We start from the raw sequence: 72,089 nt of genomic DNA on the forward strand, positions 1-72,089 counted from the left end.
ATTTGAATAAAACCAAAACCTCAAAAGGAAATCTTTATTTTTACTGCTCCTTTCTTTCATTCAGCTTGTGTAGAAACTGTTTAGTGACATGTTTTGTTCTGAAATAGGATACGTGGAAGGCAATTGCTGTTTCTTCTGAGAAAAAAAAATTACAAACATCAAAGCACCAAAGTAAATTGACGGAATCCTTACGGGGGGCTCGGCCCCCCTGGGCCCACCCCTTCCCTATGCCACTGACTCAACCTAATGTCGCAAGAGCACATGAAAGTCTGTGTACCCATGCCGTAAACATTTCAGACGGTGAATAGCCAGAAAACGCTGAAATTTTGCACCACACAAATGTCGGCAGGACAACTTTGTTTGCCTCATACCATAGTTTAGAATTGTTAATGAAATATTGATTCATTTAAAAAAAAAAAGTTAGAGCCGTTTTTGAGAAAATAGCAACTTTTTATTTTTACCCTTCAGTAAACTGTTATTTTTAGAGGTGATTCGAACCCCCCCTGCAAAACCACATAAAACCTTAAGTTTAAAATTTGGTTCAGACACGTTGAACGGTATGTGGTCTCTAAGAGAGTGTAGGCCTACATCAGAACGAACAGATGGACAGATGTCGAAAAATGAATTTTTCGATATCTATTTCATGAAACGCGTAAATCCGTTTCAAATTTCGAATTCGATTTTTTTTTCACGATCGCCATACTTTCTTCCCGTCGCCCGAAAGTATATAAAAATACACACAATACTTAAGTTTAAAATTCGGAGCAGGTTGAACGATATATTGGTAAAATTTATTTTAGTAATAACAATGTAACGTACAGAGTTTCACCGAGTTTCAACCGTTACAGAAAATCACATTCTTTTTAATTTACTGAAAACTATACTCAAATTGTCCTTCCATTCTGAAGTTATTTACGAAACTAAACGGCGTGACAAACATCTTGGCATTTGAAGGCGGCGCTCCAACTTCCCTTTAAATGCTGCTAGCAAATAAGAGGCCAGCGGTATTGCCACGTTGATTTTGTATATACATATCCACGTCTATCCTTTGCCACCTGATCGCGCTGTAGTTCGTCCGCTTAGCCATAGCCACTCCCCTTAGCACTCGGCAACATCGCGTCAGAGCTTGCGTTTTATTCGTTTAGCTGAAATGCCAAGATGTTTGTCACAGGTTTTTAATTTCATCAACTTAGCGGAAAGAACTTGTGTCGCTAACTGTACATCAATGCGAACGGACGAACAGACATCGAAAAATAACTTTTCTGGTATGTAGGGGACATAAAAGTGCAAACCCGTTCAAATCTCGAATTCAGTTTCTTTTTTCAGGATCACCGTCCTTTCTTCTCTCCTATCGCTGCTCGAAAGTCAACATGAAAAATGGAAGAGTTTTGAACAAGTTATTTTTGTGGCACTTTCCGCAATCTATAACTTGTTTCAATCTTAGATACGGCATTATCGTTACCATAGTCATCTGTATTGTATATATTGTATTATTTACACAAACCTAATTTATATCAATTGTATATACAATGTTATTTATTATTCAAGTTAGTTGTCTCGTTTGTCCACTAAATACTTAACTCAGTTTTATAAGTATTTTTAAAACCGCACTTATAATTAAGGTGTAACTATAATCCCTACATGAAAAATTTTCTTCTGATCTTGGGACCAGATCTGAAAAATCAAACATCATAATAATTTGATACATTGGCCTACATATCTTGGCTGTAAATTAGCAAGATGCTAGTCTCGTAGCCATGGCGAGCTAGCACCTGAGATTTTTCGAAACCTAGTTACAACCTTAATATTCCAAGACAAACACTAAGAATATTTTGTTAATACACAAGCGACGACGTTTTATTCTACTCCTACTAAAAACTCATATATACAGGGTCTTCCAAAAGTCCTGCAAAAAAGTAAAAAGCTGTAACTTTGTAACCATTTAGTGTATTTGTACAAAACTTTTAGTGGACGTGTAAGAAAGTCTGAAATTTTGTTTCCAAGCATTTTTTTCAACGCCAAACCTCCAGCTGAGCACCATTTACGTCCAAACATTGCTGAAGTATTTTCGGGAATCCAAGAATGGCATTTCACAAAACTCACTTCTTATGTCACAGTCTTCTTCCGTCAGTTCCTGTACAAGTTTCAACTTGTAAGGCTCTTTATTTTCTTACAAACGATATTATGTAGCGCTGTCATTGGCACTCGCAGCTCCAAAGATCTGCGTTTCAACGATTTCTTTGGATTTCGCAACACGCTTTCCTGCATGGACTGAATCACGTCAACACTGGTTGTTGGCCTTCCGCTACGAGGCAAGTTCAAGACACTTCCGATAGCTAGGAACTTATCGTACCATCTCTTTATACTTGAACCTGCAGGTGGTTGTTACTGATATTTTTGTCGGAATTTTCTTCTCACCAAAACACTAGATTTTAACTCACAAAACCACGCCACACACTGCGCTTTCTCTTGAGTAGACACCATCTTTGTCACGTGACTACAGTCGTATTGCAGAACTGAAGAAAAAGCTGTTTATATCAAGCAGTACATTACAGATTTAGTAATATATTCAATCACACAAAGGAGAAGAAAGAAACTCAGTGTACGTACAGAAACAAAAGAAAGAATTCTTTCGCCGAAGCCGTACGTAGGAGAAAAAAAAATTCCAACCGTGCTCAGAAGGTTTTACAGACACGTGTCAAAGTTTGACTTCGCTGTGTGATGTTTTGTCTTCAGGCGGACCACGGGCATTCGAGTAGATAGTCTCGAAACTTTTGCTTGCGCCCAACGAGAAGAAAGGAAAATGTATCATACTTATTTCAAGAAAATCAAACAAAATGTTTATTTATTCCTTGGTGTTGGGCGTTTGAAAACCCAAACAATGTTTTTGGAACAAACATTTTTATCCTTCTCCCGTGTGACTTACTAGGGATGTACTTGAACCTGACCCACAAAGTGGGGGTAATGTATATATTTCCTGAAAGCTTGGGTCAAGGCAAGATCAAAACTAGTTACCAAAATTGGGGAGGTCTCAAACATTCCACTTGGTGGCAGCACCTTACTCATTGTCAATAAAATCTTTAAGCGTGTCCATAAAGTCCGTTTCAACCACGAAAAATCTGAAACGGTGAGACAGATAAGAGAACAGAAAAACATGTCTTTCATCATTTCGAAAGTACAACGTATCAAAGCAAAATAAATTGTCTCAGGGTCCCCCTCAGGTTCCCAGACGGGGTCCAACTCAAAATTTTAAAATGAAACGGGGGGGGGGTCAACTTGCACATCGTATGAAAGTTGGTGTTAAATGAAAGAAGACAAATCAAGTCTCGAGTCTCTACGATAAGCCTGTGCAAATAGCGTTGGATCAAAATATTAACACAATCTTCAGTGCAAAGTCTATGGCCACTCGTATGAATCTGAAATGGTGGAATAGGTGTTAAAACAAAAACACGGATACGTCATTATTTCAAAAGTATAATGATTCAAAGTGGAAAAAAATGTTCCAGGGTCCCTCGCAGTGTCCCAGACGCTGTCCAACTCAAAATGTTGAAATGGAAAAGGGGTTCAAGTTGAGCATCGTATGAAAGCTGATGTTAAGTGAAATAAGGTGGAACAAGTCTCGACTCTTGATGATAAGCCTGCGCAAAATAGCGTTGGGTCGAAATGTCAACATAAACGTCATTGAAAAGTCTACGGCCACTCCTATTAATCGGAAACGGTGAGACAGGTGTAAAAACAAAACAAAAACAAAAAAGCTTGAAAATATCAAAGTGAAAAAGACAATTTATTTTACTCTGATACATTGTACTCTTGAAATGAAAGACATGTTTTTCTGTTCTCTTATCTGTCTCACCGTTTCAGATTTTTCGGACGGTTGAAACGGACTTTATGGACACGCTTAAAGATTTTCATAACAATGAGTAAAGTGCTGCCCCCAAGTGGAATGCATTAGACTTCACCAATTTTGGTAACCGGTTTTGATCTTACCTTGACGCAAGCTTTCAGGAAATATATACATTACCCCCACTTTGTGGGCCAGGTTCAAGTACATCGTGGGTTGAAAGAATTCTCTTCCGTTACTGTACATAACAAGCAAAACAACTACCCATTTTTTCTTCTGTTCCTTGAATATTCGATGAGCTGGAAAATACAAAGTAGCATTTTCGTGTTATATCCAGTGTACAGAGCATTTTTTTTAAAGAATTTTACAACTGGACATTTTTTCGACAACCGAGACGAGACAAGAATTTTTTATGGTAACTCTCGTTTCGCCTCGAAAACGATAGACAATTATCATGTTCTTGTTTCGTCTCGAATTTGAAAACATATTTCTCGTCTCATTTTCGACTCGAAACAAAATGTCTCGTCTCGTGGCAACAGCAGTACAAACTCAATAAAGAACACTCATTAACGTTTAAACATCCGCAAATCATTACAGAATGTATTCTAATATATATAAAAATGAATCAGTATGTTTGTGACTTCATAAATCTTGAACCACCCGACCGATCTCGATCAAATTTTTAACATAGATGAGGTTCGGACCTGGTATGATTTTTATCATTTCACTTTGACGGTGGAACTTAGGGGAGGGGGATATATATACAGGGTGTCTCAAAATATCACTGACATAGGGTAACTCTGTTATTATCAGAGTTACAACAAAATGTAGCCGAGGAAACCGTCTCCAAATATGATGTTTTCAATTTAAAGTAAAGTAATTGTTTAAATTCCTCTTACGGGTTTCCCCTGTTACATTTTTCTGTAACTCTGATAATAACAGAGATACCCTATGACAGGGGACTTTTGAGGCCCTCTGTATATATATATATATATATATATATATATATATATATGATCGAGTCCCTGAGAGACGAACAGTGACACTTCCGGTGCCGTTTAAATCCAAATTCATCCCGCATTAGTACTTTATGCCCAAAATGAAATGTATTCTCCCCGTGCAAAGGACGGGCATTCTACTAGTAATAAATAAGCTTTTAAAATCGTTATATCATACCCTTCATGAATCTCTTATGATGTGGAAGAATTCCGATAAATTCTACATGAAATGAAGAAAAATATCATAAATTTTGGAAATAAATTTTGGCAGAACGAAATGAGATAAATTTCGAGTCGGGTCGGGAGATGTTTTTCGTGAATCGAGACGACACGAAACTTGTAAAAATTTACGAAAAGAGATCAGAAAACCTTGTTTCTCTGTCTCGTGTGTAATATTAATTATAACAAAATCAGTGTTTGAACAGTCAGAAAATCTTGAAGAACGTATCTTACAGAAGAACTTTCGAAAGAAGGTGAACGCGCTTCCACACGTTCCTTTTCCACTGGAAGCTCTGATGTTAACTCCAAATCACCTGCTTCTTCACAATTGACTCTCGGAATGAAATCTGCCATCTTTCAAGTACGTGACAGCATAATACCGCTACGCCATCTGAAGGAAGAAAGAGATACTACACAAAGAAACCTTTTTAAGAAGATAAGAAAAAGTGAGTCCAAGGTGACAAGAAAACAATAGATTTTTTAGCACGATGTTAATGATAAACGTTAGTTGCAACAGCTGAAATTATTTTTATAACGCACAGCCTTTCAGCACGATGTTGTTGATTGCTGCCAAACTGAAACTCTAGTGGCGCGTGTATCTGACGTATCTTCTTCTCATGCTTTTTTTTTTTTTTTAAATCTTCTGATATTGCTCCAAGTCTACGATGATATAGAGTGATTCATCTTCGCATATTTGACTGCCTAGCGATCACAAGCGCTTGAATGGTATACAATCTTCGAGTATTTTTGCAACCTCTCAGGATCTAGGAGATATGTACAGGATAGTCTGTATCTTTTCACCTCAGGAAAACAAAAATACACGTATTTATTTATGTTACATATAAAACATTTCCGTGATACTTATATTTTTCTCAAGTAAATACGTATATTATTTCATTTACATTTAGTTACTTATTTTACTATTGGTTGGTGGGATCTCAATACAATGTTTTCTTCAACTTTTTAAATGTTAACTAAAATTACATAAAAAAGAAGAGGTATTTTCATTTTCAGTTTATGTGATTATGTAACATAATTTAATCTTATTGTTCGTCACCTGGTTTGGAGCGTAAGGTACGCTTTTCAGTAACGTGGTTACATAAAACCTAGCCCTACAGCTTAACGGACATGATGACCCGATGACACAGTAAGACCTGGCGACCCAGAAGCGGCCAAAATATTAGCTATGATATATTGCTGCAAAATTTTATTATTTGACTAATAATTATGTTCATTACTTAAGCTATTCGAAAATTCATTTGTTTGATTCCCGATTTGACATTTCTTAATCAAGATGTTTTGAATATTTTAAACATAATTTTATTTGTCTTCCCATATAATTTTATGTTTATTTATCTTCCCATATAATTTTATGTTTATTTGGCTTACCTTATAATTTTATGTTTATTTGTCCTTTCTTAAAATTATATATATATGGGAAGACAAATGAACAAAATTATATGGGAAGACAAATAAACATAAAATTATATGTGTACTTGTCTTCCCATATAATTTTATGTTTATTTGTCCTCCCATATAATTTTATGTTTATTTGTCTTCTCATACTGAAAAAATAGTGATTTTTGAACATACACTATAAAAAGGATTTAAGAAAACACTGATTGCCAGGCGGGAGCTCATGTGATTCAGGTCATGTTAAGCTGTAGTGCCACATTTCATATTGCCACGCTGCTGAAGGGGGAAGATGAATATCAAACCAACCAATCAAAACACTTTTTGGGCCCAGCGTTATCTTTTATGTTCTAAATGATAAGGTTTACAGGGTTGCTCAATTAAACTTCGACAATCTTTCATAAGAAGAACACGTATTATCTTTTTTGCGATTCTAAAGAGTTTATACCCTGATAAACCTTGTAATTATCTTTCAGTGCAATACTTTGACATACACAGAAAGAAACAATCAAAAAAAATTACAGATTTAGAAAAAAGGAGAGAAGAGAATCATATCAGAATTAGATTAGCAGCTACTTTATTTTCTTGTCTCCGAGTCACAGTGTGTCACCAGTGACGTAACTAAGGGGTGATCAAGTGGATTGCCCCGGGCGCTGGATTGGGGGGCGCAAAAATGGGCAAATATTTATTTTCACTATAAGGCAAGGAAAGGAGTTTTTGAGAACTAAAGATGATAACAAATTATCTCAGAAACTTACCAGGACAACAACGACTCACCAAACCTTAGGATCATATCCATAGAGCATAAGTTAGCTTCAAAGCTATCTTTTGAAGACATTGTGAAAACCTTTGCAACCAAAAGAGCCCGCAAAGTAAAATTTAGTTCCATCTTTTTGTGTTTTCATTTAACTTACATCGATTTAAGAGATTTGCAAAATGTTCGAGGTCTTAATTGTTCCTCTCAAACAATTTCTGACAAAACCCGCCCTTACACTGTAATGTTAAATATGTCGGCAACAACTCATCAGCAAGTGATGAGACCAACTTTGAAATACTCCTTAGGTCCTACTGAATCGATTGACGCCTCAATTGTCCCTCTGAGACAATTTCCGATAAAAACCCGTCTGCTACCGATTCGTTCAAGCAGAGCGAATCCTTAGCCCATTCCTCGTCGTCTCTTAATCGTTTTTGTGCTGATATTCTATGAACAGACAGCAGAGTCATTCTAATAAAGTTCCATAAGGCGCGCATCCATCGAGTCCCGGTCATCCCAAACTTCCTAATTTAACACATTTGAACACTTTGTCAATAAAACTCTACTTGTTCAACAGAGAAATGATTGATGTAGCATGAACATTTGATCTTACACTTCATCTACTCTTTCTCCTATGAAAACAATTTAGTTCTATTTTTCTGAAAATATAGAGGAAAGTATTTCACAGTTACTTATCATCTTTTCGGATCCAGAATAATACCTGTTCAATACTACATAAGCATAATGGCTTGTAATATTGGACTATCTCCCAAAGCTTGCTTGACCCCTGCGAACAAAAATTTGTAGGTGCGCGCCTGGCTCCCATGCCTACTCATGTTGGAGTGGTAGTAGCCGCGGTGGCTCAGTGGTAGAACTTTCCCTTCTGGTGCATGGGGGGTCCTTGGTTCAATCCCAGCTCGCGCTAAGTGAACTTTTGTGGTGGACAAACACCATGTGCGTAGGTTTCCATGGGGTTCTCCTGTTTCCTCCCACTTTTACCTCAGAAAGGATAAGCAAAATATAGGGGTCGTATCGGACTAATTAAATGAAAGCTGAATTTCTCAGTACCAGTATTTGAAACTAACCTTAAAATAGACTAAAAGTCTCCGTCGATCCCACGCCGGCTTCACTTTCAAAATGGCGTCACTCCCTCACATTTGTTCCTATAACTTGAACAAATATACACGGATTTTCATCTTCGAAACGCCTAATTACGCAAAATAAAATGTGTTAATTGATGTTAATTATTAAATTAAGGTAAATTTTCAAAAGAAATTTTTATCTGATAAAACTCTTTTATTTTTCGTCTTTTTTGTTAGTAAATATAAATGTCATCTCAAATTGTAGTTAATAAATTGTAATTTTAAGTACATTATTTTTTCAAAATTTTAAAGAGTTTGATGTACTTATTATGAATAGATATATTTACAATAACGCAGGATGTATTAGAAATGATTTAAGATAATAGTTCATAATTGCATTTAGTTACAAATGTAGTTTATAAGACATCGTCGACAACTTCATCTGGTTCATCAGAAATAACTTCTTAAGCATTAATGCAGGTCATTCCACTGCAGCTTTTGCAGAATTTAGTGCAGGACAGTAAATTTTTTCAACATTCACATCTTCTGGAACAATCACTAGGAAGAGATATTTTACATTGACAACTAATTTGATTAAAGAATTCATCAGGCACCGCTGGAAAAGTTGTTAAAACTGGAACCAATTTTTCATTTTTCACGTACCAACCCCATTTTGTGGGTTCGAACTGATTTCCAAACCAAAACTGGACCTGAAGTATGCACTTAATGAATGTTGTCTGGCAGCTGCAGACTTTGGAGGTAGGTTCGCAAGATCAAAGGTGGATAACGACAGTTACCCAAGAGTGTTTTTGTATCGAAGGGAATCAAGATCCTCACCTTCCTTACCGCCGTAGAGTCTCACTAAGAATTTTCCTCCTGTAGCCATTATAAGTTTAGTGTCTTGATTTTTACCATTAAAAAGAGTTAGAGACTGAGCTAATTCGTTATCTGTTTGAATCAGTTTGAGGGCAGACTTTTTGCCCTTCTTGTATACCCAACTGATCCTGAGTCACAGCCTGTTAATGCATATAATGCAGGTATCGAACCAGAAGAGGCTTTTTTTTTTTTACTAATCATCACAATAACGTAACACTTAATTTCTCTTCTTGTGGCGGATTTTGGTTTTACGAAGTACAGATGGTTTTCTGGTTTTGAGCGTCCTATCATAATTGCCAACAAATCAGTGCCTGTACCAACAATAGCAACTGACTGTTGTGTAGCACACATATCAATAGCTGTCGACAAGATCATTTCATCAGCATCTTCTTCCGCTTTCAAAACGTTAATGTTCTGAGCAGTGATCGAAGTGAGACGGTATGCGGTGGTATGCCATACCGTATCTGGTTTTTCAGTAATGAGGACATACCGTCACTGGTTTTTCAGTGATCAAGACAATATTTAAATAACAGGTATGTTGAGTCAAAATCATAATAAAACATACCGCCTCTGCTTTTTTCCCCAGTTCGAACTAGTTCTGAGACAGCAACACCAACAAATGGAAAGTTTTTTTAATGAGACGTGTCTTATTCAGTGAATTGCAACGATGTCAAGGTGTACAGGTGACAAACCACTGCAATTAAGAAAGAATTAAGAAATGAGTGCTTTATCCATACATTGTCAAGAAACTCTAGCTTAACATAACGTTTGTCATATGTCCCTCATAATAGATCCTTCGTTATCAAACTCTTGATTCCAACATTAACTTACGCGTAGTTGGCCTTTTGTAGACGTTGATTGTTTCTTTACAAAGACTAGCAATATGATCAGATTTGGGAACTTCAGTGATTGCAAATTTCAGTTCTTTCAACTACTTCTGGACGCGTGGATAATTTTATTCCTCCCATACTATGAAACGTATTGTGATCGTCAAGTATCCTTGTATTAAAATTTGCGTTGTCAAATGCGAACTGTAAATGAACTTTTTTTTTGACTCCTCTGCATTTATTCTTGAATATTCGTATCGTCTTATCTCTTGGTATGAGGGACTTATTCCAAGACTACTTAAGACAAAGTATCTATTAGTTGTCTAGATGCGTAGTGATGCAGGCAATATACATCTGTCGTTAGTTTCAGGGGAGAAATACATGATCTAAGCCGACAACCTGAAATGATAAGTAAGCTGAGCTATTACCGAATGTTTACGGTTAGCCGCTGAACTATCGTCATTGTTCCTCTTCTTTGATATTTCACGAATCAAAAGTTTCAGGGATTTAGAAACCAGTTCATCCAGTGTTCGAAGTGGAGAAAAAGCAGAGGTGGTATGTTTTACTAGGATTTCGACTCGACTTACCGCCTATCTAAATATTGAGGGTATGTTGCCTAAAAAAAAAATTGCACTTCAAATTAGCAGTATTTTAATTTCACAGTGATAGGGACTTAAGCGTGGAGCCGGCGTGAGATCGATGGGGACTTTTAATATGTTTTAAGGTTTAGTTTGAAATTCCAATACTGAGAAATTCACCTATCATTTAATTAGTCCGATATCGAAGCATATCTTTTCTGGGTTATTTCTTAATTCCACCATTTGACTCATTTCTCACCATCACCATCTGCTTTAGCCTAGCCGGTATAGTCATGGGACGTAAAACTCAGATTTCAATTTCATTTTGGAAAATAAATATAAACGCAGGTGCAACCAGGCACAGTAAAGTGTTACAGTATTCTGTGCCAGAGATGGAGTGGGTCAGTGGGTCAAGTGAGTCAAGTTTTCTGAGTGGGTCAGTGGGTCGTGGGTCAACAGCATGTGACTCACTGTGACCCACCACCCACCGTGACCCACTGCGATCCACCGACTCAGTATGATCTACCGACCCTCTCTGCTCACTGCATTGTAGACAGTATCTTCTGAAGACTGGTAAATTTGTCTCCGTTTTACTTTCAAGACCTTTATTTCCCTTCCTTTTCCACTTGTTTCTGTCTACTTACCTTAGGTGAGTATATCTAACCAAGTGAAAAAAGAACTTCAAGCACTTTTGGATATTGATATTTTTAATAGTAATAATAGCAATAGGACTTACACTACAACTTGGCTTTCGAGACCTGTGAGTTTTTAGAGGTAACTACTGGAAAAAATACATTTTTGAATCACTGTAATATATAAATTATTATATAAAAAATTGAATGTAACTGTGTGTGCCTGATCATCACGGTCAAATTGCAAAGTCAAATGAAATTACTTTTGGTATATAGTTAGGCTTTAAACCAAATTGGGATGTTATATTGCTTTTATTATAATGCATAATATCCTAAGGAGGTAGTGAGGGTCCGAATTTTTGCGAAAAAAAATTAGTATCTCGCAAGCCGTTAAACTTACGGAGCTGAAATTCAGTGTATTAACTCTTTATTGAAAATAAACAGAATGTGTCCTAGCATTTTTTTAAAATTCTCCTTTATGGAGGAGGGCACTTTCTGTGTATGGAAAATTGGTAGTGAGTTGGTTTGTAAAAATGATCGAAAACGATCGATGTTATTTAAGAAAAAAATCAGAAACAAAAAATACAGTGCTTAGCTTCATATATCCATTGCTTTCTGCTATAATAATTACTGAAGCTTATGTTTATTATATGGAGCGCTTACAGCACAGAGCAATCAACCCATAAAGTTGTGAGAAAAATAGGCATAAAATTTGTACTGTAAGCTTAATTACACGGAAATTTGAAGTTTGGATTGTACGCATAATTGTATGGAAAATTTTACACTTTTTTTACCTTTACGTTGGTCTGCTTACTTTGATTTGGAACTTTCAAATTTCATCCTTTTTTCCACTGAAAAGTATTGATAATTAAACAAGGAAATAATTATACTATGATAATTTAATTGAAATTCATCGTAATTTGGCACATGGCAAACAGCTGTGTCGTAATTGAAGGGGAAGAAGGGGAAAATTCCCAGGCACCTCTGAACACTTCCCAGGAACCTCGTTTTCTTTTGCTTTCTAGGGGGGAGGGAACTTGGTAATGACATCAAACCTTCATGTGTAATTACAAAAATTAAATTTATAAACAAATAAGAAATCATCAGTTTATCAGGCTTTAATTGATAATTTATTCACAAGATTCCCTATCAAAGGCGTGGTAGATGAAGTTTCTGTTCTACATGGGTCGACATTGCCAACTGACATGGTCGATATGGAAAAGATGTTGTATGGTTATAAAGAGATGATACTTCTTGCTGAGTATTTCAAACCTGACCAAGAAAAATTGTTGTCAGACTTAAGTCTAACAAGTAGATTGTCGATGAGAAGTTGCAGAAATCGGATAGAAGTATTATCAATTTCCACGACAGAGTGCGAACGGGGATTTCCCCTTATGAATTTACAGATGACTGATATTAGAAATAGACTAAGTGCTCAAACATTGTCTAACTTGTTGCTAATCAATGTTAATGGCCTACCGCTAGACATGCTCAAAGTAGACGAGCTAGTTATTTCTTCGCTGAAGGATGGACATCATTCCACTGCGGATGATTTACCGCCAAAAAGTTACCAACAGGAAATAAACCCGATTTCAGATTTGTTTTAAGGTGGAAAATTACGAGATACGGAAAACGTATACTTGTATTACTAATGGCTTATTTGTGTTATTCAACTTTGTACCTAATTTTTAGTAAGTCTCTTCTTTGCTTTAGGTAAACTACTTTGAATAAATATTCATAATAATTGCAATTATGCATATTTGTAACTTAAATTTAACGTGGTGTTTTAGTGATTACATAAATTGCAATTATTAGCATACTTTATGGAGATGCTCTCACATAGGGTACCCGAGCACCTTTATACCCTATGAACAACTGATTTTTCAAGTCTTTTGTGAAAAAAAATACTGTGAACTGAGAAACCATAACCTTTTCCATATTGTAGAGGGGTATTTTCCTGCGAATAGAAGTTTCTTGTGGGATGCGTTCAGAAATTAACACTTGAAAGAATACTCTCTTAGTACAAGTATATTTTAGGCACACACTAATTTCCCCCACCTCGAACTGTTTCAATTTCCTCACTGACAAACACTTTACCATTTTATATCGTAAAGGTCAGATCCACCGTTATTGTAACAGAGTGGTGCTTGAGCGATTGACTAGAAATTCAAACTCCGATTGGTGACAATTTCAGTCTTGTTTTATTACAAGTGTAAACTCATTAGTCAGTTCAGAAGAGGCCGTGGATCGTGTTCAGAGTTGATGACGATGGATTTTGGTGAGTCAGAGTAGGTCAAAGTGGATGAGAGTGGATGAGACTGTCTTCTTGTAAGAATATAATTTGATAATGATGTTGCAGGACACTTTTAATACTGATGCTATGTGTATAATTGGGAAATATATATTTGTGGTAAATTTCATAGGAAAAAAATATAAATACGAAAATTAGAATGAGTAAAACAAAATGTTGCTAAATGGACAAGAAAATTTTACTTTCGTTTTATTGTTCTTATTTACTGCTCTTTTGACATGAAATTTGCCACATACATGTCTTTGCTGATTATACACATACTAACATTATTAAGAAATACCGGACGAATTCGTTATGAAATTATATTCCTAGAACAGCATATTTATAGACATGCGAAAATAATTTTGGACATGAGTGTACGTAGTAGATTACGCTTGTAACTTTTTGTTTGTAAGATACAGTGACTCACATCAATATTCGGACACTTGCATTTTGTTAAAAGTAGGAAGGATTATGAAATAAATGAGAGCCGTGTGCGTGAAAAAATTAGGTATTTATATATTCATATACTTACAGAAAGAAAAGAAGTACAAATACGGTGTCTTGAACGAAAGAAGCAGAAAGAACTTACAGATACTGATGACACTGTGTATTTGCAACACCACTTTAATATTCGGACACCTACTACATAGATGTTTTGTGTGTGTTGTTGCTTGCTCACAAACGCTTCACTAGTACTTAGTGAGAAACCCACGACGTTTCCTGACTTCCTGCAAACGGTTGGACATGTTTCCAACAAGTTTGTTGGTAGAATGGGGCGATATGTCATCCTATGCTGCACGGAGAGCCCTTTTCCAATCATCTCGTGACGTTACTTGTACCCGTTTGACCTTATGCTGTAGCTCATCGCAGATATGCTCTCTAGGGTTAAGATCGAGACTCTGCGATGGTGTTTCAAGCACTTTATCGGACAATTATACAGCAACCATTCGCGCACCACATGTGCTTTACACTTCGGGTCATTATCCTGGTAAAATTTAAACATCCCAATAATTCCTAATTTTTCAGCACTTTGCTGGAGATTTTGCCAGAGAATATTCAAATAAACCTCCTTTTTCATAATCCCTTCAACAAACACCAATTCTCGCACTTCCGATGCAAAAATACACCCCCATACCATCACACTTCCTCCTCCATGCTTTACCTTAGGTTGAAGATTTGCAGGATTTAACTCTGTATTTGGCTTCTGCCATACAATTACCTTGGCATCGGACTCATGGAGATTGAATTTTGATTCGTCCGTGAATAACACGCCATTCCACCAAGTTGCGGCCTTCTCAATATGAACTTTAACGAACTTAACTCTTTTATCTTTGTTAATTTTACTAATAAAAGGCTTTTTCCTAGCTATTTTCCCATTAAACCCTTCACTTCACAACACTTGCCGCACAGTTTCAGGATGCACCGTCTTCCCTGTGTCTTCATACAGCTCTACTGTTCATTTCAGCGCACCTATTCCGGAATTTACTTCACTTTCTGAATCAATTTGCTTTTCCCTCCATCATTCAGTTTCACAGGTCGGCCCTTTTGAGGCACTGACTCGATTCAAAATCTCTCTTAAATCTTTGTACAATGTCAAAATGGTGCTTTTGCAAATATTGAGTAGATCTGCAATTTCCTTGTACGATAGACCTTTCGCATGCTGAAAAATTACTAACTGCCTTTGTTTAAACGTTGTACTTGGTCCCTGGTGCCCCATTTTCCTTTTATGCTTTCTCTCGGTCACACTAATCACTCGTAAACTAAGTAGATGCACATGTCCTGTCTCGGGACAACTTAAATTGCAACTGGAACTCTTCCACTGTCTCGCTCACTATTGGTAAACAAACGTCCAAACAACTGTCCGAATATTAAAGTGGCGTCCAAAATACGGTATATTGCAATTGAGTGCTTATAAAGTGGACTTAATTTGCATACTTTAAATAACTGATAGCATATTTGCTCGACTAAACCATTGCCTTTTTGCTTGTTTTCCGTTGGTTTCCCATTTATTATTTTTTACATGTATAGCAAGCAAATTATGTGTAATACCTATGGTGTCCGAATATTAATGTGAGTCACTGTACATTTTTTTTAATAGAGAGAGAAAAAGGAAACCGTTTTATAGAGCCTACGCCAAACATCCTGCAAACAAAAAAAAAGAAAGAAAGAAAGAAAGAAAGGAAAAAAGAAAAGAAAAGAAAAGAAAATTTAAAATCTCTGTAGTACTAAATGAATTTCAAGTTCATTTAACAAGTGTCTGTGTGGGCAGTAAAAGCATTTAAGAAAAAAAAAAAGGAGAGCACGTGAGTGTGTTTGTGAGTAGCCCAATTCTTTAATACGCCTACAGTTCAACGCCTTGTATAACAACCACCGTCACACGAATCCGGTAATCTCCTTATGGTCAAAGCAGGTCGGACACGCGTCGCTACAGGAAATAAACACGATCTTTATGTACACCTATCGATTCGTTATCACATTTTCGTTACTGTAAAGTGATTAGAATACGTGTGCTGTACTGTCTTTGAAAGTATAATAAATATTGCTTTTAGTCATAATTCGGTGCTTCCTCTTGGATGCCGATAATAAACAAAGTAGCTGTGAATCAGAACCTATTTCTTAAATCTACTAGTACTACTTCACAAATTACAAGCTACAAGTCTAAAGAACTAATGATCATGCCACTTGTAAAAAGTGCCCACGCTTGGACAAATTACCAATTTGCTCTGACTTACTGACGATGATCATAATACCGATAGCTAAGAAATCGAACCCAAAGAGATGTGAGGATTATAGAACTATTAGTCTCATATCTCGTGTAGCAAAAAGTTTGCTTCGAATTCTGAGCAGAAGGTTGTGTGGAAGAACAAATGAAAAAGTTGAGGAGGAACAATTCGGGTTTAGGAGAGGTAAGGGAACAAGAGATGCAATTGGATAATTTAAGGGCGATCGGTGAAAGGTTTATAGAAAAAGGGAAAGAGGTGTATACGGTATTTATTGATCTAGAAAAGGCTTTTGACCACATGAATTGGGAATTGTTGTTGGAAGTTATAAAGAAGGCTGAGTTAGAATGGAAAGATCGAAGACATATAAGAAACTAACACATGAACCAACAGCTAAGTCAGCGTTTCCCAGCCGGTGTGCCGCGAATGGACCGCTGGTGTGCCGCGAGGAAATCGAAACAAAATTATTAATTCTATAGCAACCAAATTGCAAGACATAAGAGAAAAATGTATATTTTTGTATTTCACATTACTATGAATTTCTACCATGAAAAAAATTACTGTAATTGTAATATATTATTCTACATCTATTACTGTGTAGCAGACAGTATTTCGGCTCGTACACATTTCCACGGTTAGCCGCTATGTTACGCTTCAATTGAGAGTCATACTAACATCGAGAAATGGAAGCACTTGTACGGTACGCGTCAAATGAACGTTCGTAGAACACTCATTCGCACGTGAATGACAGAACAACACTTTGTTCAACAGCTGTGTTTTGACTTCGACGCATCGCAAGTTGTGTGATTGCAATAATATGCACCGGTTTTGGTTAAAACAGCAAAGTTAAAAGTACAAGACATTTGTTTGTTCGTTCGTTATTTAGTGATCTTCGTTCTTAGTGAAAGGTTGGATACAGTTTTCGAAAAAGAAAGCGTATTTTTAAAAATCTGAGTCCTATATTTCATTGCAATTGTTTTCTATTTTAAAATTAGAATTAAAAAATAAGCATAATGAATTAGCATAGGCAGTAGCGTACGCAGGAATTTATTTCGGGGGGGGTCCAAACTCAATATGGGGTTATTTTATATTAAAATTACTAAAATTGCCCCTAAAATTAGGCTAAATTCATACAAAAGTCGAAATTTGGGGGGATCCGGACCCCCAGGACCCACTCCTTGCGTACGTTCCTGAGCATAGGGGAAAACCAGTGATCGAGCTTTCATCTCCGTGAGATGATCAGTAATCACAGAAAAAAAAAATGCTTCGAATTCTAAGCAGAAGATTATATATATGGAAGAACACATGAAAAAGTTGAGAATGAACAGTTCAGGTTTAGGAAAAGTAAGGGGTCAAGAGATGCATTTGGATTATTTAAGGGTGATTGGTGAAAGGTTTATAGAAAAAGGGAAAGAGGTGTATGTGGTATTTATTGATCTAGAAAAGGCTTTTGACCACATGAATTGGGAATTGTTGTTGGAAGTTATAAAGAAGGCTGAGTTAGAATGGAAAGATCGAAGACATATGAGAAACTAACACGTGAACCAATAGCTAAGTGTTTGAATAGAGGAGGAAATGACCGGGGAGAGTACAATTGGAAGGAGAGTTCGACAGGGATGTTATCTCTCGCCATTAATATTTAACATGTATCTAGAAGAGAGGGTGAGAAAGAGCCTACATAATAAAGACGGCATTTCAATAGAAAGGTAGAATGATAAGGTGTATATGGTTTGCAGATGATATTGGCGCTTGTTTCGGAATCTGAAGAGAAAATCAAAAAGATGTTTAAAAAAAACTTGAGAAAGGGCTGTGAAGAATATGGGATGAAAATAAATGTTAGAAAGACAAAAGGCATGGTGATTGCAACGAAACAGTCGGTGTCAAATATAGAAGTAGGAGGGAAGAAAATAGAACAGGTGATTAGTTTTCGATACTTGAGTAGTATTATTGGTAATGATATGAAGTGTGGACGTGAAATAAAAGCAAGAATAGGAATGGTGAAATAAACTTTGAGGGAAGAAAAGTCTGTGGGACTTCGAATAAAGAGTTGAGAAAAAACTCATAAAATGCTTTGGGTTTGGACATTGGCTAAGAAGGAACTGTATCATGAGAGAGGTGCTAGAGGGTATGGTGGCAGGAAAGAGGAAGAGGACGAAGGAGGCTACAATAAATTAATGGACGATATCAAAACAGAGAAATCGTACGTGAAGACGAAGAGGTTAGCGGAAGACCGTGGAATATAGAAGCTTCTCAGTTGAGGCAAGTGACCTGCCAATAATGGCAGAATGCCTATGATGATGATGATGATAGCTATAATGTTTTGGACCAGTACATAAATTCTGCAATATTATGAGAATTTAACTGGAATAAAAATTATGTGAAGGTGGAACTAGTTTCAAACAAAAGTAATACGTCTGAGTATGAAAGAGACCTTATGCGTAGTTTTCGAGTTTTAAATCTAAAAATTGATGCTAGACGAGAACTATGACATTTATTGCGCAGAAACTGTTACTGAAATATGTCCCCCATGTATCTCTTCATTATAATACTATTTGGTCTAGGAATTAATTCGTGCGGTTGGACAAGAGATGGCGCAACGAACGGAGCGTCCCACAGTTCCGTGTATCCACACATGTGTTGCAAACCCCTGTCATCGCGTATCGTTCGTAGTATAGGGCAGTGGATTAAAGCGTCAACAACACCAGTTTGTAGTTAAGTGAACATGGCGCAATTTGTGCCTGATAAAGTGTTTTTGCGGGGTGTCCTGCTGCATTACTTTAACATGCAGAAAAGTGCGACTGAAAGTCATCGTATTTTGGTGGAAGTGTATGGTGACCATGCTCTAGCTGAGCGAACGTGTCAGAAGTGGTTTGCACGGTTTAGAAGTGGTGATTTCGGCTTGGCAGACCAAGAGCGAGCTGGACAGCCAAAAAAATTTCAAGACGAAGAATTGACAGCATTGCTCGAGCAGGATTCGTGTCAAACGCAGGAACAACTTGCAGCAGCATTAGGCGTTGATCAAACAACAGTCTCCAAACGCTTGAAAGCCATGGGAATGATTCAAAAGATGTCACATTGGGTTCCACATGAATTGAAAGACAGAGACGTTGAAAGACGAAAAACCATTTGCGAATTGCTGCTTCAACGACAGAGCAGAAAGGGGTTTCTGCATCGAATTATTACGGGTGATGAGAAGTGCATCCATTACGAGACCCTAAACGAAAAAAGGCCTGGGTGAAACCAGGTGAACCAGGTCCATCACAACCAAAACGAGATATTCACTGTGCAAAGGTTATGCTGTGCATATGGTGGGATATGAAAGGTGTGGTGTACTATGATGTAATGGAACATTACAATTTAATGTAATGATATTTTTGATGGGAGGGTCCCAAAAATTTTTGCACCGACTGTACTTCCTATTTAGCAAAAATTTCTTTCGATCCATATAAATTATTTATTTGTTCGTTATTTTATTCCAAATTAGCATGGAAGACGGTAAAAAATTGTTTAGGAATCATATTTTGGGGGATTCATATCTTTATTTATATATTAACTAATTATAAATCTTATATATGCATATTTTAAATGGACGATTACAAATCTCACGGTGTCAGTGCTATTCGGAAATATAGTCCCACCATTGGATGGAAGTTTAGAATAATTAACCAATCTAAATTTTGGCACAATATTTTGGACTCTCCTCACCCCTCTTTTGGTACCAATGTTCATCTAAAGATCCGGTTCAATCCAGATTTTACCATTTTTTATTCGTTTCAAATACTCCACCGCCAAAAAAGCTTTACTTTGATTGGTGCAGTTACCCACGCTACATATTAAGGCGCGATCATCTTCACTCCACATCGTCGATCGGAAAAAGAAAGCTGTGTGTTTGATCGCCTAGCAGATATGTAGGAATTTTGACAGTATAACCGAGGAAGACAGGTAAATTGTATATCCAGGTCAAAACTACTCTACCAGGAAGCACAGGAGCTAAAATTTAGACAATCTTAATAGTTAAAACAGACTAAAATTTCAGTGAAATGTAGCCGGATACATAGGACGCCATGCCGGATGTAAACATTTAGTGTGGACAGGTTCGACATTACGTGCATTTAATTTGGTGTGCTAAACTCTTCATTTGCTTCGATTTAGAAATTTCAGAACAGTGATTATCCTTTTCACCCCTCCCGATATTATATACAGTTAAGACCTGTCCGTGTAGTAACTTATTAATATAGATAGTAAGTGATTTTTCTTACTAACCTACATGGCGGTATTCTGAGTTTCGTAATCTTTGTAACATGAGAATGATCGCTTAGGTTAACTTTAAGGGCTCCTGTTTTCATCCCGAATTGGGATAGCTTTCAGTAGGGATGGGTTAAATATTTAATTATCTAGGTTTCCTTCCCTTTTAGGGAGGGGAACCTCAAAATTAATAGCTTTAGTATGTTCCCTTGAACACGTTTTGACCAGTATCTGATAAAATATCATGAGTTAATCAGGACTAATTGGTTCAGTTTTCACCGTCCATTTCCTTCCCCTACATCAGCTAGAGCCGATTGGAACAAAAATGGTAAACTCTGATGAGTTCTATGTGTGTTAAATGGATAATAAAATTAATGGTAGTGATAATTGGTGTATATTGACATGATGTGTCTTGTAGTGTAAGTAATATGTGTATATTTGTAATGTAGTAAACATTTTCTTGTAGTAGTAATTGTGGTAGTTAAGTGATGAAAGAGTGCGTGAGATAATTAAATATGGACAGTGTAGTATTTACTATGCGATATTTTTTTTTATTCCGTCATTAAATGAACTTATAAACAATATTTGAAAGTGAACGTAATATAGTACAATAATCCTGAGTACAAGGTCACATTTCGTGGTTTACAGTTAGAACAAATAGTTACTAGCGCCCTTGTGTCGAAATTTCGTACTATCAGTCGTGCATATTTTACCATCAAACCCAGTTAGTGATTTAGGTTTTACAAAATTGACCTTTATTTTCGATTTAAAACCGAGTAAACACAATTTCCGGCCCATATGAACAGATAGTTGGATAATGTGATTTGACACTTTAATATTCTGAAAACTACAACATTCTGTGTAACCCAGTAATGAAAATATTTAAGTAAATAAACTATGCATAGATTCTTAAGCTGGATCGCTAGTCACATTTAGGGTAAAACTTTCTCACTAGATGGCAGAGCACACTGCGACAGATGCGATGTTGCCACATGAGTTACGAATAGAAAAGTGTTTAGAGACGATCACATTTTATACATGCACACCTGAAGATTATAACAGTTCCAAATAAGAACACTTTTACGTATCCAGAAACACCTGCAGGATTTTTCCAAGGGCGGGGAAGGGGCAAAAGCCAGACATACATTCATATGCATAACGCTTAATGCAAAACAATTATTATTGAAGCATATTGCATAACTTTGTGGACTACATTAAATAGGCCTCCTATTAAATATTCTAGTGGGTGTACCCAAATATAATATGCCTTCACGTGTGTTTCTGGATAAAAACGTTTCGAAGCAACCAAACACCTTTCGAAAATGCAGGGTAAAGCCTCCGCTGCCCATGGCCTTATCGTTGATAGAGCATATTGCTTTGCTCAATTGTGACATTCACCTAGGAACCGGTTGTTAAAATTGTATCTCCAGTTTAATATCCAATACTTAAGGAAACAACAATTTTCTAGTTTTATGAAGTGTCAAAAACCTTTAAAACTTTTTCTTTTAACATTGAGCGAGTATGAAACACATGAATTTAATTTTTCTACACAATCCACTCAACGCTCAATATAAGTTTCCCATTATCTACAAAGTATCCCAATGCTTCTGAAGAACTTTTTTTTTTTTTTTTTGATTGGCTACGCAACCATCATATATTATTTGTTGTACCTCTTCATCAGATTGCAATTCCTTTCTCTTTAGTGCCTTTAAGAGATACAAATATGTGATAACCACTGAGGCGAGATTCGGTACGCAAGGAGAATGAAACAAAGATTTTCAATGATCCCAGCCATTGCACAGGCAGTAGTATGAGTCCGAGTATTGTTATGTTCTAGAGGAAATTTATTTTCAGAAGTCCGTGTTACTTCATATAGTAGGTTTACGATTTTTTGGAGATCGGAATACAGGCTATTATTGACTATGAGTTCCGTAGGCTCTAATGCTCCAAAATGATACCCTTTTGGTCCCAGAAGAAAGTACTAACTTCGCTGTAGATGATTGTGTCCGATAATGGATACTGCCTCTATTGCATGCTCGCTTTTTTACTTTCGGAATGGGGGCGTGGTGGCTCAGTGTTCACCTCTGGTGCTTGAGGCCCCTAGTTCGATCCCAGCTCGCGACAAGTGGACTTTGTGGTGAACAAACATAGTTTGCGTGGGTTTTCTCGGGGTTCTCTCATTTCCTCCCACTTTCTTCATTCCACCATTTCATTTATTTCTCATAATCACCGTTTCCTTTAGCCTAACCGGCATAATCGTGGGACGTAGAACTTAAAAATTTCATATTTTACTTCCGGAATGTAATAGCGCACCCATATTTCATTCAAAATAACGAATCTCTTCTGAGAGTTTGCGGAGTGGCAAAATCTCGTCGCACATCAACACATCCTGCTTCAGTTCGTCTATCAGCTGGCATGATACCATCCTGGCGCACACATTCCGAAATCTGAGCACAGCGTGGAAAATGTTATAGATTGAACCGTGACTTATGCCAGTGATTGTAGCTGCTTCATCCAGTCACTCTGCATTGCCCCTTATCACAATTTCAATTTATATTGAGCAAAGACGGTAAGTGATAACAAGCAATTATTTGTTGGTATAGATTCAGCGTCCCAAGCATAGGTTCTGTCTGCGCTCCTTATTCTTATGTTGAAACCGCAAATGGTACACGTATCACTTACGGCCAGAATATTGGATCAATAAGAGCTAGACATAGAACACTCACTTCTGGTGGGTGAGATTTTCGGCTGGATCCCAGCTCGTACCAAGTTTGCTTTGTGATGGACAACAGACAAACCATATGTGTGGGTTCCTTCCGGGTCCCTCCCTTTCTTTCATTCAACTATTTCAATAATTGTCATCATCATCACCTTTCCTTCGGAACACAATGATAGGACGTATATTCGACTGTATTGTTATTCAAATATCACTTTCTGTGTAGCCTCCTTCAAATTGAACCAAAGCATTTGTCTTGAAAACGCTTTGCAAGGCTTGCAAAATTCAATTAAGAACGTCGTGGTATTCACAATTAAACTTGTGATGATCTATATTGTAGTGTTCTTCCCAGACCCGTATCCATGGGAGGTCTAGGGGGCCGGACTCCCCTTAAATTTTTACTTCCGCCCTTAAATTTTCACGATAGGCCTGCAAATGAACAATAATATGGTGATGAACTATAATATGGTTGGATCGCCCCCTCCCCAACATGTTTGGGCTGGCTACAGGCCTGATTCTTCCCCTTCTGTAGCTAGGAGTGAGACCAATATTTTCTCAAAAAGCTCTGTCACCAATGTGTTGTTTTGTCTGGATCAGTTGTTTAGCAAAAATTTTGCACTGGGCCACACTAAAATATAGTATCATATGTGGAAAATGAAAATCATGTTATTGTTAAAATGAAGTTAAATCAAATAAATTATCTACTAAGGCTGGCATTGAGGGTGAATACGAATATTAGTTTATACCACTGGTATTTTGTTTATTAGTTAGACCCTAATGGTGCGGAAATGCGATCCAAACAGCTCGCGCAGCGCCAGACAGGCCTGCCGTGGAACTCCTGAGCGGTACTTTGAACCCTGTCGGCCTATGCTTATGCATGGCAGAATACGGTGTTCTAATACATCATCGCCAGCCATGTACTTAGTTTTCAGCGAATTGGAATGTCGATTGTGGGGAAATATTGGTCAAACTCCAGGAAATATTCTAAGATATTCAATTGACCGAAAAATTTAAAGAAAGAAAAAAATGGTTAGCGGGAATGTGCGCTCAAAGTTGTGAACCAGGTGACTTTTTTTCTCGAGAAAACCGCTGTTTGCATACATCATCGCTAGCCAACTTTTTTGTTTTTTGGTCACAGTTCTCGCGGAATACCGTAAAATATTGCCTGAAGTTTGGCCACTATTTTCAAATAATCGCCATTAAAATCCGTTGAAAATTATAAAAAATGGCTATGGATGAGATATTGAAACACCGTCTTCCATAATGAATACCATCATGTCCATTTGTTTACTTGGGGTACTCCTGTTTCCTCCCTTCTTCTCATTCCATCAATTCTTCCATCACCATTCCCTTGCCTTAATCATCGTCTTCCTTAGCCTAAAGGGTATAATCATCGGATGTTAAACTGAAATATTTCATTTTCTCCACAATTCACAGAGGCCGGCCGGGTTGGGAGTCCCGTTCAAGTTAATTCCGCGACAAAGCGTTTCGGAGACAAATGTCATTGTTTAATGTTTAGCAGGCCACACAGAAAAGTGACATTTGAATGACAATACTGTTGGTGGAAGATACATTTTATTAGCCTATTGACCCGGTGTGCCAAACTGGATGCAATTTGCAAGTTGTAAGACGCCATTACCCTTCAATCCTTCCTCAATAAGTTCCCTTATCTTGCAAAATACGTACGTTTTGACCTCACCATTTTGTCAAGCACCCAAGAAAACACCCATGTACTAAAACTGAAGCGTGCATATCAAAAAAGCGTGGTTACTTCAAACCTTTTTCAAAATCTGTTCAATTTTGAACTTTCAACGCTCATAATTTGAACAAGCTTGCGCTCGAGGATTTCTCCGGTTGCCTAATTGTTTCATATGTAAAAAGGAGTCAACTGAGCATAGTGTCATTATGAAGACAGAGTAACACCCCACGATCGTCCCTAGTAAGTGAAATTAATTAGTATTTTCCACTAATGAGTTCAGGCAACTATTCGTGTATATATGAAAGCTCAAAAACATATATAAATTATTTTCAAGAATATATAATATTTTACCTAAGCAAAATGAGTTTCAGGAAAAATAAATAAAGAAAAAAGGAAAGAAGAAAACAGAAAGAACACACATTACATACTTAACGTTCAAAATGATCATCAAAATAAACTACCTTTGTATTACACGTGTGCATAATATTTACGTGGAAACAAACAGTTAAAAATTGAAAAGCGCTTAGCTGTTTCTTCAAATTATTCTTCCTTTCTCTTCGCTTTCCTTGGCTCTTCGATCTTTTACTTTGAGTTGGATTCTTCTTTTTTGTATATGATTCCTTCCGTTTCCCCATTTTCCACTTTTATTATTTATAACAGTTTTGTCACAATTCACAGGTTCCGCCTCTGGACTTGAAACGCTAACAAGGAATTGCCCTACTACTGTGACTGCAACAGTACACATGTAAGTTTGGCAACGAAGCATTATGGCGTCCTGCGTAAGCATGAGATTCAGCCGCTAAAACTATTTCCGTAAGCACAAAATAATATTTGGATAAAATGTAAGACATAACACGAAAAACGGTAATATAATATCCATATTCCGTAACGAGACAACTACTTGTAAAATAATTTATGCTTGTAAGTAAAAATTTCATAAAATTAAGCACAGGAGTAGCAAAACCTAGCAGCAAGCACCATCTTGCGTACTCATCTTAAAACTCGTCAAGTTTTCCTCTTATATGTTACTTTTTTAGATAACAGAATACATAATCACAGGAAATAGTATCTTATTTTGTAGCTGACGCATAACTCTATTTTATAGTGCAATATTTATGATATGTGCCATTTCTTTACGAGTTGGTTAAGGCAATGAACTAATGCTTATACTGACTTCCGGGTAGTGATCCACCTTAACCGAAGTCAGCCAATGTGATGCTATTTCCGTTCTGAAATTAAGATATTGAATTCCAATTCTTTTCTTGTAGTTGCAGAATAATTTTCATTGTTGCTGTCAGAATGCTATCACATTCAGCAATATTATCGCACATATTTTAATTTTTTGTGAATATTTCTATATAGAGAATTGTTTTAAAACAGCTGCGAAGTAAGATATAGGATGGTTTGTGTGGCAAAGAAGTCTTGGGTTCGAGTAATGTTCTTGCGTGTTGATCGGGACGCGATTTATAGATTTTTTTAAAAGTATTATGATGAAATGAATGAATAGTTCGGGCATAGATAGAAGAGACAGGGTGTTTTAAAAATATAGCGTCGTAGTAAATGGAAAAAGATGATGATATGAATATATGAATATTTATTTGAATATGAATATGAATAGTGTAGTAAAAGTGAATAGATGATAGGACACCCGTATAGTGTATACATGGGCCCGGTGTATTTTAGCCATATGTTGATATATATATATATATATATATATATATATATATATATATATATATATATATATGAAACGTAAATGTGTGGTGAGAATCGTTTCGAGTTCTGACCTCCACGCCGAGACATCACTCGACAAGGTAGGCGAGTTATATATCAGCATGTATTATTACTTCGCAGGTGAGTATGCCATAACAGTAGTATTTATTTATTTCAATCTCGTCTGACAGCAGGGTAGGGATAGCATCATGTAATGCCTAACTAAATGTAATTGTTCATCGATCACGATACCAAATAGTTGGCGTTTTGGGCTGTTGTAAATTGTGTTTACAGTCGGTTATGAAAGAGAAGATCCTATGACTCTGAGATTTTTTTTTCATATTACGCTACCATACAGTGTTTGTAGACTGAATAGGACAGACAGGATTATAGAATCAAAACAATTAGTTATTGAAATTTATTATACCGTACCCGGGCATCGACCCCTCCCCCCTTGAATATTTTCGTTTTCTTTTCTTAGTTTCGAAACTAGATAGTGATGGAAATTAATCGATGCCTCAGAATTTAGCGCATTCTGCGAAGGGGAGCTATCGGTGAAGTTTGGCAATAGAAATCACCGATCCAAAATTCAGTTTATTTAATATTTTTTTCTATTTTGGCAAATCGCTAATTAGAGATATCTTAGCTATTACTCTAGTTTCATTACTATTCTGGAATCTTTTAGTTTCCGAGAGGTCGGATGATTTTTTTTCTTTTTGAAATTCTAAATTAACGCCTTCTCTAACCTTCCGGAGGATTCCGGGATCTGCAAGGGTGTTGACCGGATACGGCGAGTGGTGGGATTTCCCTAAAGCCTTTGTCTTTCCAAAAATCCCATCGGGGACACAGACTTGTCTCATCTTCGCAGACGTTTTTTGGGCTATTTATTTGGTAAGCCGAACCCCTTTTGGCATAAAAGAGAATATTTGGTTATATTATGTTGTATACATAAATTCGACCACTTATCTTTCGTAGATGTAGTGTTCTGTCTCCTCTCTTTTACCTATTCTTTCTACTCCTTCTCTAAAGTTTTTTTAATTTTCAACCTTCCCCTCCCCCCGATTTTGAAAGTATAATATATCAATGAATTAATGTATAATATTTTTTTTAACCGAAATGACCAGCTGAGACATCTCAAGACACGATTCGTTTGATGAAATAGTTAGGGACTGGGTTTACATTATATTTGACCCATCGACGGGGTGAGTAACGATTCGGTACACCGTAATTTTCCACTTTCATTCCTTCACCATTGTCCGTCTGGGATTATTTTTTTTATCCAGTGGTCACTTTCCATTTAGTTTATTTCCGTGAATGTTGTAATATTGGGCCCAAAGTTAAGATAAAAATTGTTTGGTTTCTATATGTTCATGTATCTAAGAATGTTCTGTGGTACGTGCCTGCCTCACAAGTTTTTTTTCCTTTGATCTACTCTCAAATTGAATATGTGAAAATTTAAAATTAATAGACGCGCGGTATAAATGAAAATAATATTTTATGATGATATGTCGGAAGTTTTGTTTCTTGGTGTAATGTTGCAACCTTCTGGGACAAATTAGTGTTGGGGTTATGTAATTAAATGTGTGCGCGTGTATTGAAAATATATATATATAGAGAGAGAGACGTCGAAATGTAAATATGTATGAAATATAGAATATTAAAGTGAAATGTAAAATGTTAAATTTAGAATATGGATATATGTAAGAGCAACGCATCTGCCCCATACGTTTATTGGTTGCCATGGGTTTTAAGTAATGTTTTCCGATGAATGGAATGATGTAGCCTAATTTTCTTTTTAAAGAATACCGCCGCGAACTTAAATAATTTTCTTTGTTTCTGAATAAATGTAATTAGCAATCAGTAATGTATACAGTTTCAATGGCATGCATTTCAAAATAACGGCAGGTCTAAAACGTAATCCAATCCCTCGACAAATATTATCCTTTAGTGATCAACCAGAAATTTTTTTTTTTGGAAAGTGTACCTAGAATCCCCCCTGTTTTCCAATGTGTATCCTATGACTTAACCAGTGTTTACCACGATATAAATCATCATAATCCTCCCAACTAGTGAAGATCTTCTCAAATATAAATACTATGAGTAAAGGCTATAAGTAATTCACAAATAAAGTGTTATGATGCGTCCAAGTGATGAATGACTAACTAGTGACCTGGAGTTACTAAATATTGAATCCAAAAATGGACTGAACCGAGAGGAGAATTCTCCTCTGACCAAATATCGTCGTTGAAATCCCTAGATGGGTAGAATTTTCAATATGCAAATACAGCTACAAACTGGTAGTTTGTATATACTGGACAAATGGTTATTATAAAGCAAAATATATGTGTATAAACATAAACTGAATTTAAATCGAGCGAAATGTGTTGGACACTACCTTTAGTGCATTAACAGTGATCTCGAATGCTCGAGTTTGATATACGCTACAGGACGTATAAGAATATTTTTTAATGCCTCGACGTGAGGTAGAGACTCATAAGTTCTAGTACATCTAAAAGTTTTTTTCTTTTCTTTCCTCTTTGTCCATTTTTTTAAGTGAAATAAGTGTCTTCTTTGCGTATGTCGCAAATCATACTTTGCTTTAGCATGCCTAAGATATAATATATGTAATTATTTTTTTTATTTGCCAAGATGATTGAATATATAAAATTTACTAAAACATAACTATGTATTCCATTAAAATATAACCAAGAACTTGTGCTTTTAAGATTTTCTTTGTAATTATTTCTCCTTTTCACTATGAATGTAATAAACTATTTGTACCCATTGTAGCTAGTTGGTTTCCTTTAAACATACATACACTGTCCTGAGTGAGTGAGCGAGTGAATGCATGATAGATTTAATTTAAGTAATTTTAGTAATATCATTTGTCATATTAACATCTATAATATATGTGTCATGTTTTAATATATGTGTTAAGGTACATAACCTAGGTCATGAAAGACCGCTACTAACAAATTTAAAGTCGGCTCTAGGAGTGAGACGAAAATAACAGGATGAGCCTAAATACGACATCTTTCTTCCAGGAAGTTGAAACTCTTATTGAGACGATACATAAATTTTATATTGAGTTTATAAGTTTATTTTTTTTTCTTTTCTTGGCTAATTCATATGTGTGGTCGACCTCAGATCATGGAGTTCAGATATTGGATAGTTATCAATTACTGTTCGAGATTAAATTACAAAGAATTAAATTTCACTTTTCTCATTTCCGGATCTAGGTCTGGGCAACCCCACGAACGTGGTGCCTGGAGCTAGGTCTGGGTGGTATGAGGGAACATGTGTCTATTCCAAATCACTTCAAAATTGATTCTCCACTAATAGTATTTGTAACGATTTACCGGACAATAACCATTCGAATTCATTACTATATCTCCTAAATCATCCAGTAATCCATTCTCCTTTAAAATCCTCAATCTTTCCTTTTCCTTCTCCTTTTCTTTTTCTTTTCTTATTTCTTTCTACTTCTTTCCCCTCCTTTCCCTTCTCACTCTTTCTTTTCTTATTTCTAACAAAACAGAACTAATTAGGTCGTGACTGGGAGTAGTCGCTATCAGCACGGTCAATAAATTCGATTCGATAAGTTTCTTCGGAAGTCCGATTTGGGGTAATTACCTCTAAAATGAACATATACAGAAACTAAGAATAATAACATAATTTATTCAAAATCTACTTTACTAGAAAATATTTATAGTTTCAATTAGTAGTAGATATTTCATTATCCCTCTTTTGCTAAGTTCAGGCGACTCCTCCTTCAACCACGGTGTTAGTTGTCACACGCCCTAAAATAAATTTACGTTTTCAGAAGTGGCGAACCGTAACAACAAGTTTAGTTAACGACCTAAAAATTAAATTAATCGTTTTTCAGAATTGGCGACACGTGACAGGACTTTTTGTCATGGAAACGGTTGTTTCTATGACAACGGATCTCAGAAATGGCAAATAGTTTATTTTCGGTATTATAACACGACTGATGATTCAAGACAGTCACTATGGAGACAATTGTTTTCCCTGGTAACAAATTTAAAATTATTTATTGATCTTTTATTGACATCGAGCACATATGGAATTGGCCACAAGAATGCAATTAACAGAAAAGTCATTATGGAGTTAGACAATTATAGTCGTTCGGTTTTTCCGTTATTTTTGCTTCTCTCTGTAGAAAGGGGAAGAAATGGAAGGAACTACAAAATTTTCTAAATTAAATAAAAAAAATGCTGGAAGCTGGATCAAGGAGGGAAAAAATGGGAGCCCTCTAATTTATGAATAGTATCTGTAGAACAAGTCTATTTTGTTAGTTTGTAAGTGTTATATTGCATGTGTATCTGTATTGTATATGTCGTATGTAAAAAACTATGGCAACCAATAAGAAAGTAATCGTTACGCAAGACGAGGCTGAAGTGTCGTGTACACAATGTACACTAAATGATAAGGAGAAAAAGGCTCGCGTCCCTCGTAGATTAGTGAGGTGTCATGGGTGCGGGCTAAAGTGGATTCATTTTACCTGTATCAACTTAAATGACTCAGTTGAGAATGAAGGAAAGATCCGTACTGGGAGATAATCAAATTTTGTGACGAATGTGAAGGGAAACTCTGCCAGTCTCGGGAAATAATGAATCCAACCCATTCTAAAGAAATTGAGCACCCAGACTCAGATGGAGAACGTGGGTATAGTACTCCGAAAGACCGAGGCCAAATATCTCCATTAGAGATATCTGACCTCGATGATGATGAAAAGAATAGGGATCACATTAGTGATTCTCAAACTAATCCGAATCGCGATCAGACAACTAACCCAAAGGAAATTGCATCATCGGGTGGGTCTGATATGTCTGTTTTATTCCAGCAGTTCGCTGAACAAATGAAATCAATGACACAAATGAATCAGAATCTGATACGAGAAATGAGTGAAAAAATAGAAAAAATCCATGAAAAATTTGATGCCTAAAACCCAGAAACAGAAGTTCGCTTTGAGGTATTAACACACAAAATGGACAATATATGTGTAGACTTTGCTTCCTCAATAAACAAATTGAGGGAGCAAACGACTACAGAAATCGATCGGGTTAGATGCGAGGCTCAACAAACAGTAGAGCAACTCCAACAGGAAACTGAGGGTAGATTTAGTAAAGTAGATTCAGAGTTAGAAAAGGTAAACACCAAATTTCAAGAAGTAGACCAAAAATTAGAATTACAGCAGGCTTAAATCAATGATTTGAAGTCTACTTTGTCTCATTTATCGTTGGAAACTAAAATGGAAGTGACAATCAAAAAATTACTGCAATTCAGGATGAAATAGATAATATGCAAGAGAAAATAGGGAGGCCGAGTCGGGAGAAGTTAGATGTATCCTACCCTTTCCCCGGTAACAATTCTCCGAATACATTACCCGGGAGAAAAATCACATTTAGTACTGAGAATGAAAATCAAGTGTCAGCTGATGCATGGGGTACTGCAATGCACTATCCTCCGCATCAGTCAAGGTTAAAACCTTGGTTAGAAAGCCATAACATGCCTGCTCAGACAAGTGTTGTGACAACTACTGTTACTAGTGTTAATGCGCCCTCTTTGCTGGGAGGTATACCGTCATATAGTGTGTTGCCGGGAAGAGGGGAAGGGTGCCGTGCTGAGTCGTTGCTCACGAACGCGGTTGGTCCGAAGATGGAACCCCACATAGTCGACTCGACTAACAGAGTCCCCTTTAGTTACAGAGGTACATATAGCACTGCTACAACGTCGTCAGTGGCGAATCCGGTGACTACTCCGTTTAGCCAAGATAATGCTTTCATTCCTTTAAATTACTCTCCTGCTGACAGTAGCATGAGTTCCAAAGTTTCGTTAAGGGATATCGAACGTTTTCCTACGTTCGACAGAAATATCGCTAATGGATTACCTCGTGTCTTCCTACGAAGACTACAGGAGTGTCTGGAAATGTATCGGTTAACGGACAGAGAACGCTTACAGATAGTAGAGAAGCGTCTAGTTGCAGCTTCAGGCGCATGGTTTGCATCCGTCAAATATAGAATTAATACATACAGCGACTTTCTGATCCTTTTTAAAGAGGAATATTGTAACGAACATATCGAAAGGCTTCAGAAACGTACCCTCCAATACTTAAGGTACGACCGAGCTAAGTATGGGTCCCTTCTGGACTATGCCTGGAAAATCATTGAATTATACTACCAAATTGCAGAAAATCCGTCACAAGCTGAACTCGTGGATATCATCATAAATGCTCTTCCACCGGATGAGTCGCGGGCTATAGCTTCCCACTTATGCCAAACTGTGCGAGAAGTGACTTCACGTTTAGCTGCCCTGTGTGGGAAAGAAACTGGCGGCCCACCAAGGAGGTATTTCGCCCGGCAAGCTAAAATCTTAAAACCTACTAAGAATAAGGCAACGGCCAGCTGCCAAACAGATTTTCTGAGTTTCACCCAGGCTGGATCTCATTATCCAAGTGGGTGTGGCTTGGAAAACAACCAAAATTATGGTCGGCGTCGGTACAGTAACCGGCCTATGTTTAATAATCGCCGAGGTTATCGCCCCTATGACCGTACTGCTGTGGAATCGAACCCTAATAGGGACGATAACCGGAGGAGCTTTAACGGGGCGTATTGGAGAAGAGAAAGTGGTAACAGCCAAGGCGGTAACAATAATAATAATAACAATAGTGGAAATAGACCTCAGAATCCGGCCCTTTCGCAAATACAGAATAATGGCGGAAATAGAATTCTAATAAATGAAGGGAGTGATAGTCGAGAAACTAGATCCTAATGTCATCAAATACGCCAGTCGGCGAGTGAAAACTTACGAGTTGTCTCTTGATCTCTCAGCTGGAATTTCTGTCCGTTCTATTCCTATGCGAACACCATGGTCGTGAAAAAAAAATTGCGCAGTATTACATAATTTAATAGGTGAAAGTATCGGAACTCACAATTTTCAGAATCTCAAACTCTTCAATTGCACGGATGATAAGAAAAAGGAGCTTTTGTCACAGTACCCAAAGTAAATGTTAACACTGTTCTTATTTAAGTGAATGCTTGAGTGTATGAATGAGTAGTTAGTTCATTATTATTAATACATGTTAATCCTCTCTAACCAAAAAATTTTGTTATCCTAACAAATTTTTTTTAATGACGCCGGGGAATTGTAATGGAACATTACAATTTAATGTAATGATATTTTTGATGGGAGGGTCCCAAAAATTTTTGCACCGACTGTACTTCCTATTTAGCAAAAATTTCTTTCGATCCATATAAATTATTTATTTGTTCGTTATTTTATTCCAAATTAACATGGAAGACGGTAAAAAATTGTTTAGGAATCATATTTTGGGGGATTCATATCTTTATTTATATATTAACTAATTATAAATCTTATATATGCATATTTTAAATGGACGATTACAAATCTCACGGTGTCAGTGCTATTCGGAAATATAGTCCCACCATTGGATGGAAGTTTAGAATAATTAACCAATCTAAATTTTGGCACAATATTTTGGACTCTCCTCACCCCTCTTTTGGTACCAATGTTCATCTAAAGATCCGGTTCAATCCAGATTTTACCATTTTTTTATTCGTTTCAAATACTCCACCGCCAAAAAAGCTTTACTTTGATTGGTGCAGTTACCCACGCTACATATTAAGGCGCGATCATCTTCACTCCACATCGTCGATCGGAAAAAGAAAGCTGTGTGTTTGATCGCCTAGCAGATATGTAGGAATTTTGACAGTATAACCGAGGAAGACAGGTAAATTGTATATCCAGGTCAAAACTACTCTACCAGGAAGCACAGGAGCTAAAATTTAGACAATCTTAATAGTTAAAACAGACTAAAATTTCAGTGAAATGTAGCCGGATACATAGGACGCCATGCCGGATGTAAACATTTAGTGTGGACAGGTTCGACATTACGTGCATTTAATTTGGTGTGCTAAACTCTTCATTTGCTTCGATTTAGAAATTTCAGAACAGTGATTATCCTTTTCACCCCTCCCGATATTATATACAGTTAAGACCTGTCCGTGTAGTAACTTATTAATATAGATAGTAAGTGATTTTTCTTACTAACCTACATGGCGGTATTCTGAGTTTCGTAATCTTTGTAACATGAGAATGATCGCTTAGGTTAACTTTAAGGGCTCCTGTTTTCATCCCGAATTGGGATAGCTTTCAGTAGGGATGGGTTAAATATTTAATTATCTAGGTTTCCTTCCCTTTTAGGGAGAGGAACCTCAAAATTAATAGCTTTAGTATGTTCCCTTGAACACGTTTTGACCAGTATCTGATAAAATATCATGAGTTAATCAGGACTAATTGGATCAGTTTTCACCGTCCATTTCCTTCCCCTACATCAGCTAGAGCCGATTGGAACAAAAATGGTAAACTCTGATGAGTTCTATGTGTGTTAAATGGATAATAAGATTAATGGTAGTGATGATTGGTGTGTATTGGCATGATGTGTCTTGTAGTGTAAGTAATATGTGTATATTTGTAATGTAGTAAACATTTTCTTGTAGTAGTAATTGTGGTAGTTAAGTGATGAAAGAGTGCGTGAGATAATTAAATATGGACAGTGTAGTATTTACTATGCGATATTTTTTTTATTCCGTCACTAAATGAACTTATAAACAATATTTGAAAGTGAACGTAATATAGTACAATAATCCTGAGTACAAGGTCACATTTCGTGGTTTACAGTTCGAACAAATAGTTACTAGCGCCCTTGTGTCGAAATTTCGTACTATCAGTCGTGCATATTTTACCATCAAACCCAGTTAGTGATTTAGGTTTTACAAAATTGACCTTTATTTTCGATTTAAAACCGAGTAAACACAATTTCCGGCCCATATGAACAGATAGTTGGATAATGTGATTTGACACTTTAATATTCTGAAAACTACAACATTCTGTGTAACCCAGTAATGAAAATATTTAAGTAAATAAACTATGCATAGATTCTTAACCGAAGTCAGCCAATGTGATGCTATTTCCGTTCTGAAATTAAGATATTGAATTCCAATTCTTTTCTTGTAGTTGCAGAATAATTTTCATTGTTGCTGTCAGAATGCTATCACATTCAGCAATATTATCGCACATATTTTAATTTTTTGTGAATATTTCTATATAGAGAATTGTTTTAAAACAGCTGCGAAGTAAGATATAGGATGGTTTGTGTGGCAAAGAAGTCTTGGGTTCGAGTAATGTTCTTGCGTGTTGATCGGGACGCGATTTATAGATTTTTTTAAAAGTATTATGATGAAATGAATGAATAGTTCGGGCATAGATAGAAGAGACAGGGTGTTTTAAAAATATAGCGTCGTAGTAAATGGAAAAAGATGATGATATGAATATATGAATATTTATTTGAATATGAATATGAATATTGTAGTAAAAGTGAATAGATGATAGGACACCCGTATAGTGTATACATGGGCCCGGTGTATTTTAGCCATATGTTGATATATATATATATATATATATATATATATGAAACGTAAATGTGTGGTGAGAATCGTTTCGAGTTCTGACCTCCACGCCGAGACATCACTCGACAAGGTAGGCGAGTTATATATCAGCATGTATTATTACTTCGCAGGTGAGTATGCCATAACAGTAGTATTTATTTATTTCAATCTCGTCTGACAGCAGGGTAGGGATAGCATCATGTAATGGCTAACTAAATGTAATTGTTCATCGATCACGATACCAAATGGTTGGCGTTTTGGGCTGTTGTAAATTGTGTTTACAGTCGGTTATGAAAGAGAAGATCCTATGACTCTGAGATTTTTTTCATATTACGCTACCATACAGTGTTTGTAGACTGAATAGGACAGACAGGATTATAGAATCAAAACAATTAGTTATTGAAATTTATTATACCGTACCCGAGCATCGACCCCTCCCCCCTTGAATATTTTCGTTTTCTTTTCTTAGTTTCGAAACTAGATAGTGATGGAAATTAATCGATGCCTCAGAATTTAGCGCATTCTGCGAAGGGGAGCTATCGGTGAAGTTTGGCAATAGAAATCACCGATCCAAAATTCAGTTTATTTAATATTTTTTTTTTATTTTGGCAAATTGCTAATTAGAGATATCTTAGCTATTACTCTAGTTTCATTACTATTCTGGAATCTTTTAGTTTCCGAGAGGTCGGATGATATTTTTTTCTTTTTGAAATTCTAAATTAACGCCTTCTCTAACCTTCCGGAGGATTCCGGGATCTGCAAGGGTGTTGACCGGATACGGCGAGTGGTGGGATTTCCCTAAAGCCTTTGTCTTTCCGAAAATCCCATCGGGGACACAGACTTGTCTCATCTTCGCAGACGTTTTTTTGGCTATTTATTTGGTAAGCCGAACCCCTTTTGGCATAAAAGAGAATATTTGGTTATATTATGTTGTATACATAAATTCGACCACTTATCTTTCGTAGATGTAGTGTTCTGTCTCCTCTCTTTTACCTATTCTTTCTACTCCTTCTCTAAAGTTTTTTTAATTTTCAACCTTCCCCCCCCCCCCCGATTTTGAAAGTATAATATATCAATGAATTAATGTATAATATTTTTTTTAACCGAAATGACCAGCTGAGACATCTCAAGACACGATTCGTTTGATGAAATAGTTAGGGACTGGGTTTACATTATATTTGACCCATCGACGGGGTGAGTAACGATTCGGTACACCGTAATTTTCCACTTTCATTCCTTCACCATTGTCCGTCTGGGATTATTTTTTTTTATCCAGTGGTCACTTTCCATTTAGTTTATTTCCGTGAATGTTGTTGTAATATTGGGCCCAAAGTTAAGATAAAAATTGTTTGGTTTCTATATGTTCATGTATCTAAGAATGTTCTGTGGTACGTGCCTGCCTCACAAGTTTTTTTTTCCTTTGATCTACTCTCAAATTGAATATGTGAAAATTTAAAATTAATAGACGCGCGGTATAAATGAAAATAATATTTTATGATGATATGTCGGAAGTTTTGTTTCTTGGTGTAATGTTGCAACCTTCTGGGACAAAGTAGTGTTGGGGTTATGTAATTAAATGTGTGCGCGTGTATTGAAAATATATATATATATAGAGAGAGACGTCGAAATGTAAATATGTATGAAATATAGAATATTAAAGTGAAATGTAAAATGTTAAATTTAGAATATGGATATATGTAAGAGCACCGCATCTGCCCCATACGTTTATTGGTTGCCATGGGTTTTAAGTAATGTTTTCCGATGAATGGAATGATGTAGCCTAATTTTCTTTTTAAAGAATACCGCCGCGAACTTAAATAATTTTCTTTGTTTCTGAATAAATGTAATTAGCAATCAGTAATGTAAACAGTTTCAATGGCATGCATTTCAAAATAACGGCAGGTCTAAAACGTAATCCAATCCCTCGACAAATATTATCCTTTAGTGATCAACCAGAAATTTTTTTTTTTGGAAAGTGTACCTAGAATCCCCCCTGTTTTCCAATGTGTATCCTATGACTTAACCAGTGTTTACCACGATATAAATCATCATAATCCTCCCAACTAGTGAAGATCTTCTCAAATATAAATACTATGAGTAAAGGCTATAAGTAATTCACAAATAAAGTGTTATGATGCGTCCAAGTGATGAATGACTAACTAGTGACCTGGAGTTACTAAATATTGAATCCAAAAATGGACTGAACCGAGAGGAGAATTCTCCTCTGACCAAATATCGTCGTTGAAATCCCTAGATGGGTAGAATTTTCAATATGCAAATACAGCTACAAACTGGTAGTTTGTATATACTGGACAAATGGTTATTATAAAGCAAAATATATGTGTATAAACATAAACTGAATTTAAATCGAGCGAAATGTGTTGGACACTACCTTTAGTGCATTAACAGTGATCTCGAATGCTTGAGTTTGATATACGCTACAGGACGTATAAGAATATTTTTTTAATGCCTCGACGTGAGGTAGAGACTCATAAGTTCTAGTACATCTAAAAGTTTTTTTCTTTTCTTTCCTCTTTGTCCATTTTTTTAAAGTGAAATAAGTGCCTTCTTTGCGTATGTCGCAAATCATACTTTGCTTTAGCATGCCTAAGATATAATATATGTAATAATTTTTTTTATTTGTCAAGATGATTGAATATATAAAATTTACTAAAACATAACTCTATGTATTCCATTAAAATATAACCAAGAACTTGTGCTTTTAAGATTTTCTTTGTAATTATTTCTCCTTTTCACTATGAATGTAATAAACTATTTGTACCCATTGTAGCTAGTTGGTTTCCTTTAAACATATATACATTGTCCTGAGTGAGTGAGCGAGTGAATGCATGATAGATTTAATTTAAGTAATTTTAGTAATATCATTTGTCATATTAACATCTATAGTATATGTGTCATGTTTTAATATATGTGTTAAGGTAAATAACCTAGGTCATGAAAGACCGCTACTAACAAATTTAAAGTCGGCTCTAGGAGTGAGACGAAAATAACAGGATGAGCCTAAATACGACATCTTTCTTCCAGGAAGTTGAAACTCTTATTGAGACGATACATAAATTTTATATTGAGTTTATAAGTTTATTTTTTTTTTCTTTTCTTGGCTAATTCATATGTGTGGTCGACCTCAGATCATGGAGTTCAGATATTGGATAGTTATCAATTACTGTTCGAGATTAAATTACAAAGAATTAAATTTCACTTTTCTCATTTCCGGATCTAGGTCTGGGCAACCCCACGAACGTGGTGCCTGGAGCTAGGTCTGGGTGGTATGAGGGAACATGTGTCTATTCCAAATCACTTCAAAATTGATTCTCCACTAATAGTATTTGTAACGATTTACCGGACAATAACCATTCGAATTCATTACTATATCTCCTAAATCATCCAGTAATCCATTCTCCTTTAAAATCCTCAATCTTTCCTTTTCCTTCTCCTTTTCTTTTTCTTTTCTTATTTCTTTCTACTTCTTTCCCCTCCTTTCCCTTCTCACTCTTTCTTTTCTTATTTCTAACAAAACTGAGAACTAATTAGGTCGTGACTGGGAGTAGTCGCTATCAGCACGGTCAATAAATTCGATTCGATAAGTTTCTTCGGAAGTCCGATTTGGGGTAATTACCTCTAAAATGAACATATACAGAAACTAAGAATAATAATATAATTTATTCAAAATCTACTTTACTAGAAAATATTTATAGTTTCAATTAGTAGTAGATATTTCATTATCCCTCTTTTGCTAAGTTCAGGCGACTCCTCCTTTAACAATGGTGTTAGTTGTCACACGCCCTAAAATAAATTTACGTTTTCAGAAGTGGCGAACCGTAACAACAAGTTTAGTTAACGACCTAAAAATTATATTCGTTCTTCAATGAGCTGCTGCAACCGGGTGAAACTATGAATGGAGAACGTTATCGACGACAATTAATGCGTTTGAAGCAAGCTCTGGCCAGAACACGACCAGAATGGGAGAACAGACATGATAAACTTATTGTTAAACATGATAACGCTCGCCCACATGTCGCAAAACCGGTCAAAACCTATTTAGAAAATGTCGGATGGGAAGTTTTACCCCACCCGCCGTATTCACCAGACGTTGCTCCTTCGGACTACTACTTGTTCGATTGCATGAACAACGATTTGATTGGACAGCGGTTTACTTCTTCAGAAGATATCGAAACATGGGTCTCTGACTGGATCGCTTCCAAGGATGAGGACTTCTTTCGCCACGGAATCCGTACATTGCCTGACAGATGGGCGAAAGTGGTTGCTAGCGATGGACAATATTTTTCTTAAGGTATTTATGTATTTTGTGTTTGTACTACAGCTTCAATGTGTGCGTACCAACCGCACGAATTAATTCCTAGACCAAATAGCAAATGGGGACAGTACGCCACGGTTAATGAAATATTGCCTAAAATTGTTATTAACTCTTAAAGCCCTTTGGAGTTCTAGTACCTATTTTTGTGTACTAAAGTAGTGTCTTCATTATTCGATTAAAAACGTGCCAATAAAGCTTTTTACTTCGGTTTTTAAAATTTTTCCAAGCAAAGAGGCATTGTAGAACACATTACCTATGGTTTCAGGCCTTTCTGCGTCGAGACATAGGGAGTGATGATGTCATAGTTTATAAAAAAATATTTTCTTTTTAAGCCTATTTTTATTATTTTTTGGCAGGCTTATTTTTGCACCTAGAATATCGAAATTTCGCACATTCAGTCCAGCGACTACATTTATCAGATTTTTTTTTTCAGATCTCTGCGTTAACACAGGGGCTTCAGAGAGGCAAAAAGGTGCAATAAAAGGGATTTTTTTAACCGAAAAATCCCTTTTTTCGCAATTTTTCCGCCTAAAATACATGACGGAGACATGTAAATAGTACGGTTTGAAAGGATGTTCTATTCTAAATAGAATGAGGTAGGAACCATGATCCTAGGGTGAATAGAATGTCTCAGGAAATTTTTACCTGAGATCCTGATTTTTTTATTTTTTTTATTTTTTTATTTTATTTTTTTTGTGGTTAGGCCTATTTTATGGCGGGCTTACTTTTGCACCTAGTAGATCCAAATTTTGCACAAACATTCAGTCTGCCGAGTTGTATTTATCAGATTTTTTCAGATCTCTGCGTTAACACTGGTGGGTTCAGAGGGGCAAAAAAGTAAAAAAAAATATTTTAGCCAAAAAAATCCCCTTTTCTCTCTATTTTCTCGTCTCAGATACATGATGGAGACATATGAATGATACCATTTGAAAGTCCGTTCTATTCTGGAGAGAATGGGGTACAAAACATAACTCTAGGATAAATAGGGGTGTTTCAGGAGATTTTTTTACCTGGGTCTTTTGTGGTAATCTGGGGCATTGTGGGGATCATTTGTAAATATTTTCCCGCCCTCACTATTCAAGATAGAAACTTGAAATTTTGTGCACACATTCAGTACACCCCTTAGTATTTTTCAGTTGATTCTGAGATCTGTGCGTTAACGCAGGGGGATCCAGAGGGGCTCAAAATTTAAAAAATATTTTCAGAGAAATATTCCAATTTCTTTCAAAATTTCTCGCCTCTGGGACATGATAGGAAAATGTGGATGATACCTCTGAAAGGCTGCTCTTTTGTGAATAAAACGAGGTATCAACCATGATCCTACGATAAATAGGAATGATGATGTAGCCGCTTTCCTAAAAGTCTATAATTTACCTTTTTAAAAAGCAGAAATTTAAAAGGGTTAAATTATAATTTCTAACTAAAATGTTGTCCAAATGTAAAGCATATACCAATCCGTAGATTGCGTCGAGCAAAACAAAATAAGTTAGAAGGTAAACTTAATGAATATGGGCAACTTGGTAATGGCTCTGTACCACATGATATAAGGTTGAAAAATGTTGCTATTAGTATGAGGATTTAGGATTTTAGATTTTTGGGCTTTCGGCATCTAAGGCCATTTAGTCCGTCACGTTTGAGGGATGACGTTCCTCGGCGAGCACACTATCCGGGGAGAGGGAAGAAAGAAATGATTGGGGAAGGAAGGAACTGGCCTGGGACCTATAAGTTAGGTACCGCCCCGGCATTTGCCTGGTGGGAATGAGAAAAACCTCGTTCAGGGTGGCTGACCTGAAAAAGCATTTTACACGTTTTCGACCGAATGTCCCCACCGGGAATCGAACCCGGGACCGCTCGCACCGAAGACGAGAGCAGTATTAGTATGAGTCTGTGAGGCGATTATGTTAGGTTACTGTTTTTAGTTACCAAGCGGATTACTTCTCGTAGGTGTAATATTGGTTTAGAGATTTATCAGTATAATAAAGGGTACTCCAAGTTTTTATCGGTCTTTTATTTATATTAAAGGATAGACGTGTGAATTTATCCTTTAACACATGACAGAAAGCTCTCATGTGTAATTTCTGAGAAAATAAATACATGAACTTCTGTGTTGCTATAAGTCATGCCTTCCCTTGTCAATAATAAAAATTCAAAGTTTTTGTTTTGCTAGAAAATATTGTTGATTAGCTATTAGCAGGTAATAGATATTAGCAAAATACACTATTAACTAACAGAACTTATCTATTAAAGTTAATCTTCTTCTAATTGTGATACACGTACTTTTTTACGCACTTATTTTTCTGAATATGACCAGGCCTGTAGCCAGCCCAAAAATGTAGGGGGGCTGAAGTTAGGGGGACGATCCAACCATATTATAATTCATCACTATATTATAGTTCATTTGCCAGCCTACCGTAAAACTTTTAGGGGAGAAGCCAAAAATTTAGAGGGGCCCGGCCCCTAGACCCCCTGGATGTGGGCCTGAATATTACCACGATGGTTCACTAGTATAGCGCTTATTTCTGGTACGTGGGGTCTAGATTTCGATCCACGGCCTAGTAAGTTTGTGGTGGACAACATCGTGTCTGTGGATTTTTCTCGAAGTACTTCCATTTCCTACCACATTCTCATTCCACCAAGTCTTCCATCATCATTCACTTGCCTTAATTATCCGTTTCCCTGCGCCTCGCGGGCAAGGGCGCCGATCCAGGGGGGCCGAGGGGGCCCGGACCACACAAAGCTCATGTGGGCCCCCTTACTCTATTTGTAAATTAACAATATTTGACATAATGTGAATGCAATTTGTTTTAAAAATCCTCATATATGCTTTCTGCGTCTGAATGCCCCACCCCTCCGGCCAAATTTACAGAGAAATCGACGCCCTTGTTCACGGGCATAATCGTGAGAAGTTAAACTGAAATATTTCATTTCATTTTTTACTTCTTGTAAATATTAACGGTTCGGGGGAACATAATGCTAAGCGCCACTTCCGACGAAATTGAATTCCTAGGTGGAATGGGTTGAGATTGAACCACAGAACAATATGTAGGTAGTTTTAATTTCGATAATGTAGTGCAGATGGCAGGAGAAGCTTGTTTGTTATGTGTCGTTGCATTGAATTGGCCGGGAATGTTGAATGTTCTCTTCGAGTTTTCTTGAAAGTTAGAAAATATAACGTAGCATTATGTTTGTCCGAGCTGCTCATAAGTACATTGTATATTATAGATTACCTGTTAATACTCTATGCCACAATATGATCACGTCTCTCTCTACACACTGTGAAGTTGTTAATCTAAAGTGAGTGCCGGTATAAACTGGCAGCCCTGTTTAATGTGAGGCTATTGATTTTTGGCTATTTCCAGGAAGTTAATTTCATAACATATGTGTAATTTATGTTGTGTAAATGTGTACACAACAGTAGCAATTGCAACGCAAATAGAGCGCACGGTACATTAGTGTAAACAAACAAAAGATATCCATTCATTTCTGCATTAAAAAAAAAAAAACGCCTTGACATTTTACCGTCTATGGAACGGCCTAAATATATCAACTTCCGGACTCAAGTACATACATTGTTAAAATTAATCCATTTTACCGTAGAACGCCGTAGACAATTTAATATAAGTATTTTTTTCAACCTTTTTCAACTGATGACACTACCCAGCGTCCTCGACATCGTGACACATTTGTTAGATTTATTATTATTATTATTATTATTATTATTATTATTATTATTATTATTATTATTATTATTATTATTAGAGACCGGATGTTAGGCAAAATGCCTATTCTTTAATATTAAAAATATGATCAAAAATAACGTTTTAAAGTTTATATTTGGAGTTATAGTTTCAATTTAAGCCAATTTTATTTTGCCTATTTTGCCTATTTCGACCTTTACTGCCTAAATAATTGCTTTAGTGCCTAATGTTGCCTATTCTATGCATTTTCTTCAAATTAAGCCTTCATTGGGAAAAAGGTAATTTATATAACAAATAATACACGCATATATGTGTATATTAGGTGTTTATAAACACAAGCACGTGGTACGTTGCAATATATATATATATATATATATATATATATATATATACAGAGTGAACTTCAAAGATGTGCACATACTTCCGGAAGTGATTAGTGATATCAAAAGAAGACAAAAGGTCCTCGTGTACTTTTTCATATTCCGTGTCATGTAAAAGTGACAGAGTGCCAACTTGGAATGGAAAATCGAATCATGACAATTGGAACGAAAGATGTGCGCATCTTCAAGAGGTGATTCACGACATGAAAAGAAGAGGAAAAAGTCCTCTTGAATGTCACGAATCACCCCCCGAAGTATGTGCACACCTTTATGTCTCGTTCCAATTGTCAGGATTTAATTTTGGATTCCAAGTTCGCCCCCTTGTCACTCCTACACGACGTGGAATTCGACAACATGCAAAAGGACTTTTTGTCTTCTTTTGATGTTACGAATCACCTCTAGACGTATGTGCACATCTTTCCAATTCTCCCAGTATATATGGAATGCATAACAAGCTTAGTTTTTATATGTACAATAAAAGAAGATATTAACAAAGAAGTATGTTTCTATATTCTTTGAACATTATCTATGACTTGAATCTAGTTTTTAATTATATTGAGTATTTATCTTCATTATTTCGAGTTACATTTCAGTGCCTACTTTACTGCCTATTTTTTTAAATTTTTAGTGCTTATTTGCCTGCCTATTTTCCAGGTTTTTAGTGCCTAAACATCCGGTCTCTAATTATTATTATTATTATTATTATAAATTTTAATAGCATAAGCCTAGAAGTTTATTATATATAAATAAGAGAAAAAGATCATATGGACCTGTGGGGAAAAGTGCATAGTTTCAGAGCTAGGGCTGTCCAAACTCGTGAAGAAGCCAAATTTCAACAGGCTCTATTTCGAATTTGAGAAACTGTGGATGGTGGTCCTTATCAGCGTAAAGGAAGTCATGCATACGCAGTCCAAAAATTCACATTTCCTTAATATTCAATTTGTGTACAGAGTATTCTCTGCAGGGTGAAATTCCCAGACATGCCATCAATGGAATTTTGAGATATGCTCTGACATTATGATTGGTCCAAAGTAGGCAAACGATAAGCCTTGATAGCAGTGAACACGGAATCATTTGGCGCGATGTCGGAAGTGTTACGGATCGTCAGCAGCACGGTCTCGCGTACTCCGGAAAACGCATGCTGCGATGTTTTCTCTCACGCCTTAGAAGTGAAGAAAACGCGAAATATACCGTGACAAAATACATTGCATCACACGTTATTATGAACACGCATACATACAAAAAAAAAAAAAAAAAAAATGGAGCTACCGGTTCCAAACACTTCCAACTTCCCTCCGAAGCCCTGGATGTCCATTGTTGCCTAGGCTTACCTCCTGTCTACTTTGGACCCTCCTTAAAATCAGGGTATATCTGAAAACTCTATTAATATCATATCTGAGAATTATACCCTGTAGGTAATAAATACCCTGTACACCTATTGAAAATTGATGAAATATGCACTTTTGGATTGTGTATACGTGGCTTCTTTTACGCTGGTAAGGACCACAACCCACAGTTTCTGGAATTCAAAATAGGGCCTGTTGAAATTAGACTATTTCGCGATTTTGCACAGCTCTAGCTCTGAAACTTTCCCCCTTATTTTGATGTGAAAAATCACCTCTTACAGTTTGTCGGTGTGTGACGTAATGAGCATTCTGTCTGACGCTTGAGGCGTTGATTAATACAGTCTATCTCAAAATTGGCTTTAACGGATTATAATTATTAGATGCTTCATTATTTTTCTTTTAATTGTAAAGTTCTGCAACATACTTTATGGGACTGCGCAACATATCATTGAGTTACGAAGTTTTGGGGGATTCTGGACTCGGTTGACCCTCCCCGGTTCCCCACCACTTACTATAAGCCAGGATTTCTGGCGTGGTTCTGTGCTCCAGCTCTCCTGGAGGCAATATTGTATGGTGGGGAACGCCCTATACGGAAGGGTTGATTTTACATGATAGTATCAGAATCAGCCAACTGCCCCGGTGCAACAGACTTCTTACTTCGGGGCGCACGCTGATAATATGCGACCATAGCTTCGATGTTGAATAAAATTTAAATAATAATAATCTATTAATTTTCATTCAGTGATTCTGTGTCCAGAGAAAACTTAAAAAAAAAATAAAACTGTTCCTATATCTTTAGCATTGTACGTTGAGGAATTCACAGGTCATCCAGATTAATTCATCACTTAAGAAATTTTAACACATGCGGTATTTGTAACATTAAAATGAATGATCCTTGTCTGACCAGCAAAAGTAATTAAATTTTCCGAAATACTACATTGCGTTTTTTTTTTTTTAATATTCCTTTGCTTATTACGCGCAGAATACTGATATGTTACTCGCCTAGTTTCAAGCAAACTGTAGAGTTCGAATACTATAATATTGCAAATTTACCTTAAATTTATCCCTATACTTAGTTTACCTAACCATAACGTGTTATTTATTTGTTTATTTATTTATTTTATTATTATTATTATTATTATTATTATTATTATTATTATTATTATTATTATTATTATTATTATTATTATTATTATTATTATTATTATTATTATCTGTTCGGAAAGGGAAACATTGAATTGAAAATGAAGAAAAGAATTCTTCGTTCAATAAATGCTCATGGTATGTCCGTGAGCCTGGCCCCACCTACATCCGCAATAATTTTAAAACGATTGAGATGAAACCCATACATGAAGTTAGTGTTGAATCAGTGCTGACGATACCGCATAGAAAGAAAAATGATGCTATTAATTTATCATAAATATGGAGGATCGATTGTTTCCTTTGATGTTGCCGCCATTAAACATTTTGTGTATCTTTTGGCTTTCTGATAAGAGCACTAATTTTCTTTATGTGCGGTATCGTCAGCACTAATTTAATACTAACTTCGGGTATAGGTTTAATCTGAATCAATTGAGTGGGTGAGGCTAGCGTGAACCCAGCTCCACCCAGAATCCTTTTTTTGTTTGTTTTTCCCGTTTGTATAAGAGAACTTTTTTATAACACTACAGGTCGTCAGCACTAATTGGGCACTAATTTTTGGCATATGTTTTAAAATTAGTGCGGGTGTGGGTGGGGCCAAGTTCACGGACATTGTTATAGTTGTTGCACGCTAGTGTTGTCAACGGCTCGAGCGGCTCAGCTCACGGCTCAGTCAGTAACGTTCAAATGTCAACGGGGAGCAGTGTTGCCAGAGCTACTGATTTTGCAGGAGATTCCTATTTTTCTACATTTTACTGATCTACTGTGAAAGAAAATAAAAAGTGAACAATCTCCTGCTTTCTCCTTACTTCAAGAAGTTAAAGAAATATTATTAATATTGAATTTTCATTTTTTCCTCACATAAAAAGAGGAAACTTCTGTGTATGCATACACAAAGTTCTGTAGAGCATATAGTTATAGAGCTTTGCTGTATATAATATGAATACAAGGATACAACTGTACGTCATCTTCTATGTTTTTGATGCTTGGCGATCTTTATGACTTACTGTAAGATTTACGAGTTGTTGTTTAGATTGGGACTTGGATTGGAACCAGGAGTAAAAGTGAGGTGTGATGCGGGGGGACGTCGTTCACTACGTCTTACTTCACAGACGTGTGTATCAAACATTATTAATATAAATGGAGCATGATTGTTTTTTTGCCTCCAAAAGATTACCTAATCATCGGAATTTTTTTTTATGAAACTTATTTGGAAGTAATTAAAATTAAAATTTATGTTTTGTTTATATTGTTTTATTTTGAAATGAAAGAAATAATGAATTCTGGACCGCTTGTTTAGACCACTGCTCCCTTAATAGTGGCAAACTTTTAGCTCTACCTGGATTTGCACTCAAACACCGCCACTTTATGTGTCTACTGCTTTCTCCTGTTTTTTAACTTTCAGTTTTCTGCTTTTCCAACTGATCGGTCTGGCATCACTGACGGGGAGACGTTGTTTGCCATATTTCACAATACCACCCGATTAACAGTGTTACCAACCTAACATGAAACTATCTTTTAAATATCTCTACGTCGGGTTATTAATATTTTAAATCTGTGTGTTTAGACGATAACTTAAAATAGTACATTTATTATTCAGTGTTACAATAAATATTCAAAATTTTGAGGCGTTTACTACAATTGAATGATGAACATTTCTAACGTTTGTAACGGTACTTAAGATTGAATCATTGTGAGAACTTGTAATTACGAGGGACGTTCATTTACAAGTTACAAACGGAAGTTAATTTTTTCTGTTAAATAGAGAAGACAACATGCGAATCAATTTCTGTTGTTTTTCAAGGTACTCCCCATGAACACTCATACACTTGTCTCATTGGTGTGGGAGTGCCCGTATTTCTTAGGCATAGAATTCTTTGGGACGATCTTTGAGCCATTTCAACACATACGTTTTGACTTTGTCGTCGGTGTGGAATCTTTGTCCTCCCAAGTACTCCTTGAGGGGACCAAAAAGATGGAAGACGGAGCGACAGATCGGAGCTATAGGGAGGATGGTCCAAGATTTCCCAACCACGTTTGGTGATAGCTGTAACCGTTGTCATGGTCGTACGACGACGGGCGTTGTCATGCAGAATGATGACTCCATCTTTCACCGTCTGTGATCTCTTCCCAAAGCCTCTTTGACTTTAGTCCGGAGGAAGTTGTAGTACGCCGCATTGATTGTGGACCCGTGTTCCAAGAAATCAGTGCATATCACCGCGTCTTTGTCCCAGTATACCGTCAGCATCACTTTGCCAGGAAAAAGTTGATGATGCACCGCTGTTCCAGTGGGGCCGCCAGTTCCACATTGCCAGGCTATCGTCCATTACCGCTCTCTGAGAGTCTTTTTTCTCAGCTATACCTTCTCGCAGAAAGTGTCAGAACTAACCTTTCAGAGGTTGAGACACGGACGCCAAGCTGCGCACAGCAACACCAGAAAAAAAAAGTTGCAGGTCCTTCGTACAACTACCAAAAACGTAACGTTATAGCAACAAATCACAGCAAGATTTTTAATACAATTTTCCACAACTACGTCATTTTAACCAGTGTAGCAATCTCTCTCATGATTCTTTTATCTCAGAAACTGGTAGATACATCAAATTGTTGTAAACGGCATTATTATCTTTACATTTATTGTAAACCATCCTATGTGATTGAATGTGACACTTATTTGACAAGGGAGCATTCTGATTTGGTGAATTCAATTGCTGAAAATGATTGCTAGCATTGGATTCAGCACCAAAAGAAACAGAGAAAAAGACGGTGCTTAGTAGCAGACCATATACAGGGTGAGAGATAAGTAAAAGCAAAGTGCGAAGATAGAACGTACAAAATGTCTAGAAATGTCATGTTAATTTTGAAATGAGTAGAGGGATTGACGTGAAATGTTGAATATGAGGAATGCATGTAGAGTTCCACTGAATAGACGTAATGCAAATCATGGGGGACTTCTGAAAAGCCGCCATCTTTGAATTAGCGCAAGAATAACATACGGGAAAGGGATCATGTGGCATATGACTTTTGACGCACACTGTCTGTTGAAATAAATAGTTGCCAATACAATTTCAGACCTCTGTTTAATTGCAGCTGTTATGGAACTTAAAAATGATAGTGTAGTTGATACAAAAATGGAGATAACAGTGTTCACATTTGAAAAACGATAAAGATGGACAATCGGGCTTGTCACAGCTGTCGTTGGTATAGAAATTGAAGTAATAGTCGACAGGTGTCATGAATGCGCCGGGTGCTGTTTGCAAATATCCAGTTTTGTAAAAAGCATATCTAATCATAGCTTGGAACCTTGGTGCTCTAAACTGGAAGTGGGTGAGTGATTGGAAGGTATTTGGTCTAGGAATTAATTCGTGCGGGTGGACAAGAGATGGCGCAACGAACGGAGCGTCCCACAGTTCCGTGTATCCACACATGTGTTGCAAACCCCTGTCATCGCGTATCGTTCGTAGTATAGGGCAGTGGATTAAAGCGTCAACAACACCAGTTTGTAGTTAAGTGAACATGGCGCAATTTGTGCCTGATAAAGTGTTTTTGCGGGGTGTCCTGCTGCATTACTTTAACATGCAGAAAAGTGCGACTGAAAGTCATCGTATTTTGGTGGAAGTGTATGGTGACCATGCTCTAGCTGAGCGAACGTGTCAGAAGTGGTTTGCACGGTTTAGAAGTGGTGATTTCGGCTTGGCAGACCAAGAGCGAGCTGGACAGCCAAAAAAATTTCAAGACGAAGAATTGACAGCATTGCTCGAGCAGGATTCGTGTCAAACGCAGGAACAACTTGCAGCAGCATTAGGCGTTGATCAAACAACAGTCTCCAAACGCTTGAAAGCCATGGGAATGATTCAAAAGATGTCATATTGGGTTCCACATGAATTGAAAGACAGAGACGTTGAAAGACGAAAAACCATTTGCGAATTGCTGCTTCAACGACAGAGCAGAAACGGGTTTCTGCATCGAATTATTACGGGTGATGAGAAGTGGATCCATTACGAGAACCCTAAACGAAAAAAGGCCTGGGTGAAACCAGGTGAACCAGGTCCATCACAACCAAAACGAGATATTCACTGTGCAAAGGTTATGCTGTGCATATGGTGGGATATGAAAGGTGTGGTGTACTATGAGCTGCTGCAACCGGGTGAAACTATGAATGGAGAACGTTATCGACGACAATTAATGCGTTTGAAGCAAGCTCTGGCCAGAACACGACCAGAATGGGAGAACAGACATGATAAACTTATTGTTCAACATGATAACGCTCGCCCACATGTCGCAAAACTGGTCAAAACCTATTTAGAAAATGTCGGATGGGAAGTTTTACCCCACCCGCCGTATTCACCAGACGTTGCTCCTTCGGACTACTACTTGTTCGATTGCATGAACAACGATTTGGTTGGACAGCGGTTTACTTCTTCAGAAGATATCGAAACATGGGTCTCTGACTGGATCGTTTCCAAGGATGAGGACTTCTTTCCCCACGGAATCCGTACATTGCCTGACAGATGGGCGAAAGTGGTGGCTAGCGATGGACAATATTTTTCTTAAGGTATTTATGTATTTTGTGTTTGTACTACAGCTTCAATGTGTGCGTACCAACCGCACGAATTAATTCCTAGACCAAATAATAAAGTTGTCGCGTTGTCAGATGACAGATAAACGGTGTCTGTTATATATTTTATGAAATTCTCATACGAACGGAAGAACACATTCAACGGTTGTATGAGCGACGTGCAACCATCAGGGGTAAGGAGTCGGGTAAGTTCAATATTGTCCGATTTCTGCACCAACTCTTCATCTTTATTGGTTCTTCATGAATCAACGAGGAGCAGCAGTTTTATCTACTCTATAGAAGACCAGAAAACGTCAGCCATGTACTCTTTCAGGTTGTCCTTGGTAATATTTGCACTTGTACCAGCATGGGAACGAATATTGGGTGGATCGGTGCTTGTTGTCTGGAAAGTGGCCTCATTCACGTTTGTGGTTGTTACTCATTCACGTCACCTTTACGACAGTATTGCTACATTGCCAGAGCGTGGAACGCCTCCTGTTACAGAGGTCTCAAACTGTATTGGCCACTATTGATTTCAATAGACAATGTGCGTCAAGAGTCATATGTCACATGATCTCTTTCCTGTATATTATTCTTGCGCTAATTCCAACATGGTGGCCTTTCAGAAGTCCCCCATGATTCACATTACGTCTATTCAGTGGAACTCTACATGCATTCCTCATATCCAACATAGTAGCATTGTCGCACATTGTCTGGAGGTGCCAGTATGTCTGGAGAAGTTTTTTTAATCCTTGGGACAGGTATACAGGTATATACGGGCTTATGATACTTTTTATATGCTTAGACGGACTTTCTTACCTGTTTGTGAACCGATAATGACGTAATTTACCTATAATTTACCTGATTTTTATTAAATAAACACAATTCATTTTTATCACTCTACAAAAACCCCTATTCATTTTTTATCAGTCCACAGAAAGCCCAGTTTATTTTTACCAGCCGTGTTTATTTTTTATCAGTCAACAGAAAGTCCTGTTTATTTTTTATTAAGCAATAGGAAGTTTTATTTATTTTTTAACAATGCTCAGAAGCATTGATTGTTTTTTATTTAATTTATCACGTATGTGTGACCTTTGCGCTGGTGCCATTACTGTTTGGTTATGCTGCGAGTTTGCTTTATACTTTTATCGCTTACTTTGTATATCTTATCACGTATGTGTGACCTTTGCGCTGGCGCCATTACCGTCGCGCCGCCCGCTTTGTATATTTGCCGGCTGGCAGCCACGGACGCTAATGGTATTTTCCTTTATAGATAACGACACACTTTGTATGTTTATCTAATACTTTAACTCAAGTAAGAAGACAAAGTTCACTTACCTTTGATAACACCTCCGCTGCTGCCTATTTCCTAGTTGCGGTTGGTGGTTTATTGATGTTGACAATTTTCTTTATGACGTAGAAGAACTTGTTGCGCGAACCGAAAGCAAACAAATATTGCGATACCGCCGTTGTATTTTCTGGTTTTAGATATATTTATAACCTCGGTTTACTATTTGATTCAGGCTATTTTTGAATTTAATAAAATAATAATTTATTGAGTGAATATATAAAATTGATATTGTAATTTTATGAAAAACATAATTATTGTGCACTTATGTATTGAAGAATATTTTTAAAAAAGTACGAGAAACTATATATTATAGGAATGTGGATATTTTTATGGCGCTTATACGTACATTACCCGAAACTAACTATGTTTACAAGCTAACGTTGTATGTTGGTACTTTTATGTTGCCTTTTCCGGAAACATGGCTTATTTGGCACTGATTGCAGGTACAGCATTTGATTGTAGGATATTTGTTGTACCTTGAAAGTTAGAACCATGTTTTTATAGACAACTTTTTTGTTATTGTTAATACAGCTTGAATTGGAGTTTATTATTATTATTATTATTATTATTATTATTATTATGAAAATAATTATTATTGTAAGTAAATAGAATTGGAATTTGGGCTCTTTGAATTACTACTTCGTTATGTTAGGATATATTTGCCTGGAAGAGAGTTAGTTTCGTATGTTGCAGGAAATTATTATAAGCACATGATTGCGTTTTAGTATATGAAATTGGATATAGAAATAACAGTACATAACATGTAGATACGATTGTTTTTATTGCACGCTCCTATTATTTAATTGTGAAATTGCACGTTACAATTATTTGATATGCAATTATTATTTTGCTACTAATTGTCGAGACCATGTGATTTTAGTTTACTTTTGGATTGTGATATTTAGATTTTAATGTTTAGTGTGTGTGTATCCTACTAGTTATGTAATCGGTAGCAACGAACAATTAATTTGAAAATACGTAGAAGTCTTGTTTGCCAACATAATTTTGCGCCGTTTAGATTTCATATTATATATGCATAAGAATAATTATTCCATACATAGGTTGAAACTGAAATTGTATTTAGATATTTGGAGGGTGGATTTTAAGGATACCCATTTTTTTGTTTTGTTAGATACTTATTTTTATTTAGGGTGCTACATTTTTATTTACAATATTAATGCATAGACATTTAAGATATAAGACCCGAATTTAATAATTTTATTACTAATTTAATACAGCTTGTATTCAAAATAATGGTGAGATTATGGATTGTCAAGTTAAGCGTGAATTTTACTAATTAAACTATATTTATTACGTATGGCACTAATTTTACTAGAACCTACAATGGTTTTAAGCTGTTTTGCTTACATGAAATTAGCTTTAACGGTTTGATTTACATTGAATTTATTTGAATTATGCTTTGAAATTAGAATTTTTTTATAACGGGAAACTTTATAGTTGAGTTTACTTAGAAAGCTTGTTACAGCGTTTGAATGGTATATACGTTTATTGCATGATGGTTATTGTTTTTCTAGGTGAAATGAATATTTGTTTACTGAATGAAGGCATGATTACAGAAATATTTTATTTTGATAGTCTTATGAGCAATTGAACTAAAAATTTTACGCTCCAAAGGTTACAATTGTACACTAAATAATTTTAAGTTTATCGTCCTACGATTATGCGTGTTATGGTAACTTGTATTAGAACGCTTTGTGGTGACTTTCCCTTTTAAGATGAATGAAACGGTGGAATGAGAATGTAGGAGGAAACGGGAGAACCCCGAGAAAATTCCATATGTACGATGTTTGTCCATTACAAACATACATGGTCCAGAATTAAACCAAGAGTATTGACGATACTATTTACGAAGTGTGTTTACTATAAGTAAGAATAGAGGGTATTCCATTGTTGGAAGCGATTTTAATGGGAAATTGTTGAGGGGTAAAAGTTATTCAATTTATGTGATAGATAGTGTTGCAGAACTAATTATATATTATGTGGACTTAAGACTTACAATGGATACAGTACCGAGACTATTGATTTAGGCGAAGATCATAGTTGATGCCTTTTATAGGGAGTTTTTTAGCTTAAGCTTGCCGAGGAGTGTATTATTATACTTTGAAGTAAATATACTACGAATATTTAATTTTGTACTTACAACTGGGCTTGATTTACAAGCCTTTTGGTTAACACTTGGATGTGGTAGCTGATTATTTATTTTTATGTTGTACAACAATATTTTAATGTATGTGCTTTATTTGACTTAATTTATATATATTTAAATTACTGTAGGAATTATTATAGGTAAAAATTGTTTTTGTTTTGAAATTTTATGTTAAGTGTTTTGGTTGTTTACCGTAAAAATATTTTTATGGAGTATATGTGAATTTGATTATATCTAAGACTAGAATATATTGTTATTGGCAGAGTATTTGACATAGGTTTAATTGAAGTTGGGAATTAGAGATTCACAAATTGACATGTGATTCATATATGGCACATTGATATTTAGTATAGTGTAGATATATTTAAATTACAATGCACGATAACATTAGAATTTGACATGAATTGCATTGTGGTACTCTACAAAACTAGCATATGAAGATTTGGCTGATTACACTTTGTATTTTGCTGAACTAGGTCCTTTAGGAGATTAGTTTTGTATAGAGATACAGATGAACTATACGTTATTACTGTATGATGGTGAAATGATTGATACTTTATTGTTTGGATATTAGATATAAGGCTTAATGGTTTCTAGAAAAGAATTTACGGAAACTTGTGTGCATTAAGATTTTGGAATTTTAGATTGCAATATAGAACTTTGTTTGATGTTATTTGTTTTATTTATGGATGTTGATTTAAATTTGTTGAATTATAATTACACTATTCAAACTTGAAACATGTTTAATGTATTATATTTATGTAACATTACTAGAAACAACTACAATTTAGTTTGTTATATCACATTAGGCCATATTAGAAACTATTTATTAGAATTGGTAACTATATTTGAAATAAGATTGAAGACAAAGAACTATGCTTGAATTTAGCGATGAATAATATTTACTTATTATACTGATTAGAACTTTAATTATGTGTTCACTGATTTACTACTTTATTGTTTACATATTGCATACATTTTAGGATAAATTAGTTTTCTACGACTATTTGTAGATATTACAGTAGGATTAGAATTTATTTTATATTGAAATATGACATAATATTAAGTATGAACTATTGATAACTAATACTAACTATGGTTTACTAGGAACATAAGTTTAGACTATAATTTGTAGGTTTGAAATTACGAGTCTTTTAAGAAGTAGATGGTTACTATGTTTTAAGAGCAAGGACAATTGATTTGTACAATAGTGACAGCTATTATACTGTATTGGAGATACTCTATTTATATAACTTTAATTTATTAGTATTGCAATTAGCAGATAGAAGTACATTATTTATAAATATTGATGATACCGACTCTTTTAATTATTTATAAATGGTATGTTTATTAATGTCATTTAGATTTACTTAAATGGAATTAACTAAAATTACAATCTTAACTATGACCAATATTATGATCCACTGGAGAATGTTTTTGAGTTGATATTAGTGAAAATGTACGGTAGAGACTTATTATATCCTTGGAATTATAGTTTTTTACTAAGAAATGCTTTGATTATGAATTATTATGATTTTGAGAGATATATTGATATGTATTGCTTTAATAATAAGAATTAATTGATTTAGAATATTAGGATTGACAGATGATTCCTGGAATATTGTTATTTATTTATTTTAGATACAAAGCACCACAGCTAGTGACAAGTATTATGCTCTTGAAGTACTAAACACATAATTGACAGATTGCCACATAGTACTTTATAACATAAATGCATTGCAATTACATGTAATGCTAACTGAAGAGTGTACTATTGACATTTAATTAATAGATAGCCAGGCCACCACAAATAGTGACAACTATTGTTTTGTTTAAAGCCATTTAAATATAATTGACAGATGGGTATGTTTTGCTTTTATAATAAGATATATTTGGTTTACATTTATGGAGACACTTTTGTTTTGGCATTAGTCACTTATTTTAGATATGAGGCAGCGCAACTAGCGACAGCTATTATTTTATTTGAAGTATTAAATACATGAATGTTAGCGTGATTTGCTTTTTTGTCATAAGACGTATTTGTTTTACATTAAAGTTGGATATTTTGATTATTACAATACTGAAATCTATATATGTTAGATAGAAGGCAATACAACTAGCGACATCTATTAACTTATTTGAATTATTAGAATGTGTGAATGCCAGTTTGATTTTTTCCTTTTTATTATAAGATATAATAGGTTTACATTTAAGGATTGATTAGTATAATACCAAGATTACTCATGTTAGATAGGAGGTAGCACAACTAGCGACATCTGTTGACTTCTATGAATTATTAATTGCATGAATGTTAGATTGAATTGTTTTACTTCAAATATTCATTTATTAAACCATAAATATTTTAAAATACCTGTACAGTAACAGGGTATATTGACGTTAAATACGACTTAGTATACGTCATTACCATCGTATTTAAATTATTAGATTTTGAATGACAGACTAGGACGTTTTGCTGTTATACTAAAAGACTAATTATTTTAAATATTTATTTATTCAATCAATAAATACTAATGGATAGGCATTATATTTTCTTTTACATCACTTTATAATTCATTTATTTTGCTGCTTATATTAACTTGTTATTGTAGACATTTTTTTGTTAAAGAAATTTGATAAGATAAATATAATTGTATAAACACAGGTAAATTGAAATTATATATTTATAGCCTACATATTGAATAAATATTGGTTTGATTTACGAGTTGATGATGAAAGTTGAACAAACACACTGTGAGTTTTATATTTGTATATCAGTAAGTATAACATTAAGGATAACTTTCTATGAATATAGACTAATTCTTGTACTGAAGAACACTGTATCCTTATTGAACAGAAATTTTTCAAATACATGAAGTTTAAAGAATCATAAGGAATATTTACAAGTAATTGGTAAAAAACTAAAACGATGAGATTTGACTTTATGATGTGGAGACATATCAGGAGAATATGATGGATAAGAAAATAGCAATTTTTACTTATGAAGACTATGTATTTTTTGTTTAATACTGACATCAAGTATTTTTTATTTTAGATTGTTTACAGACACAAACTATACACTATTTTCACTACTGATGAATTACATGATAATTAATTGTATTATAGATTATGACATTTCAGTATTAAGTGTTTTGAAGGTTTGAAATCCTCCGAAAACAATGTTTGTGAATAGATGAATGTTATGTCCATTTATAAATGTTTTAATAAACGTATTAATTAAGGGATCAACACATTGTAGGATTTGTTCATAATTTCAACACATACAAAGAATAATTTAGTTATCACTAACTATAAGCGCTTGTTTATTTTAGGTGACAGTTTTGAGACTATATTAACTTTAACAATTGCATATTATTGTTTTCATTATAATGATTCCTTTATTTTCTGCAAGATATGTTTTATGTTACGTTTGTTGATCCTATTTCTTCAGTATAGTGACAAATGTTTCAGCTGTATTATGATATTTGAATGAAAATGATACCAACCAATTTGTTTTATTATTAGAGGTTTATTTTGCGGAAGACTATGAAGGATATGAGGCTGTAATGAAGGAGAAGATGGATTGATTGTGTTGGCTGGATGTCTATATGAATATGTAGGACTTATGGTGTGAAGATGTTTTGAAGGAAATCAGCAAAAGTATCAGCTTTGCAGGAGTCTGTCTATATAGGTAAGACATTATTTAAAATGAAATCTTTGAGTTTTACGTCACACGGTTATGCCGGTTAGGCTAAAGGAGACAGTGATGATGAGTAATGATTGAAATGGTGGAATGAAGAAAGTGGGAGGAAACGGGGGGAACCCCGAGAAAATCCCCCACACACAGTGCTGTTTGTACACCACAAAGTTCACTTGGCGGGGAAGACATCATTTAATAGTGGATATGGTGTTTTACTATGTTTCCGCAAAGAGCATTGAAATGTTTCCACTATTTGTTAGGATGAGTGACGTCAGAGAGTATTACAGATTTTAACCCGACATGGTAGCTTGTAACCACAGATGTAATTTTTCACCATCCTCTGAAGTTGTCGGTGATGAAGAGTGATTCTGGATTTTTTTGTACATTGATAGTTACGATAAAACTGTCGAGAGCGAGTGATAAATGTGAGATATTTTGGTGGCAATGTTGGTCGATAACGCGTTGATGTACTTATTGGTATGTAAAGTGAATTAGCTTCTGGGATTGAAGGTGTGATGGTATGAATGTCATAATACATTTTGTCCTTTGATGTACGAGGTTGCAATGACTCTACTGCTGTCGATAGATATGTTTTGTATTGTTCACAGTTGAATTTGTTAAAACGGATGCTAGTTCTTTGAAATTTTGTAGATTGAGTCGTATGATGAGTACTAAGTTGTAATTTGATTGGAAGAGGCTTACTTCCTAATGGATTGAGAACATCAATTTGGATTTGTGAAACGTGATTAGCAGAAGTAATGACAATAGTTGGTATGCTTTGTGATACAGGCCTAGTGGGTTTGGAAGATCATGAATGATACCAGGTATGTAAGTTATGACAAAGATTTGAAAGGTAGATTTGTATATTTTTGATCTGCTGTACATGTTGAATTCAACCATAATTATGAATTTCTTATAATTATCGGAAATGTGTTGCACGATTACAGTAGGTAGTGGTTTTACAGGTCCGATATAAACTGTAGCAACGATTATAGTTATATTACGGAAGTATAAAGTAATGATGAGATATTCAGGAAGATTTGGCAGCCTACAAAAGTGTTGGCATGATGGAATACGTGGAGAAAATTCCACAACTGTTTATCTATTTGTGCATCTCCTAGGAAGGTGTTAGCCTGTAGAAATTAATGTATATCCAGAAAAAATGACAAATGATGGAGGGAGTGAGAAAGGTTTCGGTAAGGATAAACATTACAGCTTTTTCTTTCACTAACAGCGCTTCGAATAAAGCTTTATTTTGATGAATGGATCCAATATTGAGAAATATAAAGACTATGTCCATGATCAGTAGGTTAGACAGTAGTTTCCAAAGGTATTGTATGAAAATATATATTTTGACCAGAATAAGTAGTATGAAATGTAACATGGAATATTTTTTTTGCTGCGTGGGTGATTTGTTTTAAGACATGTGAACGATGAATTGATTGAATATTTTGAAGAGTAAGCGTTAGAAAGGCAACGATATTGCGTACTGTTATAGAAGAGTCCCGTGATTGTAGAACGTTTGCAGAATAGTTGTATATACGTAGTGGCACCACCTATTCATGGTGAACTTTGGTATGGATGGATTTGCCTTTACACTTGTAACTATATGTCGGGTATTGTTTATGGCAAATGTAACAATTTCGGGGTTGTAGATTGGGATATGAATGACTGGAGTGATCACTAGATCAATAGCTGCAGACAGAAGTATTTGGCAATATTGTGGTAGAGTGTTGATTATATGTATATCATTATTTTTTTTGCATTGAAGTGTTAGGGGTGTTGGTGAACGTGAAAGTTTAACTCAGTTTTTGTTATAAATGTATGCCCCACTAGTTAGAAGAGAATTATTAGTGGTTTGAGAAGGTGTTAGTACTTGAACAATGTACGTGGGACATGTAACATTTTAATTCGTATAACCTTTAGGAGTGTGTGTTCTTCGTAGGTAAGTTCCTCCTGAATTTCTTTATTGGTATAAGGATCAACACTCCGATTCATCATGGAAAGGAGAGGAGGAAGGCGAGGTGGTGGCATTTGCATGCCTTGAGATGCATTGTAGTTAGTAAGTTTAACATTTTGTCAAAGGTTTTCTATAAGTACTTTGTTTTTTATAGTGCTGAGCAAGTTTGCATTTTCTGTTTGAAAATAAAGCCGTTTCTAGTTTTGACTATTTTTTTGAGTGACGCACGAGGAAGGTACTTGCACAGTTGTAGAGCAACTTGTTTCTCAGTCGAGAAACGTGAATCGAAAACGGTCAACAGAAATGAGTACATTAATTGAGATAAAGTTTGAGGTAAAATTGGACCCGTAGTAGAATTTGTTTCCATGTCCATAATGTTGTCCACTATATCTGGTGTAGCGTGTGCTTTTTTTTTGCAACTGGTGAGAATTGCAAGCGGTTAGAGTAAGTTGCCATGATTGAAGAACGGGAAGCCATACACATAACAGAGCTTCTTGTACGACCAGATATACTTTGTGACTGCACCTTGCGTTTTTTCCACCTTAGTGGAGTAACCAGGAAGTTTACGCTAATTATTGCTAACTAGTAAGGTTACGATTGATACTTTGATACATTTTGACAGTTTATACTTGGGAGTTGGCATCAAGAAAGATATGGTAGAGAATTTTTATTATCGATAGATGCACCATATTATAATTAACAATAAACATTGATATGTTATGAAATATGGAGAGTTTATTTGACAGGTTAATGTGTTTTATGTTTTGATAAGAACTATTGATTTATAATATCACAGAACAATATTTGATTGGTATATTAGTGTTATTTATATGTAATAGATACAGCATATCATATATAGTATCAATAATTATATTATTTGAAATATGACAATCACACATGATAGTTGCTAATTTAACTTCTAAAATAAGCTATGGTTTTCATTAATTCTTGTGTATTAATGAAAAATGAAATGAAATGAAATTTTTGAGTTTTACGTCCCACGATTATGCCTGTTAGGCTAAAGGAGACGGTGATGATGAGTAGTGAATGAAGAAAGGTGGAATGAAGAATGTGGGAGGAAACGGGAGAATCCCGAGAAAACCCACGCACACGGTGATTGTCCACCACAAAGTTCTTGTGGATTTGATTACTACAGAATCGTTATGTACCAACATTAAATATGAAGCATCATGCCAATTGACAAATATTACCATATTCGAAATTTTAACTACATGATTGTCAGACTGAAATGTTTAGTTTCACAAAAGTTACGTACATTACAATATTAAATCAAGAGTAATCAATATTATACGAATTTGAACAACAAAAAAATGTAAAACTGAGAAAAGTGCAGAACTAAAACTAAAAAAATGCAACTTGAAAAACAAAAAAGTGAAACTGAAAAAAATACAAGTTTTGCAATTTGAATATTGTTTCCAGTTTTTTATTGCAAAACTTGTATTTTTTTCAGTTTCACTTTTTTTGTTTTTCAAGTTGCATTTTTTTAGTTTTAGTTCTGCACTTTTCTCAGTTTTACATTTTTTTGTTGTTCAAATTCGTATAATATTGATTACTCTTGATTTAATATTGTAATGTACGTAACTTTTGTGAAACTAAACATTTCAGTCTGACAATCATGTAGTTAAAATTTCGAATATGGTAATATTTGTCAATTGGCATGATGCTTCATATTTAATGTTGGTACATAACGATTCTGTAGTAATCAAATCCACAAGAACTTTGTGGTGGACAATCACCGTGTGCGTGGGTTTTCTCGGGATTCTCCCGTTTCCTCCCACATTCTTCATTCCACCATTCTTCATTCACTACTCATCATCACCGTCTCCTTTAGCCTAACAGGCATAATCGTGGGACGTAAAACTCAAAAATTTCATTTTTCATTAATACACAAGAATTAATGAAAACCATAGCTTATTTTAGAAGTTAAATTAGCAACTATCATGTGTGATTGTCATATTTCAAATAATATAATTATTGATACTATATATGATATGCTGTATCTATTACATATAAATAACACTAATATACCAATCAAATATTGTTCTGTGATATTATAAATCAATAGTTCTTATCAAAACATAAAACACATTAACCTGTCAAATAAACTCTCCATATTTCATAACATATCAATGTTTATTGTTAATTATAATATGGTGCATCTATCGATAATAAAAATTCTCTACCATATTTTTCTTGATGCCAACTCCCAAGTATAAACTGTCAAAATGTATCAAAGTATCAATCGTAACCTTACTAGTTAGCAATAATTAGCGTAAACTTCCTGGTTACTCCACTAAGGTGGAAAAAACGCAAGGTGCAGTCACAAAGTATATCTGGTCGTACAAGAAGCTCTGTTATGTGTATGGCTTCCCGTTCTTCAATCATGGCAACTTACTCTAACAGCTTGCAATTCTCACCAGTTGCAAAAAAAGCACACGCTACACCAGATATAGTGGACAACATTATGGACATGGAAACAAATTCTACTACGGGTCCAATTTTACCTCAAACTTTATCTCAATTAATGTACTCATTTCTGTTGACCGTTTTCGATTCACGTTTCTCGACTGAGAAACAAGTTGCTCTACAACTGTGCAAGTACCTTCCTCGTGCGTCACTCAAAAAAATAGTCAAAACTAGAAACGGCTTTATTTTCAAACAGAAAATGCAAACTTGCTCAGCACTATAAAAAACAAAGTACTTATAGAAAACCTTTGACAAAATGTTAAACTTACTAACTACAATGCATCTCAAGGCATGCAAATGCCACCACCTCGCCGTCCTCCTCTCCTTTCCATGATGAATCGGAGTGTTGATCCTTATACCAATAAAGAAATTCAGGAGGAACTTACCTACGAAGAACACACACTCCTAAAGGTTATACGAATTAAAATGTTACATGTCCCACGTACATTGTTCAAGTACTAACACCTTCTCAAACCACTAATAATTCTCTTCTAACTAGTGGGGCATACATTTATAACAAAAACTGAGTTAAACTTTCACGGTCACCAACACCCCTAACACTTCAATGCAAAAAAAATAATGATATACATATAATCAACACTCTACCACAATATTGCCAAATACTTCTGTCTGCAGCTATTGATCTAGTGATCACTCCAGTCATTCATATCCCAATCTACAACCCCGAAATTGTTACATTTGCCATAAACAATACCCGACATATAGTTACAAGTGTAAAGGCAAATCCATCCATACCAAAGTTCACCATGAATAGGTGGTGCCACTACGTATATACAACTATTCTGCAAACGTTCTACAATCACTGGACTCTTCTATAACAGTACGCAATATCGTTGCCTTTCTAACGCTTACTCTTCAAAATATTCAATCAATTCATCGTTCACATGTCTTAACACAAATCACCCACGCAGCAAAAAAAATATTCCATGTTACATTTCATACTACTTATTCTGGTCAAAATATATATTTTCATACAATACCTTTGGAAACTACTGTCTAACCTACTGATCATGGACATAGTCTTTATATTTCTCAATATTGGATCCATTCATCAAAATAAAGCTTTATTCGAAGCGCTGTTAGTGAAAGAAAAAGCTGTAATGTTTATCCTTACCGAAACCTTTCTCACTCCCTCCATCATTTGTCATTTTTTCTGGATATACATTAATTTCTACAGGCTAACACCTTCCTAGGAGATGCACAAATAGATAAACAGTTGTGGAATTTTCTCCACGTATTCCATCATGCCAACACTTTTGTAGGCTGCCAAATCTTCCTGAATATCTCATCATTACTTTATACTTCCGTAATATAACTATAATCGTTGCTACAGTTTATATCGGACCTGTAAAACCACTACCTACTGTAATCGTGCAACACATTTCCGATAATTATAAGAAATTCATAATTATGGTTGAATTCAACATGTACAGCAGATCAAAAATATACAAATCTACCTTTCAAATCTTTGTCATAACTTACATACCTGGTATCATTCATGATCTTCCAAACCCACTAGGCCTGTATCACAAAGCATACCAACTATTGTCATTACTTCTGCTAATCACGTTTCACAAATCCAAATTGATGTTCTCAATCCATTAGGAAGTAAGCCTCTTCCAATCAAATTACAACTTAGTACTCATCATACGACTCAATCTACAAAATTTCAAAGAACTAGCATCCGTTTTAACAAATTCAACTGTGAACAATACAAAACATATCTATCGACAGCAGTAGAGTCATTGCAACCTCGTACATCAAAGGACAAAATGTATTATGACATTCATACCATCACACCTTCAATCCCAGAAGCTAATTCACTTTACATACCAATAAGTACATCAACGCGTTATCGACCAACATTGCCACCAAAATATCTCACATTTATCACTCGCTCTCGACAGTTTTATCGTAACTATCAATGTACAAAAAAATCCAGAATCACTCTTCATCACCGACAACTTCAGAGGATGGTGAAAAATTACATCTGTGGTTACAAGCTACCATGTCGGGTTAAAATCTGTAATACTCTCTGACGTCACTCATCCTAACAAATAGTGGAAACATTTCAATGCTCTTTGCGGAAACATAGTAAAACACCATATCCACTATTAAATGATGTCTTCCCCGCCAAGTGAACTTTGTGGTGTACAAACAGCACTGTGTGTGGGGGATTTTCTCGGGGTTCCCCCCGTTTCCTCCCACTTTCTTCATTCCACCATTTCAATCATTACTCATCATCACTGTCTCCTTTAGCCTAACCGGCATAACCGTGTGACGTAAAACTCAAAGATTTCATTTTAAATAATGTCTTACCTATATAGACAGACTCCTGCAAAGCTGATACTTTTGCTGATTTCCTTCAAAACATCTTCACACCATAAGTCCTACATATTCATATAGACATCCAGCCAACACAATCAATCCATCTTCTCCTTCATTACAGCCTCATATCCTTCATAGTCTTCCGCAAAATAAACCTCTAATAATAAAACAAATTGGTTGGTATCATTTTCATTCAAATATCATAATACAGCTGAAACATTTGTCACTATACTGAAGAAATAGGATCAACAAACGTAACATAAAACATATCTTGCAGAAAATAAAGGAATCATTATAATGAAAACAATAATATGCAATTGTTAAAGTTAATATAGTCTCAAAACTGTCACCTAAAATAAACAAGCGCTTATAGTTAGTGATAACTAAATTATTCTTTGTATGTGTTGAAATTATGAACAAATCCTACAATGTGTTGATCCCTTAATTAATACGTTTATTAAAACATTTATAAATGGACATAACATTCATCTATTCACAAACATTGTTTTCGGAGGATTTCAAACCTTCAAAACACTTAATACTGAAATGTCATAATCTATAATACAATTAATTATCATGTAATTCATCAGTAGTGAAAATAGTGTATAGTTTGTGTCTGTAAACAATCTAAAATAAAAAATACTTGATGTCAGTATTAAACAAAAAATACATAGTCTTCATAAGTAAAAATTGCTATTTTCTTATCCATCATATTCTCCTGATATGTCTCCACATCATAAAGTCAAATCTCATCGTTTTAGTTTTTTACCAATTACTTGTAAATATTCCTTATGATTCTTTAAACTTCATGTATTTGAAAAATTTCTGTTCAATAAGGATACAGTGTTCTTCAGTACAAGAATTAGTCTATATTCATAGAAAGTTATCCTTAATGTTATACTTACTGATATACAAATATAAAACTCACAGTGTGTTTGTTCAACTTTCATCATCAACTCGTAAATCAAACCAATATTTATTCAATATGTAGGCTATAAATATATAATTTCAATTTACCTGTGTTTATACAATTATATTTATCTTATCAAATTTCTTTAACAAAAAAATGTCTACAATAACAAGTTAATATAAGCAGCAAAATAAATGAATTATAAAGTGATGTAAAAGAAAATATAATGCCTATCCATTAGTATTTATTGATTGAATAAATAAATATTTAAAATAATTAGTCTTTTAGTATAACAGCAAAACGTCCTAGTCTGTCATTCAAAATCTAATAATTTAAATACGATGGTAATGACGTATACTAAGTCGTATTTAACGTCAATATACCCTGTTACTGTACAGGTATTTTAAAATATTTATGGTTTAATAAATGAATATTTGAAGTAAAACAATTCAATCTAACATTCATGCAATTAATAATTCATAGAAGTCAACAGATGTCGCTAGTTGTGCTACCTCCTATCTAACATGAGTAATCTTGGTATTATACTAATCAATCCTTAAATGTAAACCTATTATATCTTATAATAAAAAGGAAAAAATCAAACTGGCATTCACACATTCTAATAATTCAAATAAGTTAATAGATGTCGCTAGTTGTATTGCCTTCTATCTAACATATATAGATTTCAGTATTGTAATAATCAAAATATCCAACTTTAATGTAAAACAAATACGTCTTATGACAAAAAAGCAAATCACGCTAACATTCATGTATTTAATACTTCAAATAAAATAATAGCTGTCGCTAGTTGCGCTGCCTCATATCTAAAATAAGTGACTAATGCCAAAACAAAAGTGTCTCCATAAATGTAAACCAAATATATCTTATTATAAAAGCAAAACATACCCATCTGTCAATTATATTTAAATGGCTTTAAACAAAACAATAGTTGTCACTATTTGTGGTGGCCTGGCTATCTATTAATTAAATGTCAATAGTACACTCTTCAGTTAGCATTACATGTAATTGCAATGCATTTATGTTATAAAGTACTATGTGGCAATCTGTCAATTATGTGTTTAGTACTTCAAGAGCATAATACTTGTCACTAGCTGTGGTGCTTTGTATCTAAAATAAATAAATAACAATATTCCAGGAATCATCTGTCAATCCTAATATTCTAAATCAATTAATTCTTATTATTAAAGCAATACATATCAATATATCTCTCAAAATCATAATAATTCATAATCAAAGCATTTCTTAGTAAAAAACTATAATTCCAAGGATATAATAAGTCTCTACCGTACATTTTCACTAATATCAACTCAAAAACATTCTCCAGTGGATCATAATATTGGTCATAGTTAAGATTGTAACTTTAGTTAATTCCATTTAAGTAAATCTAAATGACATTAATAAACATACCATTTATAAATAATTAAAAGAGTCGGTATCATCAATATTTATAAATATTGTACTTCTATCTGCTAATTGCAATACTAATAAATTAAAGTTATATAAATAGAGTATCTCCAATACAGTATAATAGCTGTCACTATTGTACAAATCAATTGTCCTTGCTCTTAAAACATAGTAACCATCTACTTCTTAAAAGACTCGTAATTTCAAACCTACAAATTATAGTCTAAACTTATGTTCCTAGTAAACCATAGTTAGTATTAGTTATCAATAGTTCATACTTAATATTATGTCATATTTCAATATAAAATAAATTCTAATCCTACTGTAATATCTACAAATAGTCGTAGAAAACTAATTTATCCTAAAATGTATGCAATATGTAAACAATAAAGTAGTAAATCAGTGAACACATAATTAAAGTTCTAATCAGTATAATAAGTAAATATTATTCATCGCTAAATTCAAGCATAGTTCTTTGTCTTCAATCTTATTTCAAATATAGTTACCAATTCTAATAAATAGTTTCTAATATGGCCTAATGTGATATAACAAACTAAATTGTAGTTGTTTCTGGTAATGTTACATAAATATAATACATTAAACATGTTTCAAGTTTGAATAGTATAATTATAATTCAACAAATTTAAATCAACATCCATAAATAAAACAAATAACATCAAACAAAGTTCTATATTGCAATCTAAAATTCCAAAATCTTAATGCACACAAGTTTCCGTAAATTCTTTTCTAGAAACCATTAAGCCTTATATCTAATATCCAAACAATAAAGTATCAATCATTTCACCATCATACAGTAATAACGTATAGTTCATCTGTATCTCTATACAAAACTAATCTCCTAAAGGACCTAGTTCAGCAAAATACAAAGTGTAATCAGCCAAATCTTCATATGCTAGTTTTGTAGAGTACCACAATGCAATTCATGTCAAATTCTAATGTTATCGTGCATTGTAATTTAAATATATCTACACTATACTAAATATCAATGTGCCATATATGCATCACATGTCAATTTGTGAATCTCTAATTCCCAACTTCAATTAAACCTATGTCAAATACTCTGCCAATAACAATATATTCTAGTCTTAGATATAATCAAATTCACATATACTCCATAAAAATATTTTTACGGTAAACAACCAAAACACTTAACATAAAATTTCAAAACAAAAACAATTTTTACCTATAATAATTCCTACAGTAATTTAAATATATATAAATTAAGTCAAATAAAGCACATACATTAAAATATTGTTGTACAACATAAAAATAAATAATCAGCTACCACATCCAAGTGTTAACCAAAAGGCTTGTAAATCAAGCCCAGTTGTAAGTACAAAATTAAATATTCGTAGTATATTTACTTCAAAGTATAATAATACACTCCTCGGCAAGCTTAAGCTAAAAAACTCCCTATAAAAGGCATCAACTATGATCTTCGCCTAAATCAATAGTCTCGGTACTGTATCCATTGTAAGTCTTAAGTCCACATAATATATAATTAGTTCTGCAACACTATCTATCACATAAATTGAATAACTTTTACCCCTCAACAATTTCCCATTAAAATCGCTTCCAACAATGGAATACCCTCTATTCTTACTTATAGTAAACACACTTCGTAATTAGTATCGTCAATACACTTGGTTTAATTCTGGACCATGTATGTTTGTAATGGACAAACATCGTACATATGGAATTTTCTCGGGGTTCTCCCGTTTCCTCCTACATTCTCATTCCACCGTTTCATTCATCTTAAAAGGGAAAGTCACCACAAAGTGTTCTAATACAAGTTACCATAACACGCATAATCGTAGGACGATAAACTTAAAATTATTTAGTGTACAATTGTAACCTCTGGAGCGTAAAATTTTTAGTTCAATTGCTCATAAGACTATCAAAATAAAATATTTCTGTAATCATGCCTTCATTCAGTAAACAAATATTCATTTCACCTAGAAAAACAATAACCATCATGCAATAAACGTATATACCATTCAAACGCTGTAACAAGCTTTCTAAGTAAACTCAACTATAAAGTTTCCCGTTATAAAAAAATTCTAATTTCAAAGCATAATTCAAATAAATTCAATGTAAATCAAACCGTTAAAGCTAATTTCATGTAAGCAAAACAGCTTAAAACCATTGTAGGTTCTAGTAAAATTAGTGCCATACGTAATAAATATAGTTTAATTAGTAAAATTCACGCTTAACTTGACAATCCATAATCTCACCATTATTTTGAATACAAGCTGTATTAAATTAGTAATAAAATTATTAAATTCGGGTCTTATATCTTAAATGTCTATGCATTAATATTGTAAATAAAAATGTAGCACCCTAAATAAAAATAAGTATCTAACAAAACAAAAAAATGGGTATCCTTAAAATCCACCCTCCAAATATCTAAATACAATTTCAGTTTCAACCTATGTATGGAATAATTATTCTTATGCATATATAATATGAAATCTAAACGGCGCAAAATTATGATGGCAAACAAGACTTCTACGTATTTTCAAATTAATTGTTCGTTGCTACCGATTACATAACTAGTAGGATACACACACACTAAACATTAAAATCTAAATATCACAATCCAAAAGTAAACTAAAATCACATGGTCTCGACAATTAGTAGCAAAATAATAATTGCATATCAAATAATTGTAACGTGCAATTTCACAATTAAATAATAGGAGCGTGCAATAAAAACAATCGTATCTACATGTTATGTACTGTTATTTCTGTATTCAATTTCATATACTAAAACGCAATCATGTGCTTATAATAATTTCCTGCAACATACGAAACTAACTCTCTTCCAGGCAAATATATCCTAACATAACGAAGTAGTAATTCAAAGAGCCCAAATTCCAATTCTATTTACTTACAATAATAATTATTTTCATAATAATAATAATAATAATAATAATAATAATAATAATAATAAACTCCAATTCAAGCTGTATTAACAATAACAAAAAAGTTGTCTATAAAAACATGGTTCTAACTTTCAAGGTACAACAAATATCCTACAATCAAATGCTGTACCTGCAATCAGTGCCAAATAAGCCATGTTTCCGGAAAAGGCAACATAAAAGTACCAACATACAACGTTAGCTTGTAAACATAGTTAGTTTCGGGTAATGTACGTATAAGCGCCATAAAAATATCCACATTCCTATAATATATAGTTTCTCGTACTTTTTTAAAAATATTCTTCAATACATAAGTGCACAATAATTATGTTTTTCATAAAATTACAATATCAATTTTATATATTCACTCAATAAATTATTATTTTATTAAATTCAAAAATAGCCTGAATCAAATAGTAAACCGAGGTTATAAATATATCTAAAACCAGAAAATACAACGGCGGTATCGCAATATTTGTTTGCTTTCGGTTCGCGCAACAAGTTCTTCTACGTCATAAAGAAAATTGTCAACATCAATAAACCACCAACCGCAACTAGGAAATAGGCAGCAGCGGAGGTGTTATCAAAGGTAAGTGAACTTTGTCTTCTTACTTGAGTTAAAGTATTAGATAAACATACAAAGTGTGTCGTTATCTATAAAGGAAAATACCATTAGCGTCCGTGGCTGCCAACCGGCAAATATACAAAGCGGGTGGCGCGACGGTAATGGCGCCAGCGCAAAGGTCACACATACGTGATAAGATATACAAAGTAAGCGATAAAAGTATAAAGCAAACTCGCAGCATAACCAAACAGTAATGGCACCAACGCAAAGGTCACACATACGTGATAAATTAAATAAAAAACAATCAATGCTTCTGAGCATTGTTAGAAAATAAATAAAACTTCCTATTGCTTAATAAAAAATAAACAGGACTTTCTGTTGACTGATAAAAAATAAACACGGCTGGTAAAAATAAACTGGGTTTTCTGTGGACTAATAAAAAATAAACACGGCTGGTAAAAAATAAACTGGGCTTTCTGTGGACTGATAAAAAATAAATAGGGGTTTTTGTAGAGTGATAAAAATGAATTGTGTTTATTTAATAAAAATCAGGTAAATTATAGGTAAATTACGTCATTATCGGTTCACAAACAGGTAAAAAAGTCCGTCTAAGCATATAAAAAGTATCATAAGCCCGTATATACCTGTATACCTGTCCCAAGGATTAAAAAAACTTCTCCAGACATAC

The sequence above is a fragment of the Thermobia domestica genome, chromosome 9 (assembly GCF_964235325.1).
Source record: "Thermobia domestica chromosome 9, izTheDome1.hap1.1, whole genome shotgun sequence".
Taxonomy (NCBI): Eukaryota; Metazoa; Arthropoda; class Insecta; order Zygentoma; family Lepismatidae; genus Thermobia; species Thermobia domestica.